The sequence below is a fragment of the Bombyx mandarina genome, chromosome 22, assembly GCF_030267445.1.
Source record: "Bombyx mandarina strain Sakado chromosome 22, ASM3026744v2".
NCBI lineage: Eukaryota > Metazoa > Arthropoda > Insecta > Lepidoptera > Bombycidae > Bombyx > Bombyx mandarina.
Window position 1 is genome coordinate 162,349 of NC_143228.1, and position 72,089 is coordinate 234,437.

The 72,089-nt window shown below is 41.5% G+C and overlaps 2 protein-coding genes across 5 annotated transcripts; both read left to right on the top strand.

The window, feature by feature from the left end:
* Nucleotides 1–33,616: 33,616 nt before the first annotated feature.
* On the top strand, nt 33,617–45,049 carry LOC114249336 (uncharacterized). Its single transcript, XM_089737117.1, has 7 exons — nt 33,617–33,826; nt 37,745–37,908; nt 41,620–42,317; nt 42,396–42,602; nt 43,132–43,228; nt 43,311–43,400; nt 44,663–45,049. Exons 1-7 carry the CDS (start codon nt 33,769–33,771, stop codon nt 44,903–44,905), a joined length of 1,557 nt encoding a protein of 518 aa, XP_089593243.1. The 5' UTR covers nt 33,617–33,768; the 3' UTR covers nt 44,906–45,049.
* Nucleotides 45,050–45,621: 572 nt separating this feature from the next.
* cnk (connector enhancer of ksr) lies at nt 45,622–57,364 on the top strand. Of its 4 annotated transcripts, none has more exons than XM_089737116.1 (12): nt 45,622–46,008; nt 46,278–46,548; nt 46,654–46,805; nt 46,873–47,070; nt 48,882–49,175; nt 49,266–49,508; nt 50,538–50,673; nt 51,891–52,053; nt 52,129–52,186; nt 53,224–53,279; nt 53,463–53,517; nt 56,127–57,364. In XM_089737116.1, the coding sequence occupies exons 1-12, from the start codon at nt 45,742–45,744 to the stop codon at nt 56,223–56,225; spliced, it is 1,992 nt and encodes a 663-aa protein (XP_089593242.1). In that variant the 5' UTR covers nt 45,622–45,741; the 3' UTR covers nt 56,226–57,364. The 4 variants fall into 4 exon arrangements, with proteins under 4 accessions (XP_089593242.1, XP_089593241.1, XP_089593239.1 ...); XM_089737115.1 differs by having other exon boundaries at nt 46,278–46,374; nt 46,405–46,548; nt 48,882–49,508; XM_089737113.1 differs by having other exon boundaries at nt 48,882–49,508.
* Nucleotides 57,365–72,089: the final 14,725 nt, after the last annotated feature.

Sequence of the window (72,089 nt, forward strand, 5' to 3'; positions counted from 1 at the left end):
TTACCGTATTTATGCTCAAAGCTCTTAGGAAGCTTCCCAATTAGTTGACAGAGTGCAACGTGGGCACTATCCGACTTCATTGATGGTTTGGTGGGGTATTAGCTATGAAGGAGTGACTGAGCCATACTTTTGTGAAAAAGGTATCAATACATCGGCACAAGTGTATCAAGATACCATTCTTGAGAAGGTAGTGAAGTCCCTTAACAACACCATGTTCAATAATCAAGAATGCTCCTTCCAGCAAGACTCGGCGCCAGGTCATAAAGCTCGTTCTACGCAGTCTTGGTTGGAAACGAACGTTTCGGACTTCATCAGAGCTGAAGACTGACCGTCGTCTAGTCCCGATCTTAATCCGCAGGATTATGATTTATGGTCAGTTTTAGAGAGTACGGCTTGCTCTAAAATCCATGATAACTTGTAGTCCCTAAAACAATCCGTACGATTGGCAGTGAAAAATTTTCACATGGAAAGAGTGCGTGCTTCTATTGATAACTGGCCTCAACGTTTAAAGGACTGTATTGCAGCCAATGGAGACCACTTCGAATAAGCTTTTTATACTTTAAATTGTTTTATATTTATGTATTAAACTAACACACTGTAAAAGTAATAAATGTTATTTGCAATAGAATTTTTTTTGTTTTCCTTTGTAACAGTATTTATGGCCAAACTAAGTATATTATACCATAGCATAGCATAGTATTAGCATAGCATTTAGTATATGACATAATTAATAGGTGTAATCTCGTATGTCCCCCTAATAAGGCGGACCATCCAGAAACATGGGCTACTTTATAATTGTAAACTAGGATTAAGATGATTATAAAACATGGAATACACGCAAGAAGACGTTTTCCTTTAACACCTCCCAAAGTACAACATTACAGCGGGTCTTTGCAAAAACTAGCAGATATGCAGATACCGGTCACACTGACATCAATACACCAACACGCCACTTTGCCGGGACTGGATAAGCTGGAGGACGGACTCGACACGTGTCTATTATAATAGGTTGGGGAAAAAATTTCTTCGCATTTTTTAAGAAAATTCACAACATTTTTTAGTATAGTTTATTCACGTTTAACTAAAGTATATAGGTACCATTTTGTTCGATAACTTTTTGCCATATTGTTAGTAGGGACATGATCCCATTGCTATAGAAATTTTGGGGCTTCTGATCAAAATACTGCGACAATTGGTTTTGGCAGTCCTCTCGTGATGTTAACCTGACACTGCAGAATTCTGAAGAGACCGAAACAGGTAGAAATCTGAAGGTGCAAGGTCAGGACTATACGGCGGATGCATTAACACCTCCCAGCCAAGCTCTCCTAATTTTTGCTGAGTGGATAAAGATGTGTGAGGTCTAGCATTATCATGATGAAGAAGCACACCCCTTCTGTTGATTAATTCCAGCCGCTTTCTCTCAACTTCTTACGTTAATCTCATCAGTTGTTCGCAGTAGAGTTCAGATTCGATGGGCCTGCCTGGTGGTAACAGCTCATAATGAATAATGCCCTTCCAATCCCACCACATACAAAGCATCACCTTGTTGCGAGTTAACCCGGGTTTCGCCACAGTCTGTGAAGCCCGACCGGCCTTTGACCACGACCTTTTTCGCACGTTCTTGTCGTAAGTGATCCACTTTTCATCACCAGTTATCGGCTTTAAAAATGGTTCGGTTTCATTACGTCGTAATAAAGAATCACAAATGAGTACACGGTTCATTAGGTTTCTTTCAGTGTACCCAGTTTTTTTTCAATTTTTGATTATTATTATTGCTTAGTTTTGTGAACGAGCTCACTCACGGCCTGTTAAGCGGTTACCGGAACCCATAGACATCTTTACGGCAGAAATAGCTAGAGTGGTGGTAACTACACACGCGGACTCACAAGAGGTCCTACCACCGGTAAAAAAATGCGCCAAAACTGTTTTGTGGCCAATTCCCAGTTCTTCAGCTACGTCACAACTACTGAAATGCCGATCTTGCTCCACTTTAAAAAAAATGACATCCATTTTATCCGTAATAGTAGTAATATCCGTAATCCATTTTGTCTTTGACATCAAAATTTCCAGATTGAAAACGCTTAAACCAAACATGTGCTACTCTCACAGACACTGCACTAGGTCCATAAATATCGCAAATATTTTTCGCGGCTTGCGTTGCATTTTTACCTTTTTGTAGTAATATTTTAAAATGTATCGAATTTCTTCATTATATTCACTCCTCTTGACAGTACGAAACATAAATAAAAAATCACACATTTTCCTAATTTGAATTTGGAATTATCTTTTTTTAAATTTAAACTTTTAATGATACCAAAACCAGCTAGATACAAATAGTATAGCCAAAGAGATTTTATTACAAATTCATACATACTATAATGCGAAAAGACTTTTTCCCCAACCTATTATTATTATTAAAGTAGTTCGATTATTAACTTGTAGAACGATTCATGACTTAAACACTAGTTTCATGACTATAATAAGTCTTTGTTCACTTCCGCTCTGTGGAAAACCGCGGGGCGACCGCACAAAAAGATGGCGGACTTTGTTACGGATTGAGCGGAGTTACAAACAATTATTATAATTTGAAAGCTGGACCAGGACGATCATGCAAAATGTATCGAAAAAGGCAATTTATGTATTATATTTTAAATAAAGCGATGATTATGTGAAATTGTAGTAATAAAGAGAAGTATAACTACGGAGTGTTTGAATTTTTCGTCGAGAGCCAAAACTCGTTACATCTGAAATCTGAAATACACATGAATGTTGTAATTAAAGGTCCGTTTTATTTGGCATAAGTATCAAAATTTTGATGTTTTAATTGAACTTCAATGAAGTTTAACACATTCAAATAGCTGAATAAGTTCTTTTGTCATGATATTTGTGCAAATTTTAAACTTTAAATGGCTCTAACTCTGTCTTTAAATGGCTTTAAATGGTAAAGTTGCAAAAATATTGCTTAAGCCAAATAGCTTTTCACCCCTTGATATGTACATACATATATGTACATATAAGCGGTGTAAGAGCTGCCGGCACATGTCGGTTAATATCATCTTGTGCATTCTTATTGTGGAGCCGGAAGGTAGCCGCAAATTTATGACAATTATTGAAATTTCGATTTGTTATCCTTTATTTTATGCCACTACTTAGTTCGAGATTATGAGTATGAATGTGACAAAGTCGCAGCAGAATACACATACGATGGGCAGTGTCGTATCCTCTTCGCAAATCTGAAACCAAAGTGGAATTGGGAATGTGTTGAGGGAGACACAACGAACGCAGGAAGTTGCGACAGCGAAATTATGTGCGAACGTCACGTAATTAGCTGAAACTGATAATTGATCGGCACACTCATTGTGCACACGCTAATGCCAGTCATCTAGCTCCATCAACATCGGAGTCAATCAGACAATATTAATTATTAAATTATCGGTGTTATCAGTTATCAAGTCATCAAACGTATGCTGCAACGTATGCGCGAGGTCTCGGGGAGCTCGGGTGTCCGCTTACCGTCGAGGGGGCAGAATGCGTCTGTCCTGTTAGACTCAACAATGCGGTTATGACCGTCGCGTCGATGACCCCGTCAAGTCTACTATCGAACAAACAAATTCAGTTGTAGCTGAGCGACATGAACTCAAAGCGCGCCCCGGTTCACTTGAACGACTGTTGACCACTATGATTATACATATTCTCATATTGTTCTCAAGTAGGTCAGGTGGGTGATAGACAAGACGCAGATTGACAAATTTATGTCCTGTGGAAGTTACTGAAAGAGGACTAAATAACTAAGGAGTAATAAAGTTTTCAATTATAGTAGAAGGTTCTTTTGTATTTTTTAATTTGAATACACATTTTAGTAAATTTTATGATATAATATCTGTACATATAATAAACATGTATTAAAATATCCTGTGTTCTGTTTTCGAAAAGAAATGTAACATTAAAACTATGCTGTCCATTGGAGGTTTACATTTTATAAGAGTATTGGTAGTAGTGAGTAGGTGTAGGTACAAACATCGTGGACTAAAGTTAAAAAATACACTCCGACCCCCCACATAAAAACGGTACTCGACCGCACCGCTTATATACTAGGACGCCTCTATCCGATGATTTGCAAGCGAAGTAAACTGTCCCTTCGTAATAAGGTGACACTCTACAAAACCTATGTCATGCACTTGCTTGCACTAATTTGAAACTCCTTTCAAGTCATTCAATCCCGTTTTTGCAGGATAGCCGTCGGTGCACTGTGGTTCGTAAGGAATGTGGATCTCCATGATGACCTGGAGGTTGACTGAATCAATCAGTATGTATATACTGTATAGTCGGCATCAATGGTAAACAGTGGACGTCACCTAAACACATCATTATGGATCCTCCCCATCCATTAACGGTGCTTTTAGGTATCTTAAGCACCATCACCGTCTTCGCCGAACCCGTCGCTTGCGACGAAGGGCTCGGCGAGTAAATTAACTCACAAACACAGCCCGCTGAGTTTCTCGCCGAATCTTCTCAGTGGGTTGCGTTTTCGATCTAATGGTAGATTTTACGAAGCACTGCACTTCTTAGGGCCAGTGTTAGCAACACCTTCGGTTTGAGCCCAGAGAGCTCACCGACACGCTAGGCCGATAGCCTTTCAAGGCCGATAGCCTCTCAAGGCTATCGGCCTAGGTAGGAAGGAAAAAAAATATCGTAACTTATGAAACATTGCACGAGAAAAGTATTTAGGATCAAATACCAGCGACATACATATGTGCGTGTAAGACCAGTATAGAGCGCTACTGTGAGTGGACGTTCGGTCGCGGACGTGGGACTTTTTGCGACTCGTCCTTTATGCGGCGAGTTCTTTGATCTGCCGTCCTCCACTTAATTAATACGGGACGAAATCGGGGGTAAACAAATTTGCCTGCGCTCGGCGCGTTCGCACGGCTCCCGACGCGACGCGGCAGGCTTTAGTCAATTTATCGTTTTTATCTGTGAACATCGCGACGATGGAAACCAAACCAGAAACTAACATTTCTCGGATACAGAATATATGTGAGAACTCGGTGTCGCTTATAGCTCGAGCTCGGTACACTTAAAAGGGATTCGGTCGCCGACCGATGGCGATGGGTTGCTCACTGATGATCGGGTTTCGTGATGATATTTGGGAGATCCACGAATGATACTTCAAGTTTCAAATTTGTAGATTTCATGATTCATGCAGTTTCATTAATTCATTGATCAGCAGCAACATCTGTTTATTTTATGTAATAAGGAAGTAAGTAAGTAAAGAATAAGTGACAAGCCACATATGTTACAATTATCTGGCCCGAAACAAGGATTTCCTGAAGATACTATGGGCACTAAGGGCTTATATACATACTTACGTACGTTTAGAGAACGGTAGGCTCAAGATACGCTGGTTGGATGTAATAAAGGCGGATATGGAGGAAAATAACCTCACTCAGAAGAATGCCGAAGACCGGGCAAAGTGGAGGAGTTTAAGTTGGAAAGCGGACCCTGTCACTAGACTGGGAAAACGTTAGGAAGAAGAGGAAGAAGACACACGCTTAGAGAGTAAATAAACATATTCATGGCAAGAACGCTTGACCGATGCGTGAATCGAACCCACGGCCCTCAGTCCGGGACAGTCGAGCCAATTAACGCTAATCTTTTAAGAATGACTCGAGAATTCATCGGTGTCTAAAATGCAAGGTCAGACTTTCCAGATTCTAGATTACAGTATCGTTTTGTTATCATTTTGAGATAATGCTTGTACATACAATATATTACCGGCCGCCCCTACTTCAAGTCTGGACGCGTGCGGCTGACTGTTTGAACACCTCACAACAGTATGTCAAACGTGGAATGTTTGAACAAATCTGAAGCTCGCCTAGTCCATAGCTATCTTGTAACTGGCCCATAGCTTGTCCATAACTACAGACCTGCATGATCATGAGGAGCACGGACGAATGTACCGACCGGCGACCTCAGCCGCTTATAAGAAAAAAAGCTCATGGTAACACCACGTGACTCTTATCATTCCTTATTTTAACATTCGGAGATGCACAAAATATAACAAATGATGCTGATGAATAAGGTGATGGCCACACAGTGTAAATACATTTACGTAGCTCAAATCGCTACTGACAAGCAAAACAATAAACATGCGGAATTCCTTGAAAAACGAATTTCTATGATGTCAAGTGATTACCGGAGTCTATAATACGACTGTAGACCAGTAGATATAATGTTGTGAATATCACCGACCACCTTATAAACGTTACTTTATTACTTATTTAATAATTATACTTCTTTTGATTAACTGATATTTTACTATTAATTACAGTGAATAACCTGAGCTCAACTGTGGGTCACTGCGGATCTAAATCGACCCGAGGAACTAGCATTTACTTCATATCGGCAAGTTGCTAGTGAAATCCTGTCTGTTCTCATGTTGTTACTTACTTACCAATGAAATTATAAAAAGTAACCAAATTGAAATGACTGCAGAGGGCAGCGTCTCTGTGGCGAGCGGTGCCGAAGATTGATGTGTGGTGGTTGGATAGAGATCTGAGTAGTTTTTGCGTGTGCGCACGGGCCCGCGCTCGCTCCCAGGCCGGCGCCGCGGGGCGCATCCCTCGACATCGGTCTTGCACTGTCACCACCTTAAACTAACCACAAATTTATCTTCAAACAAATAAATATTAATAAATCTATGATAATATCAATTTTATTTAACGAAATATATCGCTGACCAACGAGACCTTTCAAATATAAATTTGATATTTTGTTTTGTTAATTTAGATAATTACGCAGGCCCGTTTAGGGTTACATTAATACGAACTACGAGTACCTATTGTGCCGATGTTAAGTGTTCATTTCAGCAACTGCTGCAGCGGTCAAACAAAGCCCGAGAGATACAATCTAAAGATTATATTCTGAATCATGATTGTTTCACACAACATTTGGTGGGTTCATATGTAGGTGAATCGAAGCCATATTTTGCTAAGACTAACTACGAGCACTAGTGCTAATTACAATTAATGATTGAGGAATAATTAAGTGTGTAAGAATATTTTCTATAAGAACAAAGTGGGTAAGAATATTGTCTCGTGCTGATTGTCATCCATCGTCATCTGTCTCGAGTCCGAGCACGCACACACGCACGCACCGTGTCGCAATGTCTCCCGAACTGCAAAGCCAATGTCTTGCAAGTGTGTGTAATCTAGCAAATCACGTTGTTCATTTCTTTAACAGGTTAAGGACCGGAGCGGTCCTTATGGTTGAATACTATTACTTTGCCAAAACAAAATTAGCGGTCTAGAATGCCCTTGACCGCAAGTTTTCTATTGAATATGTAAGAAACGCGGATCGCCATGGCTCATCTAGGCTAGTAAGTATAACATATTGAAAGGGGACTTGGAAATTCTAAAAGAAATATTTATTTATTAAACTTTGAAAGTAGTTACAATAAATATGAAAGTCAAGTTAGTTGTAAATCAAGTTTTATTAGAAACAGTATCACAACTTAAATGAGATCCATATAAAATGAGTCGTACCTATTTATTAAATCATCTATACTAATATTATAAAGAGGAAAGATTTGTTTGTTTGTTTGTTTCGAATAGGCTCCGAAACTACTGGACCGATTTGAAAAATTCTTTTTCCATTAGAAGCCGACATTGTCCCTGATGAACATAGGCTACTTTTTTTATTATTTTTTTATTTTTTTTTTTAGTTTCATGTGTGGTTTAATGTTTCCGAAGCGAAGCGAGGGCGGGTCGCTAGTGTTTTAATAAAAACAATTACTTTTTTGTCAAAAAAAAGATCAAAATTTGACTAGTAACTGAAAAAATAAACCAAACAAAAATTAGGTTGTCCTTCACATGTAAGGTAATAAGTTACCACTTTCTTTACATTGTTTTTAGGTATTACTTTATTTTATTTTGGTAACAATCTTTACAGTATTTCCTCACTTTATGGGCAGGTCCTCTTTTTTTTCCAGTTTATGTTTTCGTTGCCTGAATAAATAGTTTTATATATTCTAATATGATTTGTTTTTTTTTAGCTCGTATCTATGTATCTATGAGTCCGGAGTCACTTAAACAATAAATATAATATTATTATAATTTAAGTCCTTACATTTTTTGTCGTGAATTGAAATGAAATCCATACTAATATTATAAAGCTGAAGAGTTTGTTTGTTTGTTTGTTTGAACGCGCTAATCTCAGGAACTACTGGTCCGATTTTAAAAATTATTTCGGTGTTAGATAGCTCATTTATTGAGGAAGGCTATTTAACATCACGCTAAGACCAATACAAGCGGAGCACCAATAAATAATGTTTCAAAATCGAGGCTTTTTTCCCTTTTGAGAGCTTCCACTGCGTGCGCTGCGGAAACGGTTAAAGTTTCGCTAAAATAATGTATGAGAAGATGGTTCCCCTTTAAATCTTCTGATCCAAAAAAAGTTTGCGACAGCATATTATGTCTGGTTGGCTCACTATAACGTTTTTTATAGTTAAACAATTTTTTTTCTTTCTAAAGTAACGCATTATTTGTGAAGGTGTTTTTATAAAGACGATATTAATTCCTATCCAAATAAATCCGTCATTCATTACAACATTGAAACACCCAAATCACTTCAAGATAGGCTTTGACAATTATATATTTTTCTGGATTCCTCCAGGATCCCATCATCAAATCTTGATGATTATAGGACCATTCGGGAAGTCTACCCTTTCGAACAAAAAGAAAAAAAAGAATTATCAGAATCGGTTCAAGCATTCTCGAGAAATCGGTGAACATACATTTGAAGTCGTCGTGGTCTAACGGATAAGACGTCCGGTGCATTCGTGTTGAAGCGATGGACCGGTGTTCGAATCCCGCAGGCGGGTACCAATTTTTCTAATGAAATACGTACTCAACAAATGTTCCCGATTGACTTCCACGGTGAAGGAATAACATCGTGTAATAAAAATGAAACCCGCAAAATTATAATTTGCGTAATTACTGGTGGTAGGACCTCTTGTGAGTCCGCACGGGTAGGTACCACCGCCCCGCCTATTTCTGCCGTGAAGCAGTAATGCGTTTGTTTCGGTTTGAAGGGTGGGGCAGCCGTTGTGACTATACTGAGACCTTAGAACTATATCTCAAGGTGTGTGGCGCATTTACGTTGTAGATGTCTATGGGCTCCAGTAACCACTTAACATCAGGTGGGCTGTGAGCTCGTCCACACAGCTAAGCAATAAAAAAAAAAAAAACAAAAAGATAAAAAATTATGGTCGAATTGATAACTTTCTCTTTTGAAGTCGGTTAATAAGCGTGATTTTAGTACCCTAAATAGCACCTCAACATCCTCTATAATTAAAAAATATTTTCACTTTCTACGTAAATGAAGAGGCGGGTAAAATATAGTATTTTATATGAATCATGTTCATTTACCTTTTTTTGTTGTTATGTATGAGAAATAATGATATGTATTTATATGAGTTACCCCTCCCTATTTTTAAGACAGTTGAACGAGCTTACTGCCCATCTGGTGTTAAATGGTTACTGTTAAATGCCGCCATCCACCTTGAGATATGAGTTCTAAGGTTTCAGTATAGTTACAACGGCTGCCCCACTCTTCAAACCGAAACACATTACTGCTTCACGTCTGAAATAGATGCGTGCGATAGTGCGGATTCATAAGACGTGCTACCACCAGCAATTACGCAAATTATAATTTTACGGGTTTGATTTTTATTACACGATGTTATTTCTTCACCGTGGAAGTCAATCGTGAATATTTGTTTAGTACGTACTTCATTAGAAAAATTGACACCCGTCTGCGGGATTCGAACACCGGTGCATCGTTTGAAACGAATGCAGCGGACGTGTTATCCTCTAGGCCACGACGACTTCATTGGAATTTGAACGCTTCAAAAATATTCAAACTCGTTATAAATTAATTATGATAGGACCTTTCGACTACACCCACCCTATAACTCGTACAAATTGTAGTAAGACTTTACAAATACATTTGCCTATTACTAGGAATGCAAAATCATAAATAACCAAAAAGCAGAGATTATGATCTTTTTTTAAAAAGATCATAATCATAATTTTTTTCTTTTAAAAAGAAAATCAAGTTCACACTCGTTTCTCTTGTCTCCTTCTAGACGAGTTCTCCGTCCACCTGGTGTTAAGCGATGATGATTTTTGTTAGATTAGACTTCGAACTGTTTCCCGATTAGTTTAATAATCGGCCAGATTGAAGTTCTCTGTCGCACGGTCTAGTCGTGTAGTATCGAGGCGCTCGACTCCCGTCTCTGTTCCAGTACAAAAGCACAAGTTCCCCTCGACTCACCCTTCGAGGGATTCACTCGTAATCGCTTTATCGATGTTGACAATGTTGATTCCACCGTTTAATAATAATTGTGCTGTAATTAAAGTGTCTTCGCGTTTCATGATCCGTCCGGGGGGATGCAGAGACACGTTCGCTGAGTGGCAGCTAGTGTGCTCGTATCGGCGGTCGCTTTGTTCCACATATTTTATAGTTGATTTTTTGGTCAAATGTCAAGTATTTTTCAGTGTGTTTCAGTCTAGCTGGGCCTTACTGGTGGTAGGACCTCTATTACTGGTGGTAGGACCTCTTGTGAGTCCGCGCGGGTAGGTACCACCGCTCTGCCTATTTCTGCCGTGAAGCAGTAATGCGTTTCGGATTGAAAGGGCGGGGCAGCCGTTGTAACTATACTGAGACCTTAGAACTTATATCTCAAGGTGGGTGGCGCATTAACGTTGTGGATGTCTATGGGCTCCAGTAACCACTTAACACCAGGTGGGCTGTGAGCTCGTTCAGCCATTTAAGCAATAAGAAAAAAAAAAGCCTGGTGGGACCGGTCTATACAAGATCAATTACAACAACTATTATTGTCGAGGCTGATATTGTGTTGATGGAAGATAAAATAGATCAAGTCATTTGTGACTCTAGCAGGCGGGCAGTGTTTTGATTTATTCTACCGGTACCCATGTATTCATTCTGGTTTCAATGATAGACCAGCCGCTAATTTAATTCAGTGGAAGCCTCGTGTCACGAGATGAGTGACGGCATTCGCATTGCGCCGTCTTTAGTCGTTTCGTTTAGCACTAAACATATAGTGAAGCTTCCTTGATCGTTAACAATTCGTTCATTCGACATTCGAATTTTGTCTAATCCTTATCCTAACTTCACAGTTTCAAATCCAAAAATATATATAAGATCTACTTATAATTTTTTACTTTTCTAATTAACAAGCTTTCTTGGTATTAAATTCTTAATGGAAAGATTAATACTAGTTTTAAATTTATAAACATAAAGATATATTTTCTAACAAAGTTAAAGTTAAATTACACAGACAAAACGTCCTGGATCAATTGAAAAGAACAACTTTAGTTCGTTTGAGATTAAAAGCCTTTTATTCGTTTTATAGAAGTTTATTCGTGTTCGACCGTCACCTCGCGCGGAACATAATGAGTAAGATTCATAAAGAGCGTGGAACAGCGCGGAGTGCTCGCCCGGAGGAGACGCTCCTCAAGACGCTTTTCATTAGAACAATCGAGGGGAGCTCTATTTCACGCTCGATTAACTCGACCTCCCTCACGCTGCAGGGCTGGCCGACAATTCTTCTTGGGCGAGTTTTTAACAAAGTCACCAGCACCGGAAATATTCTCTAGCCTAGTGTTTATTTCTGTTGCAAATCGGAATGAAACAGTAAAGCATATCTATGAATATGCACTTGGTTTTAATTATAGTATATGGTAAGTATCACGATATAACTTGTATTACAACCCGCCCGTACGGGTAGTGACTACCGTTCTGTCTATTTCACATGTGGTTCATTCATTTATGCAATTATAATGCTACTAAGAAACATCGTCCACTCCTCGCAGCTGACAACTGACCTTCGTGACAACGCAAGCGACCCACTTCTATTAATATCTCCAGTCACCATGAACTAATATTAAAACCCATAACATTGACGTGTACGTCGAGCAAATAATAGAAAGATGATTTGTTTATGGAGCATCAAAAAATCCAATAAAGCATTGACGATACCATCTGCAGTCCGCACGAGGGTTGTGTATTCAGAGCTGCACCAGTGTGGGGCCACGTGTCCCGCGTCGGACCTGCCGCTAATATGTCCTACGAACCATTAGCCGCGGCACATCGTGCGTGCGACTGTGACTGCAGGTCACGTCGACAGAACACTTTCAAACATTTGATTATTACCTACATAGATCCGTCTTCACTTTTTAAGGAAACAAAACATTTTGAAGCCCTTTATTGGACAGAGTTAGATAAATATGTGTGATAGAAGATGTCGATAGTGCCCCGAAAATATATAATAAATATTTTTGTACTAGTTTTGTAATTATGTTACATTCGTCAATCCAAATCGATTTGTAGTCGTCGCGGCCTGAAGATCACCTTTGATTTTATGTCTCAAGGTGGGCGCGGCATTTACACTGTAATGTCATGGGTAGTTAATACCAACCACTAATCACCACTTAACGTAACAACTTAACACTAGGTTTGTCGCGAGCTAGTTCATTCGGCTATGCAATAAAAAAAATTATAACTGGATGTACACTAGGAACGTTATCTAACTGTATATTGAAGAAGGGGCACGAGCGCCCGTTTGTCGGGACAATATTAATTCGGTTTTATGACATGCGAAATTGCTCTCAATAAATTGTGCATTGAGATACCGTGGAGAGTGCGGGGTGCGGGGTGAGGGGCGAGGGACGCACACGTGCGCTCGTTATTAAACTTTTCATTACCCGGAGCCAGGTCCTGCCCTGCTGCCCCTGCACTTGTCGGGCGAGGGTTTCATTACGCGAACACAACGGTCACTCGGTCGTCTACCTGCTTTTGTTTGAATCTCATCTCTTGTTACCGACCAGCCCGTGTCAGCCCTGACCCTCTGTCTAACTCTCGCACAATGACTGTCGGTATCAGAGGAAGTATTAAGTTGGCAAACTTTCGATGTCGAAACGATAACAATACCTTGCTGCTGATCATAGACCGCAACAGAGGCTTGTCACAAACGGTAATATATAATAATATACTACGCCACTTCGACCGTACTTACGTGTAAGAGCAGTATCATTTTTATATATTTTTACGATTTAGATATTGTATTGTAATTGTATCCGTTGGAACCGTCTACACTTCCACCACGTGTCCTTGACTTGGGAACGCTCGCACTGGTCTCCAAGACTCGCTACATACGTCATAACGTTAGTAACTACCTTTCCATTTCCATTAGGATATCATAATTTACAAACAGCAAAAACAAAAGCATAAATCAAATTAATTCGTTGCTAAGTACAGTCTGTACTGTACTGAGAGGTGAAAGTAGGAGATACGTAATTCCCCACGTACCCACGTATATTTGCTGTAAAAATTAGTATTGAAAATGAGCATTATGTATTCAAATTCAAATAAAACATCTGGCGGCGCGGCGTCTAAAGCTTTTTTTCAATTAAATGAGTTCTACCAACCCTCTGCGGAAGGGGTGCTCGCTAATTCGCTATACACAACATTATTTGATTTTTAATTTGACTCGGACCAAGTGGAATGCGTTTATTGAGTGAGTCGAGTGTTGCGCCCCTCGGGCTCTCCGCCCCAGTAGGTACTCGCGTTACACACTCGATCGAATGCGAACATACGCTGTCGATGAGACTGCCGACAACACTTTAGATTGATGGAAACAGAAGGATGCGAAGCGGAGAATGATCGAGGTTGTACCGCGAAGCGACGACGGGCGGGGGGTGGCGGCGGTGGGGGCGGGGGCGGGGGCTGTTGACGCGTGACATGCGTGGAATTGCGGGTTGCGGGTCGCGCCTCTAATATCGTCTTTTATTAGTTTTTTCGCGACGACAGCGATCCCTCGACGATTCGCATATTTGCTTTGTAGGTGCGCGACGTCCTCCACTTCCTCAGACCCTTGGAGGAGAAATACGCCTCGACCCCATTATATTATTTATGATACAAATTATACAAGAAACGGTTTAATACCGTAGACCGATACGAGCCGGGTTCCCTGACACGATGGAATGCGCCGTGGAATGCGAGGCGCGCTCTCAATTAACATCGTCATCTGAATGTTTAGCAAATATTTAATTGAAACTGTGAATATTCGAAACAGCCGGAATGTAACGTGACGCGGCGAGCACGTTGCCGCCATGCCGGTGCGAATCTAGGGCGAGGACTGCTCCTTCAGTTCGACTAAAAAACTGGCAAAGAAGACCGCTCCTGTCCGGACTGAGCACAATTAGAGAAAACTGCGGCGGCTCGTGGGAACCGGCTCGTTTAGAATACAATTCGGTGATCGATACAGTCTTCCAAGAACAGCGTGCTTGGTAAGTCCGCCTCTTGTGACAAAACAGTACCAGCTCGCCGGCCCCGGCTCCGGCATTCCTCGAGGCGACGTGCCTAAGCGCGGTCGTATAGGTGGCCGGGGTGAGCGCGGTTCCACGAATGGATGATGTAGTGCCGCGGGGGCCGTTAGCATCAGTCAGCCGTCTATAAATCTGTCGCAAACTGAATACTGAGTTTATTGGCTTTGGTCGTCGCTTTGTTCTAGCTACTTTATTGGAGGTTGAGCTTAGATTTGGTTCTATTGGGTTTTATTGTATAGTGTACTCCGAGATGTTTGTAATCTCTAGAACATTAATTACGTTAATGCAGGAAGTATTCTAAGCTGTCAACGCGACCTGAAGGTCATAAATCTTGTAGTTCGCAGTTCGTTTGGTTACGCTTGTGAAGTTCTTATTCGAGAACTTTTATATCATCTTTATAATAACACATAGGCACTTTCTTATAGTTATCTATGTTAGCTAGACATAATGGCTCTTTAGATACACATGTGGCGGTAGCCATCACAGAACACAAGATATTTGACAGATTCCTGCATCTCGCTTACGACATTTTCAAGATAAGCTTGCATATATACAAATTCCGAACAATAACAGTCGGACTCTCGGTCTACCGAGCAATTTCACCCTCTCGGTAGAAGATCATCCCTTCGTCGTATACCTACCTCTAGTGTTGGCATGGACTCCGCGCGTTGTCTTACGGGTACCTATACCTAGTATTTTGGAACTGGCATACAGTTTTATCGCAGGCCGGCTGACTCACTATGTCAATCTTGCTTGGAAATTATATGACTGGGAACAGCAAATTACAGTTATAAATGATGTAATTGTTAAATTGTAATAAGGCCGAGAGTATTAGTACAGCAGACGAGCCCCGGGGCTGCACTGGTAAACAGCATCTCGATATTACGAAGCGATTTAAAAAATCTTACATTTGAGGATGAAGCAAACACAGCACGTGTAGAACATAAATCTAATGTTCGTGTCTCAGAGCGTGAGAGCACTCATAACTCGGATTGTCCTAATTGTCATATTGTTAAAATAAACACGTCGCATAAATCTGTTATTCCTAATACATTTATATTTATTAGCGTTGCGTCATATCTAGCAACTAGCAACTAGCAGCGGAGCTGGAGTAAGGCTATTAGAGTCCTAATTCATTTATTTAGAAGAATAACATGAAAAACAAAGGGTCCATCATGGGTCCATTATCTTTTGAAGACTGAATTTAGTTATAGTGTGTTCAAACATTTGTTTCATCTATTGCAGCTCTCGCGCAATCATTTGTCATATGCCTTTATTAGCTGTTATTCGCCGTTAATTGCGTTTATGAACCTTTTCTTCGGATTTTTTTTACTTTTGTAATTATCTGTATGTTTTAGATATTTATTTATTTGGAAAATTGTGATACAAAGAGGAAGATGCTTTCAATCCTTTTTCTAAGTAAGACTTATTGTATTAGAATGTATCCATTATACAGTTGACGGCATGTAGCGCGCCCGCCCATCCGTCCTGTTTACGATCCGACGGGAGCGGCCGCTTTGATCTCAACAATCTAACTGTCGCATTACGGTATCCGATTCATCTACACTTATTCTTCAGATCGGATTCGCGACGAGCCGATGCCGCGATGCGTTCCTTGCTGTCTTCAGTTTCATACGAGTACCTACGTAGCTTACAGTTCATATGAGTATCCATGTATGAAGCTTAGATGGCATGATCCTTTCAAAATGTATTCTTTTTAACTGAATAATGAATATTTAATTGCGATAACGTTTAATTGCATTGTAAGAGCAATGTCTTCGTGTGTTCATGTTTTATCACAGAATTGTTGATTGGGCACATAATTTGGCCTCGCCTGGTTGTCACCTGTCACAGGTTTGGCGATCAATGTCCATCGACATGTAATAAATAGTGACAAATGACACAAAGCGAATTGATGAGTGCATGTACGAAGCACGTGTCGCGTGTGTCGTGCAAGCTGGGGAACAATGGCGGACGTCCCAGAATGTGGAGAGCGCGAGACGGGGCCGTTTGATGTGCGCCGCCCGACTCCTGACTCCATTGAGTCCAGTAATTATAGCTTAAATGCCGTCGCTAATGTAGCGTTGCTGCGCGGAAAACGAGCTGCATCGACGTAAGCTGCTTGCGACTTGGACTCACTCAGCTTCCTGGACTTGGGAATTCTCATGCTTATATTCAGAGTATTCAATTCTAAAATTAATCTATATATTCTGTTCGTTAGTCTCCCTAAAACTCGAGAGCGGCTGAACCAATTTGGCTAATTTTGGTCTTGAATTATTTGTGGAAGTCCAAAGAAGGTTTAAATAAATATGAAAATGCTCGGAATTAAATAAAAATAACAATTTTGTTTTCCCTTTGATGTGTCCCCCGTCGGACGGATTCCTTTTGTTTGTTTTAAGTTTATTTTATACAAAAGTTTAGGTCTTTTATTTATCGATTGAGGCAGTACGAAGTCTGCCGGGTCAGCTAGTAGTTAATAAATTTTCTCAAGACATTATGCTGTTATGATATTATTTTAAATATTATTTTGTTTTCAGTATATTTAAATGCTATAATAAATTATAAATTAAACTTGAGTAATTTACTTGAAACATTTATCTTTTTGGAGAGTAATTTCGAGTACGAACTCTCCCATAAATATGTACATACTCGTATGTACGTAGGAGTAAAGCCTGTCGTTGGTACATAACTTCAACACAATATGTAGGTATATTTGTTCCACGTTCGGACGGCCGCGTGCAGTGTGCGCTCTATGAGGTATTTCTGCCTACCTGTTTGGTTGCGAGAAGCGTTAAGGTAATGAATGCGCTGTGATTGTGCACAAAACAAAAGCGTATGGGAAGTGTATGTCGATTGATTTAGAGCTGTCCGTTTGATTTACGATTGTTTAATTAAAGCGGCCGCAGCCGGAAGACGACGGATGAATCACTTCGAGATAAACGACGCACTATACGAGTACATATAAAGAACATTACCTTCTGCTGCGTTACAAGTAGGGTAAAACCTGGATAGATGCCGCAGCGGGATAGATGCCTCATGTTCTAAAAACCTAACTTCCCGCACTCATAACAAAAAATTTATTGAAGAAGTAGGAACCACAGTTACCATATACCTTATGTACCATTTGAAAATCGCGTGGTGACGAAGTGTTTTCCTCGTGCATGTAATTTTCTCCGCGCGGAATTTCACGAACACGTCAAAGATTTAAAGGTTAATATTTAGCGTGGTATAACTTTATAATTAGTGTAAAATTCCATTATATTTTTTACTACGTGAATATATAAGTTCATTGAGTCTGCATCTAGGTGTAAATAAATGCTATTATGTTTATAATTTATTTACAAAAAATTTGGGTATCTATCCTTATCAAAAAGGATAGTTGCCCTGATTTTTTGGGGTATAGGTGCCTTTAGGGGCATCTATCCCTCTATACTCTGTCATTTCAGAATATAGCTGAAATATGGCACGAAAACATAAAACACAAATAAATGATTTACAGTTCAAGCAGCGAATATGAAGACAATCCACTTAACTATAAAATGAAAGGAAATAAAATAATAGATTTGCCCCTAAAGAAATCTAAGGGATAAACCTAAAACGCATGTAAATATATCTGCATTGAATGTTTTGAAAACTATAAAAATACGAAGTCGCAATCCGGCTGGATTCAATGTTTAATGTTTCAGAACTAGCTACATGAAACGTGTTTTTCAGAAATGATGTAGAATATGTGGAAAATTGAAAGCACTATCCAGTTAAACTTCAATTTGACAAAATAATAAAGATATCTGTATTGTGTTAATTTAATTAAAAAAATATGATTTTGCAATGTACACATGACACTTAATGTGAATATTTTATAAACAATTAAGAATTTATATTTTTGTTAAATAAATATTTGTAAAATTTAATTTAATAAAAAAATAGGATAATGCATGTTGAAACTAAAAAAAATGTAGTTTAGCTTACGCTTACTTAACGCTTTAAAAATTTAATTATGATCATTTGTGTGATATGAGAATTATCTTTTAATTATAAACATTGAAAGACTTAAAAAATACAAAATATTTTTTATTATTATGACCCATGTTTCTTGGAGACAATTGCTCTGTTAGGAATAGAACTTCTTAATATTTGGATTGGTTTTTTCGTTTACACGGTATAAAGGGCATCTATCCTGCACTGCAGGCATCTATCCTACTCAGTATTTTCTTGGTGGGGCAACTATCCATACAGGTAGGCATCTATCCTCCAAAAAAAGGTTCTACGAAAAACGAGTTTCTGCAAAATCTGTATTTGATAGGTTTAAAAAAATGTATACTAATTAAACATAAAGGATTGAGCTAACTACATTAATGGAAATTATTCGTATAAAATTAATATTTTCAAAATTACATGACTATTTCAAAAAGTGGGGCATCTATCTCGGCTTTACCCTATGGTTCTTATTGTCTTATTATTGGTATCTAGTGACTTGTATAGAAAAAAAAGATCTATTTGTCACAATATGTTTGCTTCCGTGATTTTAATCTTTTATTAAGTTTTAAGCTCTTGACAGCATTAGCGGTGATTTACACAAGTAAAGTTTGCAGTAGGGAGACGATTGGCAGTAAGAGGTAATAGATCACGCCCTCTAAGACTTGTCTAAATATACGTTAGTGGGTTATGATTTCCCAAAAGGCGGTCGACTGTTGGCGGGTGGATATCTGCCTTTCAATAACTGGAAAACGAAGTATTACGATTTTGATTTTTTTATTTTATTTTTTATTTTTTTATTGCTTAGATAGATGGACGAGCTCACAGCCCACCTGATGTTAAGTGGTTACTGGAGCCCATAGACATCTACAACGTCAATGCGCCACCCACCTCGAGATATAAGTTCTAAGGTCTCAGGTATAGTTACAACGGCTGCCCCACCCTTCAAACCGAAACGCATTACTTCTTCACGGCGGAAATAGGCGGGGTGGTGGTACCTACCCGTGCGGATTCCCAAGAGGTCCTACCACCAGTAGAGGTCCTACCACCAGTGATCTCAGGTCCACGACTTTTTGATTGACAGGTCTCATCATATAGCTTATGAGCTCATAATTATGTAGGTGCCGGACAGTTGGAAGTCGTTTTCGCGCCAAATTTACCTTGAAGCCCGCTCGGTGTTGGGATAGTCACCGCACCGCTGCAACCTACAGTACAGTACAGTTCAGTACTCAGAGCTTGTGGAAATTACCATAGACGACGTAACAAGTTCGCAGAATTCCGCCACCACATACGGCGATAGAAGGAGAACTACTGACACATGGCGTGTAGGGAACAGGTTCGAACTTGGACACACGCAACGTTAATGTCATGACAAGTATTTCGATTTTCAAATACTTCTACGGTTTAATCTCACTTTTAATAATTTTATTAAATTATATAGATAAGCCACAACATTTCGTATCTACTTTAATTTTTGTAGTAACAGCAGATATGTTTTAGTAATATCTGGGAAACCATAAAGTTTGCTGGGGTACCTCACTTCACTCTTGATTGGCGAAGAGGGCAATGCAATAGACTCTTCTCGACTAAACTAAAACTTAAAGTTGAGCTCTTTAAAACTGAAAGAACTCACATAACTAATGAAACAATGCAATATTTAAGCTGTAAAGTATATATTTGTAACACACGCAAGCAAGATCGTTTCTTATCAAAGTGAAGATTCCTTTAGATTTTCACAAGTCATAGACATGACTAAATTTGTGTTGTGATAAATTTATGACCTTCGTATACATTTGTTTTGTAATAAGTTGGCGTTTTTCATGTAAATTGAATTTGAATCTTGTGAATGTGATAGCGCTGCGGTATGTGTCCCGAGTCCGCGCCGTGTGGTGTCGTATTAGCGCGCGCCATATACATACGCGGCTCATTAGTTAGGGTAATTGTCGACGACTGCGGCCCGCATCAGATATCTTATTTACATGTCGCCACTCACTCCGAACATCGCTAATACTAATAACATTTTACTGTCGATGACAGACGCGTGATGAGGAGTGACAGCTGTCGCTCAGCCCTCGGACATACGGAAACCGAACACTAACATAATAATATAGACGATATACATTATACTCAAATCAAACCAAACATTGTCCTCGGTTGTTTCAATTCAAAGCATTATACCACGGATACAAAAATGCAAATCTAATTAGGAGAGTTTGTGCAACAAGCCTCGGAACACAAAAAGGTTTATAAGAATAGGAATGTGGCAAATTGAATCCTCTCTTATTTAGCATCGTTTCTCGTTTCTCCGGGAAATTGCTCGATAACTGTGAAAAATTGAGGCAGCCTCGCTAACTGCGCAAATTGAGTGAAGTACTCCCCGCCACTCCACACCCCGCACCCCTCTTTCCTGGGCCTTAATACAGCCTGATATGATCGATGTTACGATACCTGCTATTATAAATTCATCGCGGTCGGTTCATATCGGCAGCCACAGCTTAAGCGTTTTTCATATTTTGCTTGTTTAAAACGACTGAGTTTTTCTCAAAGTTTTTCTAGACTGTGTTGGGAGTGTATCGTTTGCAGGCAGGAGGGGACGCCGGCCGTGGGCGGCGGCTTTGAGCGGCGGCTGTGAAATTGATCCGTTCATACTTCATAATCATTGGTGAGAGACGAGCGCTCACGCGACCCGCTCACGCTGTTGTACTACTTGTACACAGTCGTCACCCTGAGCCGAGACCCCATCGAATCTCTGGATACGCAGCTGAACTTCATTCTTGAATTGTAGGTTGGTTGATTTTGAGAATTTTTGACTTTGATTTGTTATATGTAATTAGCTTTTGATCGTTTTATTGTCATCGCGCGTCTACAGATTTTGAATGCTTTTACAGCATATCCGAAATATTTGAACAGTTATGAAAACCATTCGGAAAACTGAAAAATGCAATTATAGCTGAGAATCACGAAAATAAATTTTTACGAACAATACTAGTAGGCTTCAAGCTGAAGTTGATTTATGCTACAAAGTGAGTTGTGTTGAGCGCGACGCCGCCGCCGGCGGTTCTTTGGCTAATAAATTAGTTGAAGTATACACACGCGGTTACATGTCTCGTATTAATTCATTACGCCGCAACTTTGATTTGTCGAGCCCAAGTTTGGTCATTAACGTATATTTATTGGGTAGTCGAGTAATAAAGTACGTGAATTTATATCATAAATGATTAGTTCGATGTGTGTCCGGTGATATCAGATAGCGACCAGCTGTCCCGGGACCATTGTATGGTAATGTGCGGTCAAACCGCCCGTCCTAATACAGACCGAAGCGGGGAAAAAACGTTTCTGCAACATATTCCTTTATCGACCGTCAATCGCGACTGGCCACTGCGGAAGTAGTTTTTTTTCGCTTATTTTGATAACGATGGATTATTCGATTATGTCAATAAAAATACTGTAATGAAAGAGGCGGTCCCGGCAGTACTAGCGTGAGGAGTGCCAGTTCAACAAACCGTCGTTTGATATGGTTTCCTTCATAATGTAATACCTACATACAATAAATAAGATAAACCTCAGCACTGATTTAGGCGAAAATAGAGTATTTGGAAAATGAACAGGCCAGAAAACGACATTCTAGCCCCACCGAAATAACCTCAGGGTGTCAGCGCCGTAAGGACGACAGTCACCACCTGGCTTCGTGGTCCCGATTGTTTTTTCGCTAGCATATCAGAATAAAATATCACTGACCTTGATATGTTCAATAATTAGGTACGTGCAAAAGGTGAGCGCGGTGGTATTTAATCAGAAAGCATGTCGCAGATATAAGAACAACGAGCGAGTTAAGTAGGTAGTCGTGTAGCTGAATGCTATTTAATGGGCAATAAAACGGATCGTTGGCTGAGCTCGGGCGGCTCGCGACAAGCGGCCGGACCGGGATTACCTATTGTGTATGTAGTGTGTGTATAGTGTGTGGTGTGTGCATATTATGGAGACGTCATAGTCATCACCGTCTTATTCTCCAAGCTCCAAATGCAGCTTGATGTCGGTTAGATGTGAGTGTCACTGCCAGAAGTGACAGCGTACACTGTTAGCACGTCAGTGCAGAGAGAGGACGATCGCTATAGTAAATACAAACAGCTAAATTGCATAAATGTAAATGTTATTTATTTTGATTGCTCGGCCTTCACTAGTTAATCATCTCACTGAAATGCTGGGTTCTTTAGGTCCATTAGGCGGGTTCAGTAGGTTTGTGCTTTTTGTAGGCTTGTGCACAATAACAGTTATTTACGAATTTTTCTCATCTTACACTACATGAGTAATACATAAAATTAATCTAAATCTTGAGATGTCAGTGACAATGGTCGTATTTCAAAGATAGAGCGAGTGCTAATTATATAAAATGACTATCGTGACAACTTCTCGAAGTGGTTTGCATCATAATATATTTAATTTTATTGTAAGAGAACTCAGAGAGTTGTAATCGCTTGATTTTAATCTGAAACTGTTATTGTTTTTCGAAGTGCCCCTGCGTTCGATATTAGGTCTACTTTTAATTTTGTTCATAAATTGAATTAGGTTGTTTTAAGTGTGTTTTCATAACTCATTATTGTTATAATAAGGTGGACATCAATGAAGCCCATATGAATAAACTGAATGATAATGACTGAATATTTGATTCTTTGCTTCTTCAACAAATTCTTACTACTGCCTTTTTCAACGGTGCTCCTATAATAAATATAACTAAATTATATCCAAATGTAATGCTACAAAATTTACAAAAAATTCAATGTTATAGTATAATTTACAGCTATTATATAAAGAAAATATCACAAATGATGTTTGCTTCATTCGTGATTTATGCACTTGAGGATGTACTTCACGCTGCACTTAGACCTGCATTTTCAGAACATCATCAATAAAGTGGTCAGTCAGGATGCACTTTTATCATATCACTCGTTCAAGGATATAGGCGTCCTTCTGATTCTTTAAAATATATTTAATCGATTTCAGTTGCTAGTTAGCGTTTCAATTAAAAGTCCTCTCTATCACAAATATATCGATAGACTAGTAATGTTACTATTCTTTTAGAAAATGTTATTTATAAATCAGATGTTTTTATTCTGGATTGGGTACCTTGTTTGCTATCATTGAAGATATATGGAATTTGAAATAGAGTGACGACCTCAGCAACACTATGCTCTTCGAGTATGTAGCATCTCCTGTAGAACAGAAACACAACGCGATGCGAGAGTCGCATCAGCCCGCGGAGTTCCTCGCGGATCTCGGTCTCTCGGAGGATCTTCTCAGCGGGTCGCGGTTCCGATCCAGTAGTAGATTCGTTCGCGAAACAGCTGCCCTTGAGTCATTAGGTCTCCTATGAAGGCGCTCGGGTCGCTGTTAGCAAGCCCCCTTCCCCACGGCAAAGCTTTTGCTCGCCCACCTGTCCTGATGCAACTGGAAAGGACTCTGGGCCAACAGTAATCCTTCATTAAAAAAATAAAAGTGTGCATGACTTTACAAAATGTATTGTTATAACACACCCTTGCCAGTTGCAGACATTTTTGCATAGTCACAATCTAAATTTAAGAAATTAGCTAATCCGTTGAATTGAGGACTCCATGTGGATTTATTTAGTACCTTTTTTATTGATGTTGTTCTTTGGATTCAAAGGTACGCATTGATAAAAACATTGACCTTTGTTTAATGACAGCCTTCGCTGTTAAGTTTATTTTTTACATTTAGTAAAATAAAAAAATAAATATTTACTACGTAGTTACCTATGTATTTTTTTAATATAATTTTTATTATAATTCACGCTGTGGATATTTCTATTTATCTATATAGTTTTAAATACATTACAGCTGCAATAATTTATCGGATTATTACTGAGGATCGTGATCCTCCTGATGAGAGATTCATTTATCTTTGATGTTCTTCCTCCATTTGTCTGGCCTCGGCGGCATGGAGAGCAGCGTGTAGCTTGGTGTTAAGAATGGGGCGAATTAGGTCAGACCGTCTGATCGTGCTGCGGCCTCTTAGTATTCGTCCAACGATCTTCCCAGTACCTTCGGGTCATACGACAAAAAACTGAAGGATCCTCCAGCTGCAGGCGGTGGAAAGGTTTCCTTTTACACCGAGTCCTCTAATTTTATGTATCTAATTATAAGTAATTATGACATGTTACTACTATTTGCGCCAAAAAAGTTTCAAAGTACTTGAAGCATATGATGTTTTCGTTATTGGTCATGTAAGTTGTCATGGATGTGGCTGGGTGCGACGGGAGACAGGCGACAGGCGGGCTGGGAGGGCCTCCTGTGCTACAAAACAATAGGGTTCCGGTTCCGGTCCGGGCAGACCACGCGGCGCCCGAACACACTGCTTACATATTTATAAAACGCATTTAATACTTTTGTTTTTAGTGTTCGCCGCATGTCGACGCGGGTCTGTATCCTGACTACAGGGCAACTCGGAACGGAGTCAGTTCCCGGGATCTGATCTGTTTCTATTTGTCCTTGTTTCATATGTGATTGCAATATCCATATCAAAAGGAGTCCTTAATATACTCCTACATGTACATATATGTAAGGATTTAGATATCGATCTCATGACCAAGAAGGTGATTGAATCATATTGTACACAAACATTACAGTACGTCAACTGGAGGGCCGGCTCGCTTACCTATTTACATTATTTATGTAATCAAATCTAAGGACAACGATCATACGGTTTCTATTAAGTGGAACTTAATTATCAAAGTCTAAATTGGAACGGAAGCTATCTTGCTCATCAAACCTAAACTGTACTTACTACCAATTTTGAAAATATATCTAGCTACTTATTTTACATTAGGTACAATTATTATGATCCACGTGTGCATGGGTAGGTGTATTAGCACGTAGTAGTGCTGTATAAACTCAAGTAGAGGCGCGAGTGTGAATAGAGTCGGGAAATGTTCTGGAACTCACAAACTTGTGTAATGAAGCAGGATCATTGAGCCTTATATTCGCCTTCCTTCATTACGCACTCAGCAACGTATTCAGGCTACACATTTTTAGATGATTTCCTACAGACGTCAAATGGATAACTCAAACCTGGAAACATTCAATAAAAAAATTACGATTTATTACGCGTCGGTGGCATCGGACGGGATATGAGGATGCTAGTGCCGCAGACGGATGGTGCAGGAGGAGCGCAGGGTCGCATGCCTGTCCACTAACCAATAAATGAGGCTTAATCTTCAGTTCATTTCACTATTGTTCTAAATTTGGTCTACTTATTTTATCTTAGATTCATGCTGAACCCCAAACCCACCTGATACCTGTATTAATGTTTATAATTAGGTTGATACACATATATCTACATAAATACATAGCCACACAACCAATCTCTGAATTTTTTTATCAATAAAATATTGTTAAGGTTTAAAATGTAATGGAGCCTCCGCTCTACAGGTGTTATCGTTGCCCTGCTGCGTTCATGGACATTCCTCATAATTTCGGAATCTTCAAGCCGCATTTAGAAAACAATATGTCGCAACACCAGGCAAGCACCCGGCCACTGGTTATCAAAACTCTGGAAGCGATGCAAGTAAAATCTATTTAAAATTGTGTTTCATTTCAATACTATTTAGTGAACCTCGTGAGGGATCGGTATGAACACATTAAATGTAATGAAAACAATATCAAGAAGGGTGTTGCTAGGCAGCGGTTTGTTATTGTTCGGATTCTGAAACACTTGGAGTAAGTTCGAAAGGAAATGTACACGACACGCTGAGCTGACATGTGTATGGCTCGCTTGTGCGACAGAGGCCGTGTCGCACAAGCTCACATGGAGGTCAGTGTTTGCGATTACTCCACGCGTGATTAAAAATCATACAGGATACATCAGTCTCAAATATTACCTACGTGCAAATGTGAGAAAAGAAATGGGTTCGGGGCTAAATAGACTCATTTCAATGTGCTTCAACATAATTTCTTTACGTATAATCAAACAGGTAATTGGTAATGAATTTATGAACCGGACACATACATCTGTCTTAGGCGATCTCTCTGATAGTTACCTTGAGCACTGAAATCCTTGGGTCGGGTGCGATATTCCAGACTGGTAAGTAAATGTTCGCGAAGCTGTAACAAGAGAGAACAATAGGGTGGTAGCACGGGGCTGCTGAACGCGGAATAGCTCAATTTAAATTCCCAATTTCTGAGTACACATCTGTACAAAGTACTGAACGCACGTTGTTTTAAGACGACTCACGTTTTTAATATGTTCTACGCCCGTGAGGCGAGTAGCTCACGCTGTAGTAACGCACGCGGGGCTCTCTGATACTTACACTTCATTACAAGCTACCCTTACTTACATAAGATTTTAAGAAGATTTTTTAATAAACAGATATTTATAAAAAATTACCGCCATATGCCAGGAACTTGATGTAATACCCTGACTCATAATAATTAACGACAGATAATACAATTTATTTATTTTATTGCACTCACAGGAATCCTATTCTCAACCGTATAGAAACCTGTGTTTCTTCGTGTTCCTGTGTGTTGCGCATACGATTCAAATTTAGAAAGACGAATAACGTGGTAAGTCAGATGGGCAAACCACCACACTGCTTAGCTGGTTTTAACGGGTTACTCGAACTTATGTAGTTATCTACTGCAACGCTGCGCCCACAGTCCACAAACATTGCAATGTGAGTACCATCAAAGGTAGGATCAGTAGACCATCGAGTCCAACCCACCGCCATGACACGCACGGATGCTTCGGGACTGATATAACGCAATAATTGTAGCCAGTCTATGGGTCAGACACAGTTTAACAACACCAATTCGTTCGCCAATTCAATCCATTAAAAATCTGTGCACGATTCATGATCTATCAAATTTATTTCATACATTGGATTCAAATATTTGAACTATTTGTTGCAGAAATCAGACTTTTAAGAATAGCATGGTTAATAATAATATCTATAAAAACATGGATATGGAACCAAATACAAAATTTCAATGAGTTCTCAGAGGCTGGCAGTCGCGCCGTGGGTCCTGGTAAATAAACGACACTGAAGACGGACGCACATATGGACGCATCTAATTCGAGGGCAAATCAAACCAGTGGCTATATGAACATTTTGCGTATTTTACACCATTAAGTTACAACCTATTTATCTAAATTAAGCAGCGCATTCATTCAAAATATTCATTCAAATGGATATTAATTATCATTTCGTAATATTTAAATAAGCGAATACAAAAGAACGAACATTAAAATACCGAAACATTAAACGCGCTGTGTGTATGAGTAATTACGTCCGGAACAAGAATCCTAGATATTCTCATTAAAATTATCTCTTTACAAATTAAATTAAAACAAGACTAATTATACAGCTATTATTCGGAGAGTCGTTAGAGATATTCCCGCGGTTTCACTCGTAACTTCCAATATTTAGGCTTGTTATTGTGAAACTCAATCCGAAGAAAACGGCTTCCATCTTTATTGTTCCCCACAGCTACAGCACCACTCAACCAAATTGTTGTTATTATTTATATCTTACGATTTATCGTAGGATTATAATTGTTAGGAAGGAAGGATTGAAAGGAGGAATGTTTTAAGAACTTAGGCCAAGTTCAACAACAGTTTTGCAATGATTCGAAATGAACTCATAGATCGGAGCCCCTTATGAATGTCCTCAAGTCTCTTTGAATTGCTGAATGCTTATAATAACATGACCGTCACCGTCATATTTTAGTATGGTTTACGTACGATTCCATTAGGTTCAATAAGTCGTGAACACGTGGGCTGACGATCTGGCGTTTCAGTCTCTGGTTTTATTTGTTCTGGTCAAGAGGAAATAAAGTAGGCACTAATGTTTTTAATTTTCTGCTAGAATAAAATAGAAATGTGTTCTTTTAAATTACTTTAACCGAATCCCGCTAGTATTGTGTCGACTGGTGTAAATCGGCTGTTGATTGACACCATGCGTCGCCTCAGAGGTGGAGTATTCACTTTGTTTTCTCATAACGGCTTGTAAAATAGACGTCTTCCTAAGTATGTGAAAAATTATCCTCTCAATGGCTAATTAATTAATTTAATTTCTCTTCGGACTATTAAAATTATGGTAATTTGTTAGAGGGGGGCTTGGATTCTAATTATGTTTTTATTTTTTGTTCAATATTTTCACGGTTTGGCACTTTCTGCGCGGAGGTGGATGACTTATCAATGACCATCCTACAAAACTAATTACTCTTTTAAAAATGATTACCTTTTTACGATAATTACGACCAGAATAATTAGCATGACATTGTTATCATGATAAAATCAGTTTACATCTTCTAGGCAATAAACTTTAATCTTAATATTATATCTTTTAAATGAAATAAAACATACGTTGGATAGATATAGTGTGGATATTTAATATTATGGATCTTTCAGTGGAATTATAGAACATGCATATTATTTTTCGCTGTTCTAATGGCTGTACCTACGTGGAACGGTGAAACGTAAAGTCGAAACGATTCACACAATTTCAGCCAACACAAGAAACCACCCGGCGCGACGCGACGCGGCGTAGGAAAGGTAAGATTTCTCTGTGAAATGTCATTTTTTTTAGTGTTGTATTTAATTTATGAGCACACAATTGTTAGGAAATAGTTGATTCTGCTTTTGTAAATACATTCAAGCTTAACTTTACATTAAAATTCCATTAAATTTATTTTGAATGCATCTCATCGTGTAATGATTCCGTCATAAAACCGTAGCTTTCTACCGCCGCAAAGGGCCCGACGTTAGTGTAGTACGCGACGGCAGCCGCCTCTCCCTCTTCCAGTGAGAGCTCTGCTTCACAATCTGTATCCGAGGCTCAAGGTCGATCAGCTCGACCGGTATCAACATAAACATTACTCTAATACCAGTCAGACTTCAAATTCACGTCTAGGCAGCAGTCGCGTCAATGCATCTAAGGCCCGCGCTGTGGGTCTAGTTCAGAGCTTAGTATATATACAATGTTTTAATGTTGGGATTTTATGTAAATAATTTCTGAATATGAAATCTGTGTAAGAGTGCATGCATTCCACTTCATCAGAAATTATAATAATTTAAATAGTTTTTAAATTGAAACAACAGAAATAAAGTATAAGTGCCTAAACCTAATAAATTATATTGATTAGATGCAGCAAGGAATGTGTGTTCGGGGCGCCTCCCTCGACCCACCGACACATGGTGAAGCGCCAGCTGAAGGGATGCTCACATTCCTGACATTACCGTTTGCTGCCTCGCGCCTTTCCTTACAGTTATGTATTATTTACTAGGATATATCGGGGACGCATCTATTATATAACTTATCCTCCTGGTAAAAGCAAGACATCAAGCACGTGTCATGTTCATCCGTTATAAGAAATCGCAGTGACATCAATATGAGCAGTTTTTATAGAAGGAACTTACTATGTAAAGCTTCACAAATGCTCACGGTTAGAAATTTATTAGCGATTTTTAATAGATACATTATCGAGGGTGATTGATGGTCGCTTTACCGTAAAAAACACTCATTTGTGAATAGACGCCGAACATTTTATGCAAATTCAGCGAATGTTCAGTTTTGCCTCCACCATTGTTAATTTTTGGTAATTTTTTGCCTTTTTCTCCAATAAACTCGCCTTTTAGTAAAATTTTAAGTCAATGATCTTATCATTTTATTCAATTACCTAAATTGGAACCAGATTAATGGAGCTTATGACACCGACCGCAATTTTTTTGTTTTTCGATATACCTAATAAAAATAGCAAGTCCTCTTGGAAAATTATTTCATTGTTTTATAAATATGTAATTTATTTAGATCTAAATTCAACATAACTCTATTTGTCAATGTTACAGCAGCGCTACGACACGTTCAAGCACATAAGACTCTCTTCAATGAGGTGAGGCTCGCGGTCGCCGGTGTTGCAACATATCAGCGGGATATGAACGTATCCCATATATTTATCCAGGCTAAATTTCTAAACTAAAAACTAATTAAGATAATTCAACCAACGTTGAACTATGTAGAAAACGACCCCCACTGACAAAAAAACAATGGAGTATTTAAATAAATAGGTATTTTAATGTACATATTTGCTACTGTTTCACATAAATACATATTATATTCTTTATTGTAATAATTGTAGAGGAGTCGTAAAAAATAAACTGCTTCATTATTGTTAGACTTGAAATTACTCACTTTTACGACTTAGACAGTAAAATGAAACTAACTTGTTGGTTTATATTCACTTTTTATAGCCTATCTAATAATAATTAACATTTAGTATAACTACATTATGTTTCTAGTATTTAGCAAAAACATATGTCCATGCAGAAGATAACACTAACCTCATAAAAAGAAAAGTAACAAAAAGTTTAGAGGAGTCCAGGTGGTGCAGGGCGGAGAGGACGCGGACGTGTCGCGCTCGTGATGGTAGCATTATCGGGATCCCGGCATGGAATCCTGTTCGAGAGCTTTCATTAAGAGCGGTAGAACAAACGGCCCGTCGATCTTATCTGACGGGATCTTTTGTATATTTATTGGGGCATGAAAGCCGTTCGGAGCGGTGTAGTCCGGTAGCGCTCTTAAATCCCCTGTTTTAATACCAGTCATAAAGCGGCCACTAACCGGGGACCCGCTACCGATAATTTCTCTTATTGTCTCGATAAATTAGCTTAATTAGGGTGTAAAAAACGCGGCGGGCGTGGAATCTAGTGCCCCTCGGTGGGTGGCCGGGCACCCGTCACTCGGACCGACGCTCCGCTCGTAATTAGTCGCCCGCGCTACCTGCTTGCACTCCATTTATACCTTAGACTAATCACACAAACTGCTAAACTTTTGATAACGATGTGTTCACCTTTTTGTGTCCGTTCGACAGAGATATAACCTTCGACCGACGACGCCAGGTATTTCCGATACGACCCACGGTCGACACCTATTTAAGATAACGAATAACATTCGAGATTTTTCATTTGTGAGCTCGACGATCTGACAGTACATTATTGACCTTTATTGATGTAAACGACATGTTGACTTCTACCAAAAGTTTGAAATGTTCATCCATACATTAGTACCTGATGTTCATTAGGTTTGATCAGGTTCATCGAACCGGCATGTGCGTTATGTAGTCAGTGCGCTGTCGATCACTGGCGTCGACTCGGAACATAAATTACTCATAACAGCGCGTAAAATGAGAATTCAACGCGATATTCGAGGCATCTTATCTGCGACACCAACGTTTACTGATAACGTGATTTAGGAGTCCGTATGCTGTTGTCTTGTAAAGATAAGGTTTCTACCTGTTAACACGCATAACTTTGTAAAATATTGTGAAATTGGAGATATGGTTTTATTTTAAGCAGACTTTTTCCAGGCTGCACCTAAAACAGAACTGCCACTGGATTTAACTCAATATATGTTTTAAGTTTATGATATTAATATGACTACCTTCTATCTTACTTTTATTACGTTGAAACAGTTTAATGTATGGTCATAATAATTTGTGGCATAAAAAATAATGCGTTCCAATTTGAAGAGTGGGACAACAGCTGTGCAATTTAATTGAGAATTCACGAGGGTCTCACGTCTTAAGCTGGGCGTCAAAATTTGGTGGCCACGTCTGTTGACGGTTTCGATGGTCATTTTATATTGACTGGATTTTTTTATATAATTTTGTCTGGGTGATGAATCTCTTAGAAGATTTCCGTAACCACGGGACGTGGTATAAGTAAGATTATTTCTGCCAATGCAACGGGAACACGACACTGCTAACCCCAAGCAGGCCGAAGCGTTTACGCAGTCATATGACCTTAATAATGGGAGTCTGTTGCCTGATCCTTCCCGACGACGCGATGCCGGTAACGGCCGAAACCGCCTTTACCTGTTGTCAGCACCTGCATTAGTCGAAAGTTCTACCATGGTTCATTATGACATGGCCGTCTACGTTTGCGGAGGGCACATCGTCACGAATACTTATAGGCTAGACCTTCCGTCTCCGCATCCAGAGGCCTCGAAGGAGACAAGGTAGTATTTTCGCACTATTCGGACTGCGAAGGTCACATTCGCAGAGGCAAGAATGACAGACACGCAGTAGTCCGTCCACCGGGATAGAAAGAAAGTGTCACCAGCGTAACAAAACAAGGCACATTTCCACACAATGCTGCCATCTGTTGTTGAGCCAACAAAATTGAAAACTTGCAACTGCAACTGCCATTATGGCCATGTCAAAATAATAAAAGTACCTATTTAAGTATGTAGGTACCGTACGTAATTATGTAATTGTCGTCTGTCAACCGAAAATATGTCAGTTGTCAAATGCTGTCACATCAAAGTAAGGGCCAAAAACTATATAATAGGGATGAGATTTTGTTCTGTGTTTCAATCGATCACTAAATCGATCTAATTCGAAGTTTGCAGATTCGATCCAAATCCAAAAGTCGTAATGATTGATTTCGTAAAATGATATTTATAAATAGTTTAAACTTTTATAAATGAAGATAAAACGGAGAATGGATTAATAATAAGAGTCAATAAATCACTTCGCACCAGAATTAATTAATGAGGACAAATGAAACAAATAAAAACCAAAGTAAGAATAAGCCGTAGATCATTTTCACACATGAACAAAAAGCTGTTATTATTTCCATAATCGGTTAACAGAAGTTGTGTAGGTATGTGAGAAGTTTTTCTTTTTGTGAACAAAATGGTCTCATTGGTCTGGTGATATGGTTAGAAATATTCAGTTAGTAAGTACATACGTATTAATTATCATATAACGGCAAAACGATAGGATGAAATGAAATGAAGCTTCTTCGTCTTCGTCTTATCTCAATTTGGTATCAATTAGAATGAAAGTAAATGAAACGTGTTAAAATGATTTAGACCTCAATAAAGTAGTGGGAGCTTACTAAGACATCAATGGACTTTTTGCGCGACCAGCGACTTATTATCATTTTCCCATACTTATTTAATTTCACTGATTTTAAAAAGTAAAAATTAACCATTAGTGCTCGCTTAATGCTACAAAAACGTAACACTTAGAAGAGCAAATATTTTACACTTAAGTTATTGAACCCAAAAAAATAATTTATAATCATGTTTGATTGCGTTCTAGCTGCAACAAAACAAATCAAATCGCAATTTCCTGCTAACTGAGAACGATTTATTAGTTAAGATCGATTTAAAAAAATCGATATTTTTGGTTAAAGCTTTAATTCTTCGAATGGTCGATCTCAGATCAACATCCCTACGACGTAATCAAAGCTTGTTTTTTCGAACAATAAATGAAATGCGCGATAGTGCTACATATTTACTTTTTCTGTTTCATAATAAAATAAAAAATATATTCAATCAGTTGAAATATGCTCAGTGCTTATTACAATGGCTGGATTAAATATTGCTGAATGGACTGCGGACCAAGTAGCAGAATGGATGTCCGGTGAGTGTCCGTTTCATGTTTTGTACAGACGGTGAGTCAGGCTAGACTGCCGGCTCTGGTTAGACAAATAAAACCACTATATATAAGCCGTATAAAGTCTGTTTTTTTTAAAATATAACTCATATTATTCAGCTCTCTGAGACTACCTTATTCTGAATTTTATTGCTCATGTAATGTAATAATGAGATATCACTACTGTCCATCTACATCCCTGAACCTAACTTAGCTATTCTCTCTGAATTAAAAACTATTATTACAAGTCTTCCTCCACCTATCCTTATCCTTGGTGATTTTAATATTCACCATACATCTTGGGGTTGTTATTACTGTGATTCTATTTCTTTTCCTTTTCTTGATCTCTGTGATGAACTAGATTTGTGTTTACTGAATGATGGGTCCCCTACTCGCAGAGTTCCTCCATCTCAGAATCCAAAGACTGCTGTGGACCTTTCCTTAACTTCTCCTTCCTTGGCTTCTAGCCTCTCCTGGTCTGTCCTTCCTTCCACTCACGGTAGTGATCACTTTACCATCTTTCTGTCAATTCCTGATTCCCTTAATTCTATTCCTAATGCTTCCCTTCCACCTCTCTTAAAATTTAATATTCACAGAGCTGATTGGTCTCAATTCAGATCTCATTTAGATCAAGAAATAATGAATATTCCTTTGATTAACCCTGGCAATGTCCTTTCTTCTTACGTATGTTTCAGAAACGCTCTCCTTTCTTCTGCTGCTAATTCTATACCTCTCAAAAACACTGCTAGATGTAAAATCCCTTCTCCCCCGTGGTGGGATTCAGAGTGCACTCAAGCTTGCCAGAACAGATCAGAAGCTGAGGATGCTTATTCGGTTGCTATGAGCTCGGAAAATTTCATCGCTTACCAGAGAATTGCAGCCAAGACTGTAAGACTTTTATCAGAAAAGAAAAGATCTGGTTGGTTGCGTTTTTGCGAGGAGCTCTCTCCTATTACTCCCCCTTCTAAAGTCTGGAAGAATATGAGACGATATCGCTGCTCTGTTCCTGCTCCTGTCATCTCATCTAACGATCCTTCTGACTGGGTTGAACATTTTTCCTGTAGGTTAGCCCCTCCTTCTGTACCTTGCTTGGAAGAAACTTTTCCCTCCACTATACCCTCTAACCCTACTGATGATTTTGAATCTCCCTTTTCTTGGGAGGAACTTTCAGCTGTCTTGGAAGGTTTAAGTGATTCATCCCCAGGAATTGACGGGATTCCATACTCGTTTATTTCCAAAAGCAGTAACTCTGTAAAACAGGTATTCCTTTCCATTCTTAATAATATATTTTTATCTGGAACTCCACCTGACGAATGGAGGACTCAAATTATCATCCCTATTTTAAAACCTGGAAAGCCCAGCTCTGACCCTTCTAGCTATCGGCCAATCGCTTTGTCCTGTACAATGGCTAAGATATTGGAACATTTAATCAAGAACCGTTTGGAATGGATTGTAGAAAATAGGAACATATTAGCTAAATCTCAGTTTGGATTCCGAAAAGGTTTTAGCACTATGGATAGTTTAAGCATATTTGTAACAGACGTTCGTATTTCCTTCTCTAAAAATGAGTCTTTGGTAGGTGTTTTTCTGGACGTGTCATCTGCGTATGACAATGTTCTTCTTCCAGTGCTCAGGCAGAAAATGCTCCAGCTGAGTATTCCTGTGAAGATTGTAAACATAATTTTTAATCTCCTGTCTCCTAGATTCGTATATATTCGTGCTCCAAATTATTCTTCCTCTCCCAGACAGCTGTGGAAGGGGCTCCCCCAAGGGTCAGTCCTCAGCCCATTACTTTACAGTATTTATACGTACGATTTAGAGCTTTCGGTTAATTCCTTTTGTCAAGTTCTACAATATGCTGATGATCTCGCACTCTACGTTTCTTCTAAGAATATTGATGAGGCCTCTTCTCGCCTAAATTCAGGCATAGGCTATCTCCTAGACTGGCTCTCAGACCACGGTCTGTCCCTATCTATTCCTAAAAGCAAAGTGGTTGTTTTCTCTCGGTCCAGATCTTGTCCCAACGTTTCAATATCTTACGATCAACAAAATTTTTCGGTTGTAGACAATGTGAAATTTCTTGGTGTTGTATTAGATTCTAGATTAACTGGTGTCCATCATATTAATCATATTGTTAAAAAATGTGAGAAAAATATTAACATTCTGCGTTCCTTGTCTGGTGTCTGGTGGGGCTGTCACCCCTATACTCAAAAACTTATGTATAACGCCTTAGTACGTAGTCACTTAGACTATGGCACTTTCCTTCTTGACCCTTGTAACAAATCTGCTATGAGTTCCCTTGACAAACTTCAATCTAAATGTCTGAGATTAATCTGTGGAGCTATGAAATCGTCACCTATTAATGCTCTTCAGGTAGAATGCGGCGATGCCCCCTTATTCCTTAGAAGACAATACTTATCTGACCGGTTCCTTTTTAAAGTCATTCAATCTCCTTATCATCCTCTTATCTCTAAACTCCATATCCTTTCTGATTTTATCTCTTCTAATAAATATTGGTACCACAAGGATTATCCCTGCCTTTTCAATAGTTTTGTCAGCTATCTCCGCCTTCCTTGTCCTGTATTTCAGTATCAAAAATTTCCTCTTTTCGACATCTCTTTTAAGGCTCTTATCTTTCAGCCTCAAGTTCTTTTAGATCTCGGCATAGAAAAAAAATGCCATTCTGCAAATTCCCAGTTAATTAGATACATCGCCAAGCATTGGTCCGATTGGCTCATCATTTACACTGATGCTTCTAAGTTGTCAGACCAGGGTTGTGTTGGCTCCGCTGTCTGGATTCCTAAATACAATGTGATTCTCAATTTTAAATGCCCCCCTCAAGCTTCAGTCTTCTCTGGTGAGTCCATAGCTATTCTGGAAGCATTATCATTCATTGAGTCCCATAAACTAAATAAATCTGTTATTCTTACTGATTCTAAGAGTTGTTTACAGGCTATCGTTGCTAACCAATTTAAATCAAAATCTAAATTTCCTTACATACTAAAAATTAAAAATTTACTTTTCAGCTGCCATTCTAAAAACATTGAAGTTGTCCTTGCTTGGTTGCCTGGCCATAGTGGCATTTTAGGTAATGAAACTGCAGATCTTTGTGCCAAAGACGCCACAACAACTGGCTGTATGGATCATTACAGAGTTTATTCTAATGATTTACTCCCAATAGCTAAACAACGATTGCTTTCTTCTTGGAATTCTTGTTGGCAAAAGACTAGTTTTTCTAAAGGTAAACACTACGCTGATATTCAAGGCTTTATTCCTCCCCGACCTTGGTTCTGCAACTTCAAAGATTTACATAAACGCGTTACAAGTACGATCTGTAGATTAAGGCTAGGCCATACGTGTACCCCCATCCATCTGGCTAAACTTCATATCAGGGATAGTTCTATTTGCGAATGTGGTCTTGACGAAGGCTCTCCAAATCACATGTTTTTCAGTTGTCCTCGTCTATCTTCCTCCCTCTATGATCTCATTCCTCCTGATATTCCTCGCCCCATTGATCTCAAATCTCTTCTTTCCCTTGTCAACTCCCCTTTCGTTTATATTCTTAGTTCATTCATTAACCATAATAATATTAAGCTGTAGTTTGTCTGTCTGTTATCGAACTAACCCCTGTATATATATTGTGTGCGTCTTATTTGTTTTAGGTAAATCAACAGAGATCCTGTCATCAAACATTCTTAGCTACTCACTTAATTCTTAGTGAATATCTGTGACCTTGCTCGTTCACGAAGCCCACTATAGAAAGCAGAGTATTAAATACACTTGACATTGGCGAAATCTAAAAGGAAACGCCATAAACCTAAGAGATAGATAGATAGATATCACTACTGTGATTTGTAAATCATTACTTATTGGAAGCTGTGTTCTATGTTTAAATTATCATTTCAGGGCTGGACGCATCTGTTGCTCAGTACGTCCCACAAATGCGAGCCAAAGGCCTAAATGGTACTAGATTATTGATGTTGAGATGTGATGACTTAGAGTACTTGGGCATGCATATCATCGGACACCAAGAACTGTTGCTAGAAGCTGTGGAACATCTTAGGAACTTTGTAAGTGCTATTAGATAGAATTACAGATGAAAATCTTTATTTTTAACACACTTGGCTAAAACAGTGAAAAAGTACCCGTCGATACTTAATATGTTAATTTTTAATATTTTAATTGTTTATAACTCTCACAATAAACTGAGCATAGCAAGAATATGAGAGGATCTGTTAACAACTGATAGTGACATTAGTCAACATTTGTTAGGTGGAAGAAGTACATTATTTTAGCTCAATATCATGTAAGAAGATCAAATATTTGCTAATTGTAGCTTTGAAAGTTTGTTAATATTAGGGCTTTACTTATAAAGTTGCTGTTTTCCAATACTGATCATTTGAAACAATTTTAGTATGGCTGGCAATAAATCAAAATTCAAATGAATTAGTGTTAAATATATATGTAAGGAATTATATTTTTAAATTTAGTCATATGTTCATTGATTATATACTAATTTGACTACATTTGTATCTTTTTCATCAATATGGACAAGATAAAAATATGAGTTATTATGGGATAAGAGTTTCATGGTGGTAGCAATGCTGCAATTTAGCTCACTGCTGTGATGATGTATACAGAGTGAACACTACAACAAATCCATAGCTTGGTTTATGTTTGAAGCTTTTTGATCTAAAAAAGGAATGTTGTGGTTGCCTGAAAACTAAAGTAAAAAATGACGAATTAAAGGTGATAAGGGAAATTGACAATACTCAACGTACTGCTGAGTTATCAACAGCTTTCAACATTAACATTAAAACAATATTGGTATATTTGCCTCAAATTGTTAAGGTAAAAAAAAATATTCATAAATGGCTGCCACACAAACTGAACGATCGCCAACACAAGAAACACATTAAAGTATGACCTGTCTTGCTTAAGAGACACTGAAATGTGGCAATCTTGTCACTTGTGATTCAAAATGGATTTTTTGATAATCAAAATATTATATATTGATATTCTATTTAGCGAAATACAAACTAAGCACATATGATGGGTAACATGTCAGTTCATTTGTGTCTCCATTTTGTAGAATCTGCACTTAGTAATTCTTTTTATGAAGGGCAGAATAAGTACCTGCACTAATACACCACTAGTAAGCGCTCATTATATTGGTTAAACCTTGGTTCTGCACCGGGCCAATGCCCCAAACAAAATTCTTAAAAAAGTCATGGTAACTGTTTGGTGATCTTGTTGGGTGGTCTGGTACATACTAGTACAAATCATCACAGCTTCAATGCGCAAAGAGTACAAAATGCCTTTGAAGAGTTTGTTGGCCCTAGTTGGTACACCTGACGTCTTCAAGAAGAGCATTGAAAAATTACCACAGTGCTGGAAGATATGCACTGATACCATAGGTGCATATTTTGATTGATAGAAATATAATATATTAAAAAAGAATGATTAACTTTTGTATATACAAAACGGTACATTTTTAGTAAAATATCTATGAGTATTATTATTACTTCATGTCACTCAATGAAATATTTACACACACAAATACAGATACTGGTAAGTTTCTTGTTCTGGCTATTTCACAGGCTCACTATGACCAGTATTCACTCTTCTCTGAAATGAAGTAGATGCATTAAGTATTGGTTTAGTTTTTAAATGTGGATGATATTTTGATAACAAATTTTGCTTTGTTTACTGAGACATGAACATTTTATGTAGCTCTTGATGGGCAGATTAGTTCATTGCACAGTGTATCAAGTGATGTCAGGAGCTCATAGAGATGGCAATGTTGATCCCTCAACCCAGCTGTGGGTGGGTATAAGGTTAAACTTTCAATATAATAAAATTGTTATTGCCACATCCACACCATTTTGTTGCAGACATTAGCGGGCTTGTGTTTAAGAAGTGGTGCATGTTTTTTTTTTTTTTTTTTTTTTTTTTTTTTCTCGGTCCGTGGGCCGAACCTCCTACGAGGTCCCCGCGCCTAGGGGGCGCGCGGGGTATGTGAGACTCAACGATCTGCAGGTGTTGAGAGCAGATCGCGGGCCCAAGGATTTTAGGGCCCACCCACTAAACGACTCCCCTGCACTGTTACACCCGACGTCCGATCTCCGTCCGGGGTCAGAACCCGTTCAGAGTAGGGGGGTTCCCGTGGTCAACACTACAACCAGACACGCGGCACCACCCCGAGGACGCTCGACCGGGTCGTCGAGGCGATACACCGCCGACCGGGTTGCTCTTCAACAGTATGTTCAGCGACGACAGCGACGACGAAAATGCGGACTACATCGCAGTCCGCAGCCGCCGACGCGCCGTCCCGTCCTCCTGGTGCCAGCGCGCTAGAGTGACGGTAGCGTGCGGCGCAGCCTCAACCCCCTTAGGTCGCCCCGTGACCATCACCGGGAGGAGACTGCCTCCTCATAGGGGCTGGAGCTGGACAAACGCCCTCCTCCGACTCCCGGCCCGACGGCGGCGGCACGGCGCCGAGAGGGAAGAAGAGCTCTCCCTCTCCCGTTCCGCCACCTCCTTCTGCGAGATGGTGGACTCGCAGAAGTCGAGCATCGCCTGCCAGGACTCGTCGCTGCCGAGCATCGTAGCCACGATGGTCGGAAGCGACAAGTCCGGTCCTATTTTTGCAACGAGGACGCGGCGCTGCTCCGCGAAAGCGGGGCAGTACGCGAGCGTGTACTCCGCCGTGTCCTCGTTGCAGCCACTGCAGTGGTGGCACTTCGGCGTCGGCTCCCTCCGGGCGACGAGGTGCAGGTAGCGACCGAAACAGCCGTGTCCCGTGAGCACCTGCGTCGCCCGGAAGGTGAGACGTCCTCGGTCGCGATTCACCCAGTCCGAGAGGACCGGGCGGATCGCCTCGACGGTCCGTCGCCCGTAGGCGGGGTCCGCCAGGCGGCGAGACCACGCCTCGAGCACGGCACGCCGAGATTGAAGCTTCCGCGCTCGAACTTCCGCCGCGCCAGGACGCGGCTCCCCACTGGAGCGGAGATCGCATCGCCACGCGTAATCCGCAGCGAGCGCCTCCGCTTCCAGGTCCCAGGGAGGCGTCCCAGCTAGCACGCACGCCGCCTCGAACGAGACGGTGCGGTATCCACGAACCGCCCTGACCGCAATCGCGCGCTGCGGACGTCGCAACGCCGCAACGTTGCCGCGGGTCAGGGCGTGGCACCACACGGCAGCCCTGTACAGTGCCATCGACCGCACCACCCCCGTGTAGAGGCGGCGCACCACCACGTCAGGCCCCCCGACGTTCTGCATGCTAGTTTGACCCTCCATGCTTTATATCCAGCACAACACCACAGGAAAGTGGGGGTGTTTGAATATCAGCACATTTCCAAGAATCTGTTTTGGACAGCAATGTGTCTGGGCTACCCCTCTTTGCCTTTTCATGTTATTAGTTGCTTATGTTGTTTTAAATTTTTAATAAATTTATCTCACGTAAAAGATGTATAAAATAAACATTTTAATTTATTTGTTTAGAATATCAAAAAAGTGTTAGTTAAGAGGTGAATGGTGTCAGCTGGATGGATGAATGAATTCAGCATCATTTTTAAAGCAGCACTATTAAGCCATATCTATATACTTTATCTTGTAGTACTTGTTCCTTATTGGTGATAAGATATAATAATATGGTCAACTTTGTAGAGGCAAGAAGCAACATCTTGTCTGCTGAAAATCACTCATGTTTTTCATAGGAAGCATGGGATAGCCATTATACAAAATGAACTGTAGCTTGTTTTTCTGATGAAATTTCTCAGCAATACGAGCTGCTTCGCGAGTGCGTGCAGCAACTGGCAGTGCGCGTGTCGGTGCTGGGCGGCGCGCTGGCGCGGGCACTCCGTCAGCACTCTGAGGCGCGCCTCGACACGCAGACCCTCGCCGACGTGGCGCGCACCGTGCAGGCCGTCAAGCCGCTCGTCTGCTGGCTCGACCGCTGGGGCGTCGGCGCCGGCCTCGCGGAGAGCCGAGCCGCGCTGCTGAAGCTCGCGCTGGAGGCCGCCACCTGTGCGCAGCGGGACCGGTTCGCAGAGCAGCCCGTCCGCACAGTGGGAGCGGCCGCCGCCGCCGCCGCCGCCACCGCCGACTACATCGTGCGCGAGGCGGCCGAGCCCGTCGTGCTGCAGCCCGCCGCGCTCGAGACCGTCGTGCTGCGCCAGGAGGGCCGGCCGCTCGGGTTCGCCGTGGTGCCGTCCTACTGCGGACACAACCAGCTCGCGCACATCAAGTTCGGGTCTCCGGCGCACGCGTCCGGCGCCGTGCACGCGGGGGACGAGCTCGTGCAGGTCGGGGCGCGCTGCGTGCTGGGCTGGAGCGCGCCCGCCGTGCTGCTGCAGTGCGAGCGGGAGGCGCGCCAGCACGACCTCGCGCTCCGGCTGCGGCGCCGCACCGCGCGCACCCCCGCCGCGCACCTGCAGCCGCGCCGCGCCCGCCTGCACATGCACGCGCATCTCGAACGGTACCCGACCTCCCTCGTGCCGTGCTGACGCGCTGACGTGCTGACGTGCTGACGTGCTGTACCGCCATATTGTTGCAGTACGTTGCTGGAGAGCCCCCGCGGTTCGATTTCGGCGGCGGTCAACGGTGAGCCGGAGCCCCGGGCGCCGAGCGCGGAGGCCGCGGTCCCCGGGGGTGCTGCGGCCGACGCGAAGGGCGCGGAGGCGGCGGCGGGCGAGTCGTCGGACGAGAGCGAGCCGCTGTCCCCGCCGGCGTCCCCCACCCAGCTGCACCCCGACCGCGCGAGGTGCCGCACTCGCATTACGTTACTTCACTCGTTTTAGATTGTACTAATTATAATTCATTAGGAGTATACAACAAGTGGAAAAAGAACTATTGTGAGGCAGGGTAAGCGATCACTGCTCGCTTCATTTTAATGCATAGACGACTGAACCAGATCACAGTCCATTTGGTGTTAAGTGGTTGCCATAGTTTTGTTCGCATTTTTAATTCCTTTTATCATGGAAACCATCCTTGAATATGTGCCAAGTGTGTACTTCGTTAGAAAACTAAGCCAGTTACCTGCGTGAGGGCCCGGGGCCCGTCGCGGCGCTATAGACAGTAAAATGTGCTGCTGTTATTTTCAAGAAAACTAATAACAGTGAAACAGGAATATCTAAATAATAGTACATAAACCAGAGACTATCAGAATGTTGTTCAGTCTGTCTGTTTGTATGCATCTCTATCTACCGTCAGTTAAATAGGTTGTCGTTTATATTGTATGTAAATAATAATAAGAAAGGAGTAAGTAGTTGTGTTCCTCGGCGCGTCCGCAGGATGTACCCGCCGAAGCCGCGCGCGCGGGCCCAGCGCCGCCACACCGTCAGCGGCGGCAGCCCCGCGGCGGGCCGGCCCCCGCACTCGCTGGAGCAGGTGCGTGCCCCCCGCCCAGCCCCCCGCCCAGCCCCCCGCCCCCCGCCCCCCGCGACCCCACTGACGCGCGCTCGCCGCACAGTTCTTGCAGGAGCTGAGGGCGCAGCAGAGGTCCCGCGGAGGCGCGCGCCCCGGGGCGGACGACGAGCCTGCGCCCTACGCCCGGGACAAGGTAACGACTCCTTTTTGTTGTTTCCTCCTTTGGATTGTTTTATATTATTATGAATTAATTTAAATAATAATAAATTTAATTGCCTTTATCCATAATGTCTCTAACGGTATAAAATATGTAATATATAAAATGAGTATAAGTCTTCAGCCAATTCCGATCATTGAGCTCTAATAATGTGGAAGATTTTCTCTCCGACCTTTAAGCTTTCAACAGGTTTTGTCCGCAAGTCGCAATGTGCCTCGCGAGCGCGCAGCCCGCGTCACCGTTCTGCGCTACGTATTTTATTGGCGCTTCTTGTTTCGTGTACCTACTTGTGTTACTTGGGATATCTATTTCTTGTTTACTTTCTCCTTCTTTCTATCTTTTGTGCTTCGTCATAAATAAAAAACTTTCTTCACTTTCTTCGTGTCTTTTTGTGTTTGTAACTTGTAACGAATTATAAATACATTATTAATGCCAACCAGACGACCAGAATAGTTTATATTGAAGGCCAAAGTAAACCATTACTTTTGTACCTCTCTAACCACTCTACTATAGAAATTAAATTTCATCCCAGGGCTATCTTACAGAATGGCTCCTCAGAAAGAATGCTACGTTGGTTAGAATGAGCTCGTTAACATAAATTGAACTTTTTGGCGGGAACGCGAGCAGTGAAGTTGTGTGATTTGTTTTATTTACGAAAATAAATTTATTATAAAAAAAAGAACAATATTCCTAACCTAAAAGTACATGTTATTATCCGCAACACGTTTCGTCAGATTACAGAAATAGAATTTGTTTTATTTTGTCTATTTAGTGTTTCTTCAGGTTTAAATGTGTAATAGCGGTGGTTTATTAACTGTTATAATAACTAACAGTTATAATTAACTGTTATAAACTAAACTGTAATATCTGTAAAAGTGCACAAATGTGGGAAAATGAAACAAAGCCGCTGGACGTAACTTCTCGGGATCCTCCAAAAAGTCCACTGAAAAAATCTCAGTAAATGACCACCATTTTGCTGAGATTATACTTCATCCCATATCATCTCATCTCATGTCATTTCATTTCGTTTTCATTTCACTTCATGCTGTTTCATAATAATCAACTTCATTTCATTTCATTATATCATTTTCATATAAAAAAAGCTACGTATCATTAAAATAAAAATAAAACTTGACCTAAAGGTCTTAGTTACCAGGTCATAAAATCCCTTAAAAAAATTTAACATAAATTCGTAACATTGTTAGAGTACAGTGTAGACCTAGAGATATCGTTTGCAGGCCGTGTCGTGCAGCACGGGGCTGGAGCTGTCCCCCCCGCCCGCGCACCTGCCTCGGCGTGCTGAGTCCGCCCCCCGCCCCCCCGGCACCCGCCCCCGCCCCCGCCCCGCACGACGACCGCGCCCGTCTCGACAAGAGCCACTCGACCCCGGCATACGACTTCGGCGCGGAGCCGGCCGGGGACCCCGCCGGGGAACCGCCGCCCTCGCTCGCCACGCAGGTGATCCCGGAGTCTCCGACTGACACGCTGCACGCGGAGAAAGCGGGACAGATTCTCGATTTCAAGAAGTCCAGCTCGCAGATCGGCGAGGCCATCTTGCACCAGCAGCACCGGCGCGCCGCCGACGACACGGAGCACAAGCTCAGCCACAAGAGGCCGGACCCAGCGGGGGGAGGGCCGGGCGCGAGGGACGCAACAACCACTGAGAAAATTTTAGAAACGTTAAACATCGCCATGATGGAGCACCGGCGCCGGTCGGTGCTGGACGGCCGCGCCATCGAGAGCGCCAGGGTCACCAAGCTGTGCACGGGAGAGCGCGGGAACCTCGACGACCACTACGAGGAGAAAGGTTCTCTACCGGCCAGGTATGTTCATTAGCTTTTTGTAATCGGGATGATGCGCCTATGCAATTTTGACGCCCGGACCTAAAGTCCTGTTTTTTTTTTTTTTTTTTTTTTTCCTACCTAAGCTGATAGCCTTGAGAGGCTATATCAGCGTAACCCTAACTTTAGTAGGTGAGCTCACGGGGCTCAACCTGACGTTGTTGCTAACACGAACCCTAGCAAGAGCCGTGCTTCGCAGAATCTACCACCGGATCGGAAACGCGACCCACTGAGAAGATCCGGCGAGAAACTCAGTGGGCTGTGTCTGAGAGTTAATTTACTCGTCGAGCCCTTCGTCGCAAGCGACGGGTTCGACGAGAACGGTGACCGGTGCTTGAAGTACCTAAAAGCACCGTTAGTGGATCGGGAGGATAAAGTCCTGGATTTAATCATGCGCCAGTACTTATTATTATAAATGGTGTACTATACTGTTAACAGAATTGTGAACGGCATGCTGCGTTGTTTCCTTATCATATATGTACGATGTATTAAAACAATATCGACTACCACTCTGTGCATATTTGTTGCTACTAGATACGGCTACATGCGCAGCACTAGAGCTCCGTCCCCCTCGCCGCGCTCGCGCCCCCCTGCCGCCCCCGCCGGCCCCCCCGCCGCGCCCCCCCCCGCTGCTCGTCGCCGAGGCCGGCTCGTTCCCCGTGCTGCGCGCGGTGCCCCGCCGCCCGGACCGCAGCGAGCCCACCTCGCCGCTCAAGCCGATGCGGACCATCGACGCCGGACAGGTAGCAGCACTGTGCTACTAGCGGACTAGTGTAGTCATCTAGCGGAGTTAGCGGTGCGGTGCTCTGCGTCACTCTGCGACTCGCCCACCGCGGGCCCATCCTATAGATCGGCTCGCGTGTTCGCCATCACTGAGGGAGTCGGCGATTGTAAGAACGGTGCTGTTTTATTGTAACATTTTAATTTTAAAACTCAATTATTCCTCATCACTGGCGTCAAGTAATAACCCGGCCGAAGATGTCGCGTAGTGTGTCACGGTCATATCAATCAGATTTCAGTTCCGCTCCGGCACATCACGAAGCACGACATCAAAATGATCCCGAACGAGGTGATGCACGAGCTGCCGGCCATCAACAGCGAGGCGGACCCCCCGGGACCCCCCGCGACACCGCGCGACACCCCGGGCGCCCCCGCGACTCCGCGACCCGTCGACGACCACCACTCCTCACGGCCTCTCGCACTGTCGCCCACTAGTGCCGTGCGAGGCATCTTCCCCTCGTCCAAATCCAGGAGTCTGAAAAAGAAGAGCTCCATACTGGCCAGTGAGTTAATTCCAACAGCACATACAAATTGTCAATTATGAGTAATATAGCTATAAACGTTGATTTGGTATTGTTTTGAACAACGAGCGTCATTGCGCGGCTCAGAGCGTCGGCAGGTGGCGGCGCGGTGGGTGGGCGCGCGCGGCGCGGGCGGCGCGGTGTGGCAGCGCGTGCGGGCGGGGGGCGCGGCGCCGCGCTGGGTGCCGCGCACGCTGCTGCTGGCGCACAACCTGCTGTACGCCTACCGCTCGCCGGAGGTACGTGTCCCCGCCCCGCCCCCGCCCCCCGCGCGCCGCCCCGCCTGTACCCGCCCCCTTTGTGCAGTGCTCGAAGGCGGACTGCATGATCTACCTGGAGGGGTTCACGGTGTGCGCGGCGGGCGAGGTGAAGTCCCGCGCGCACGCCTTCAAGGTGTACCACACCGGCACCGCCTTCTACTTCGCCTGCGAGTCGCGGGACGACATGCTGGCCTGGATCCAGCTCATACACCGCGCCACGATGCTGCCCTCCCTGGGCCACCAGGTACTGTCCACTGAAAACGTCTCAGTAAATGACCACCATTTTACTGAGATTATATTTCATCCCATATCATCTCATTTCATATAATTTCATCTCAGTTGATTAATGTCTCAAATTAATCATCCTCATTTCATTTCACTCCATATTATCGTTTTTCATAAAAATAAGAATATAAATTGAAATAAGACATGACCTAAATAAAGGTATTAGTTATCAGGTCAAAAAATCCGTTTAAAAAAATAAAAATACTTGTTTCCTCCCTAAATTTAGGGGGGAGAAATTCAAAATTGGGAACCCTGTCGCCTTTGTTTTGTAATGATAGTGACATATTTTGACATTTTCGCCACAGAATATAAAAGATCAGCAATGTCGGAACGGCAAAGGAATATTTTTATGCAGTTCGTGAACATGACGCCACCACAACATTTTCCCTTTTTAATTATTTACTCACAAATTAAGTGATGTAAAATTATAAGAATTACATATTTTAGCTTAGAATAAAAAAAATAAAGAAACTATATTTTTATGCATGATGATGTTTTGAAATGACAATGTCCATTTTCTTGGGCGTTTGGGCCCCTAAAAAAAGTTGTCGTGTCATGATGGTTTTAACTTAATTTGATAGACAAAGAAATATCGTTTCATATTCAGAAAACGATTTTTATATTTTCACACAGGTTTTCTTCGAAAATTGCTCTCATAATTAGTTACAGTGTTAAATAAGTGAATTGTGGTTGCTGTTGCTAGAAATAAGCCCTTATGTACATTTTATTATTATTATTATATCCTCATATTAATAATAAAATGAAGGTGGTTTCTGAGAATGGACTTCATTGACCCTTCTTTCGGAAATGAAAATCCAGAAGCCAGCAACGATATTGCTGTTGTTGTTTTTGAATTCGCCAATAGGCAGGCAAAGAGCGTAACCTATACAGCCTAGTCTGTCGTAGTTATATTATTTTTATGTCAATAAAAAGCCGGTGTATCTCTTTTTATTGCTTTTTGGGAGCTTTGACGTCAACTCGACGAATAGCACATTGAGTGAGCGTGAATTTCCGCAGACCTTTTATCTTGAAAAAAAAAAAAAACCAGTCACTGCTATGTTAGCCACGGTTTTATTCCAATGCCTCAATAATCGTGAACAACGATTATTGACGTTTAATACACAAAACAACACCCAATTTATATATTAAACATCACAATAAACTATTAAAAAAACATTAAAATAAAACTTCAAGTGACGCTTCACTCGGGCTGCTGCCAAAACTCTCTGACCATATCTAATAAGAATAAGTAATGGTGGGCCATTGAGATTTTTACTTATGGAATCATTAATGTCTAAAAATGTTAAATAATTCATGGTTTTAAGTAATAATAATTATTGCAATATATAAATATTGAATTGAACAAAAATAAACTAAAAAAGTTTGTGAATTATAACCGTTCCGTTAGCTTTTTTTTTTAATTTGTTGTTCAAGTCAACATCTCTTTCCTTTGGCAGCATTTAGGTTTACTATAAGTCTGTATGGGCTGAGCCCTTTCTCTGCCTATTAGCGAATTTAAAAACTATGAATTTAGTAATTTATTTTTTTTGTAAAACAATGCCAGGGTGAAAGAAATTTTGATACATAAACTAAACAACGTGAAAAAATGAGGCATAGTTTTTCAGGTACAAATAGTTTTGACACAAAATTGGCCCACTTTTGGGCATTGTCCTTTTGTCAATTGATTTGTGTTATTGTAGTATTAAAGGACACAATTTGTATAAGATGAGTTGCCCACACAACATACGTGTTTCTGTCGCGTGCTTGCAGCTGGACGTGTCCAAGCAGTTCTCGGAGACGGACTACTCTGAGACCGAGTCCGACAGCGAGAGCCCCGACAAACGGAGCGAGAAGGAGAAGGAAAAAGATAAAGAAAAGGACAAAGATAAGGAAAAAGAGAAAGACAAAGATAAGTCCAAGTTCGGTTCCTTAAAGAAACTAACCCACATGATGCAGCGCAGCGAGTCGCAGGAGATCGTCAGCCACTCCTCCACCAGCCTCGACAGGAAGTACCTGAGGTTCTTCCTCAGGAACAAGAGCAAGGACGAGACCAAACCAGCCAAGGTCAGTCGAACGCCGTCTCCGGGCCACGCTCGTGGGCCCCCCCTGTCCCATACCCGCCAGTTCTGTACTGCGCACTGTGACCTGTCGCAGAACAAGCCGGCCCCCCCGGAGCAGGCGCGCGGCCCCCCGGAGCAGGCGCGCGGCCCCCCGGAGCACGCGCGCGGCCCCCCGGAGCACGCGCGCAGCCCCGCCCGGCCCCCCCCGGAGCCGCTCGCCAACAAGATACCGAAGCCGATCAACTACATCCACGCTTCCAACCCGAACCTGCTCGACTTTGAGAAGAGCGACTTTGTGACGCGCCCCACGCTGCGGGTCCCGCGCCCCGAGCCCAAGGTCAGCGCCGCTCACACGCACACGCACGCACGCACACACGCGCGCCGCCCGCGTGCTGACACGGTTAGGTCAACCGGGCTCAAAATCCCGTAATGTTTTGTAAATTGATTGAGTGAATCAGAAAAACAATTAGTTCGATAATTTTTACATTACTACTACTACTGCAGCTACTTTTACACTGCGGGACATAATGTTCTGTTAACTTGAAACATACTGTAAATCGAGGTACGAATTGTTGGATCCTGCAGCACGCACCGGTACGCACCGGGACACCAGCACGGCATTGTTTGGGAAACAACATTAAGAGCATCTTATTCATAATCTAAATTACAATTAATCTGTTGTCCTCAAAGTCGACGGCCGCGCCCCGCTGCAGTCCCGGCCTGTAATGTCGCGGGAGGAGCCCGTGCCGTAGTTCATTTTTTTTGCTACATATATGTTACTTGAATTAATGTTATATTAAATGACTGTCTCTTGGGGAAAAGCGATTTTAGTCTTTTCCTAGTACTAAAGAGTTTCTCCCATTATCCTTTCACCGCTCGGAGACTGTTTTTTTGCTTTTATGATTGGACGAGCTCACAGTCCACCTGGTGTTAAGTGGTTACTGGGGCCCATAGGCATTTACAACGTAAATGCACCACCCACCTTGAGATATAAGTTCTAAAGTCTCAGTATAGTTACGACGGCTGTCCCACCCTTCAAATTAAAACGCATTATTTTACTGCTTCACGGCAGAAATAGGCAGGGTGGTGGTACCCACCCGCGCGGACTCACAAGAAGTTCTACCAGCAGTAATTACACAAATTATAATTTTGCGGGTTTGATTTTTTATTGCATGATGTTATTCCTTCACCGTGGAAGTCAATCGCGAATATTTGTTGAGTACGTCTTTCATTGGAAAAATTGGTCCTTGCCTGCGGGATTCCTACACCGTTGCATCGCTAGATACGAATGCACCGGACGTGTTATGCTTTAGGCCACGACGACTGCAAAACGACTGTCTCGCTGCAGCGCGGGTTGTTGTTGCAGCTGGACAAGGGCCCGGGCGCGGTGACGCTGGAGCAGTTCATGCTGGAGAAGCAGGCGGAGGAGCGGCGCCAGCTGTACTCCGAGCGCGTGCTGCTGGGCGTGCGCCGCGACCTGCAGACCAGGCTCGACAGCATCGGTGCGGGCGCTGCAAGCTATTTATTTACTTATCCCATCCAATTCCAGTCAGGCTTACAGTTTGCACCAAAACGCCTGACTTGTTAACACAAAAAACATTATTAAAATTATTAAGTACTATTATTATGCTAAAGATAGCATTATTTTGGAAAAAAGTGTTCCCCACCTATCGGCAAGTACGCCAGCATCCTGGATATCGGACAGAAATTCGTTTACTGGTGGTAGGACCTCTTGTGAGTCCGCACGGGTAGGTACCACCACCCCGCCTATTTCTGCCGTGAAGCAGTAATGCGTTTCGGTTTGAAGGGTGGGGCAGCCGTTGTAACTATTCTAAGACCTTAGAACTTATATCTCAAGGTGGGTGGCGCATTTACGTTGTAGATGTCTATGGGCTCCAGTAACCACTTGACACCAGGTGGACTGCGAGCTCGTTCACCCATCTAAGCAATAAAAAAAAAAAAAATAGCGCAACCGCCCTCCCCGCCGGACAGCTCCTCCGGCCCGGAGCCGCACTCCCGCCCGCGCGTGCTGTTGCCCGACGAATAATGTCGTTTGCCGCAGTGCCACGGGATTATTGACTCTATTCTGTAATAAAGAACAGTAATGTACGAGTAGATGCAACTTAAGTTGCAAGTACTTAGCGTTGCGTTTTAACGTCGCGCTCTGTGCACGTCACACAAATTGACTAGACGAGCCCAACGCTCCTTGACGCAACGTAACATTCGCCAAATCATAGTGCTCTCCGTGCAGTGTGAAAATTTAAAGATATTAAGATGTCGAATGATTCAGATGTGGCATTGTATAAGCACGGGTATTTTCTAACTAATTCTATCAATTTTTCGGGCATTATCTAGTATTTTAATACATATTCACTCGGACGCTAAAATAAAATTTGTAAAAATGACAACGCCTGACGTCAAAGCGTCCCTAACGCGGCGATAGAGCGCTGCGTACTGCTAGCGCTGGCGCTCGGTCTGACACTTTATTACCATAGTAGTACAGCACATCTCGGCGTCGTAGCGCGCCCTCAATTTAGCGTTCTGACGCGCGCTAAGTACGCGTTCTGTGTAAAAAACACCTATTCTCCGCTGAACCCCTCAGCCGCCGCATACAAACCCTGGTGGTGGTGTAGTGCCGGAATGCACCTTCCTCGTTTCATTTTAAATTATTTCGATACATTTTCACGTCACAGCTTATTGAAGTAAACCATTGTAATAGTTCCAGATGTAATCTACGGGGAAGTGCGAACGGGAAGCAACTCTGCAGTGCAGGGGCGCGCTCTGCCCTCCGCGCCGCCCTCCGCGCCCTCCGCGCCCTCCACCGCACCCTCCGCCCACAGCAGCACCACTCCCAAGCCTGTCTCCGTCAGAGGGAGGGACGGGTGAGTGGCATATGATGGCCGCCAGCGGAGGCTGGTCCCCACGTCGAGTCAATGTTGATAAATGTAATTTCCCAGATACGAGAGGCTGGTGTACCGCGCGGAGGAGAAGCCGGCCTGGGGAAGGAATCACAAGGTGAATATGACCATGTTTGTGGTAGTCTACATAAGGCAAATAGTACAATGCGGCCCGGGGACCACCGCTCGGATCGAAATATGGCCACTACTCTTCAAAAACTTTATCGAATAAAATAGCTGAACAGCGGGGAGGATCTGTCTATGAAATTACAATGATTATTTTAAAATCGATAGTTTGATAACTATGTACATACAGTGAACTCTGCCAGATATCTACAGTTTAATTAATTCTATTTTGATTTTCTTTAGCATTTTTAAACTTTCGAAGAAAAGAGATCCAGAAACAACACAGCGTTGTTTCCGAACTTCAACAAATATATGCCTATACGAGTATAACTAAAGGAGGAAATAAATTGGTATAGTTCTTAATTGTGAGCAAAAAACATAAACTGATGAGAAGACGGTAATGTCATTAAAAATAAATAATTAAGTTAAAGGAGGTATAAAAAATAATAAACACTAACATAATTGAAAAAAAACATATACCGTTCATTCATTATTTCTAAAACCCTCTCTAAAGGTTTTCGATTTGATTTGAATGTTCAGGACATATCGGGTCGTAACTTGGCCCAGGGACACGTTTATTCTGGCCGGGCGGACCCGCGCGTAGCGGCGCGTCCGAATTGATGTAGAGAGTTTAAACACGTCATTTCGGATCCTCCCGATCCACTAACGGTGCTTCTAGGTACCTCAAGCACCGGTCACCGTTTTCGTCGAACCCGTCGCTTGCGACGAAGGGCTCGACGAGTAAATTAATTCTCAGACACAGTCCACTGAGTTTCTCGCCGGATCTTCTCAGTGGGTCGCGTTTCCGATCCGGTGGTAGATTCTGCGAAGCACAACTCTTGCTAGGGTTCGTGTTAGCAACAACGTCAGGTTTAGCCTCGTGAGCTCACCTACTAGTTAAGGTTCCGCTGAAATATCCTCTAAAGGCTATTAGCTTAGGTAGGAAAAAAAATATATATGTAGGGCTAATGTTCAGGGATGAGTGTGTAGTGGGGCGGGCCGGTGTGTACTGACGCGCGTGTTGTGCAGGTGCACAGCGCGCTGCCCAACGCGCCGCAGTCGCCGCGCGCTCGCACCACCGACAGGTACGTATCCTATTATTCTATTTTGCTAAATTGTCAGTTAAAGTGATTGAACTATTGTACTTGTCCGGTAGCTTGACTCAGAATGAATTGTAAAGAGATCGTAGTTGGCATTCGTAAATGTTTATCCTCGCAACAAGATGAGGTTGTGTCGCCGCGAACTGTATGTCGTGTTGTCGTCCGCAGCTGGGCCGGCGCCGAGGGCGGCGTGTCGCGGCTCCGACTCGTCTTCGGCGCGCACGTGAGTACGCACACGCACGCACGCACGCACGCACACGCACGCACACGCACGCACACGCACACACGCAGCCGTTGTACTGTACAATCGAGACTTAAAATTCACTTGAATAATTCGGCGTGCGCGGCCCGGGACCCGGAGGCGAAGGCGCTCGCCCCGACTAAGCGTGGCTCGCCACTCGGTGAACCCGTCCGCCGGTCTTCGGACCTTCGTCTCACCTTCCGGTTGATGTAAGTGCTCACCGCCCATGGGTGGGTCCCTCTTCGCATTAATTCACCGCCGTCGAGCCGGAGGACGGAAAAGGGCTTTCGCTTGGCTCCCACCTTCTTTATTGGGAGCCGGAGCGGCTTGACAAGCTAACTGCGAGAATCCTCCTACTCTGCCGGGATTCTGGACTCCCGCCGGAGGTCGGACGTTGGGTGAGAGATTGCAATGGGAGTGGTTTGGTGGGTAGGACCCTAAAACATTCTTAGGCTTGACATCTGCGAGTCGTCAACACCCGCGCGCCCCTTAGACGCGGAAATGTCATGTACAAGGTACTGCCGCGGCCTGGAAAAACAAAAAGATTGACGGAATTTACGTTGTTGATGTCTACAGGCTCTGGAACGACTTAAAACCAAGCGGGCCGTAAGCTCATCCACCCATCGATAAAAAAAGGTGATAGATGTCTCCGTTGTGCTTTTTCTGTCGTGAAGCCTTCGTGGGTTCAGAGTTAATGGTCGGATATTCGGTGTAAAATAATAGTCAACGCACGTCAAAGGGATACTTAGTATTTTATTCAATTAAAATTGTTTTCCACACGGGACTCCAGATACCAACACCTAGTTACGGTACTGTTCAGTGGTATCTCTGATGGTGTTTCATGGTATTTCTGATCGAAACAAGGTTCGTTCTTCCGCCAACACGACTTCTTTTTTTTTTATTGCTTAGATGGGTGGACGAGCTCACAGCTCACCTGGTGTTAAGTGGTTACTGGAGCCCATAGACATCTACAATGTAAATGCGCCACCCACCTTGAGATACAAATTCTAAGGTCTCAGTATAGTTACAACGGGTACCTACCCCACCCTTCAAACCGAAACGCATTACTGCTTCACGTCAGAAATAGGCAGGGTGGTGGTACCTACCCGTGCAGACTCACAAGAGGTCCTACCACCAGTGAATACGCAAATTCGCGACTTCCGCCCAACGCGGATTGACTGCCCAGTGCAGAGCGGGCTCGGGGACGGCGGCGGCTCCCCCGCGCCGCATGCTCCATACAAGGGCTTAACTGATAACTGATAACTTGTTTTAAAACTAATTTGAAACCAAACTACTATGTGCTTACTGCGAGTTTTTTAACGTTTGCCTACGTTTGTCGCTAGAGGCGCTGTTCCAACTCCATACAGATTTGAGTTAACTTTTACGCTATCGAGAACGTTAAAAAACTCGCACTAAGCACACTGAAAACTGTAGAAGGTAAGCTAAAATCTTGGCTAGGGTTACGCCGCGCAAATATTAGGGGTTAAAGTATAAAATTGCCGATTTGTACTAAAAAATTGAAATTCGTTTTTTTTTTCATTTAACATATTTATTTAAGCAAAATATCTACCATTATTATTTATACATTGCTGCCATCTAATAGGAATGCGATAGAACTCTGGTGAACTAGATTCTACAAACTGTGTGAAAGCATTTTGTACTGCCTCCAGGAAAGAAAACTTTTTATCACGTAGAAAATTGTCCAAATCACGAAAAAAATGGTAGTCCGCTGGAGCAAGATCTAGCGAATACGGAGGATGATATAAAACGGCAATTTAATACTTTAACCCCTATTATTTTAGATCTAATTCCTTATTTCAAATTTAAATTTGGAATAATCCAATGTTATTAAGACCAATAAAATAAGCTTTCTTCTAGACTTTCAACTCCCGGGCTGCACTACGGTTTTTCTCGGGAGCGGTTAACCGCTATAACCGCGAAACCGCTCAAGACGCACACACTGCAACTATAAAACACCCGCGACTTTCAGTTTAAAGATGGATTTCAAAAGAGCAGTATGTATTGTTGCTCTGGTACGAAGACATAGAAAAAACAGACGTCAACGAACATTTCACAAACATTGGGTCCATCCTCTTACTAGCCGTAGTTTGGAGTAAGGATTTTTTTAAGAAATATCAAAGCTTAAGAAAACATCCAGAGATATTTTTCAATAACTATCGGACGTCAGTCAGTCAACTTCGATAAAATTTTGGTCAATGTAGAAATTTTGTCATGTGCGTCCATAAATGATACCTTCATGGATGCAAAATGTTCGTGATGACCGCGGGGTCACGCATCGTGCGTGCACGCCCACCTGGTAGTTCTATGGATTACAAAATTCGTTGCGTTTTATTTCGCGATAATTTTCGATTTCGCGGTTTTAAAATTAGTTATGGTAAAAAACCGCAAGTGCGGCCGCTTGTATTCGTTTTCCTATTTCATAAACTCTAACGGTTTTGAACTACTGCGGTTTAATCATAGTGCGGCCTAGGCCTAACGCTACTCAATCAAGAATAACCACCTCACACACACACTACAATACACTAATATTCTATTATTAATGTTCTATTACAATTTGGTATTGTTTGCAGCAGAGCGGACCCCGGGCGGAGTACCCGCACCTGGTGTGTCCCCCCACGTTCCGCGCGGAGACCTACTCGCTGCAGCACGCGCCCGCGCCCGACTCATAGACTCGCGCCCCCCGACCCTCCCGACCCCGCGCCCCCCCGACCCCTCGACCCCGCGCCCCCCCGACCCCCCGACCCCCCGACCTCCCCGACACTGTCGACGTGTCCCCACGCACGCACACACACAATACACACACAACACACACAAGATAAACCAAAGATTTTTTAACCTCGGTAATAAAATTTAGTGTGAAAGAAGAAAGTAACACAGGTAGTGTGTGTTGCGGTGAGCAGCAGCCGGCGGCCGGCGCTCCGACACTTTACTGTTTTTTAAAGTTCATAGCGTTAATCTTTTTATGAAGTACAAGAATAGAAGCTCAATTGTAGAGTATTTATATTATTATGTTATCAGGTATTTAATTCAGTACAAGCTTCATGCGGCCGATGCTTGGTACAATCATTTCACATCACCCCAGTTTTGACTACAAAGTCCCCCGCACGCGACCCCCCCGCATGCGCCCCCTCGCCCCCCGTGGGGGGACAGGTGCGGGGGATGGGTCTCGGGGTCGATTGTAACGAACATAGTTTGCTTGAATATTGATATTACATTGACAAGATATCTAAAGATATTGATTGTGGAGCATCATACGAAACGATATTAAACCTTTACAGTAAGTATTTTCTTGTTCAATTACTTCAAATCAAAATACATAAACGAGTACTACATTTTATTTCGTGTTTACGCTGTCTGTGTGCTCAGTTACTTTAATTGTTGTTATAAGATTTAAACTCTTTTTGCATTTTCATTTTTGATTTAAATTAATACATTACATTTTTAATTTTAATTCAAATGTGCACACACGAACTGCCACAGACAGAGGGGGTGCCCCGGGGGAGGAGAATGTTAGTCAGATTAAATAAGTTCCTTTTCATGTAATTATTGATTTGTAAAAATTAAATTTACATCTGTTTTATTAGCTTCTTATTTATTATGATTATTTTGTATGGGTAAGCACGCGCCCTCCGCACCGGCCGCGCTGTTGTTACTTCATATGTATGAACTCGATGTAATGAATACCTTTCGATTTTTATAATAAACGAATTTGACTACTTAACGTTCTTATAAATCGCATACTTAAATATTTTATATATACATTATGTAAGCATATAAAAATGTTAATAAATAAAGTTTTACTCATAAAGTGTTATTTAATTGAAACGATCTATTATTATGTGATCTAAATGATATAGATTAGTACTTTCCCAGGAGGGTTCAGCTGCAATATAGATGAGGTTCATGAGCCTCTAAGTTGGAGCCACTGAGAAGATCCAGCGAGTAACTCTGTGGGTTGTGTTGTGTGACGGGGAGGGTGACTGGTGCTTGAAGAGCCTGATTCCGGGGGATCTGACAAAACATGATTCGTCGTGGTCGAAATTGTAAATAGCGGCGGCCACGATAAGGGTTCTATCGTGTCGCGACGCTTTTCAAAGTAGCGCCCTGACGCTTCTTTTAGATACTTACGCATCGGTTCTATGTTTAGATCATTGTGAAGATCGACGTTCCTCACAGAGCACGATGCTCCGTCGACTATCCTGCAGAAACGGGATTGGATGAGCTAGAGGGAGTACGTGCATGCGGGCCGTGTGGGGGAACACTACACTTGCATAGGTCATGATGGGACGTATGCAAGTTTTTTAGTGTCACTTTGTTGCAAAGGGATAATTTTCTCCGCTTGCAGATCATGGGGTAGAGTCGACCAAGTAGGAACGTGGTTTAGTCGCGTTGTGGGACCGAATGCCATCCCTCTGTTAAGGGTGACTCCTAGGTTTTATTTTATTTTAGAAGACCACAAAGATATTGAAGGTCTGGTTTGAGGCGCAGTATCTAACTTTGGACGAGATGCTAGCAGTAGCGTCGGGAGGGTGAATTGGACTGTGTGGAGGCGATGGGCAGCGCGGCTAGGACGCACACTACCGTACATGACCCCTCATCATCAGGTGAGCGGCATGCACACGTCTACATTCGAAAGTTATAAGAAACCCGCCACTTCGATAAAGCGGCACGACACGAGAACCCTCTCATCGTGGCCGCCGGTAACTACATTCCCGATCCTGCGGAAAGAATGGAAAGCAGTCGACGTCGCCCAAAACACGTCATCTCGGATCCTCCCGATCCACTAACGGTGCTTCTAGGTACTTCAAGCACCGGTCACCGTTCTCGTCGAACCCGTCGCTTGCGACGAAGGGCTCGACCAGTAAATTAACTCTCAGACACAGCCCACTGAGTTTCTCGCCGGATCTTCTCAATGGGGCGCGCTTCCGATCCGGTGGTAGATTCTGCGAAGCACGGCTCTTGCTAGGGTTCGTGTTAGCATTGTGGTCAGGTTTGAGCCCCGTGAGCTCACCCACTAGTTACGGTTACGCTGGAATAACGTCTCTAGGCTACCAGCTTAGTTAGGAAAAAAAAACCAAAAAAAAAAGAAAATAAGAAACCCGAGAGAACGTAAAGCTTGTGAATTAGGTATAAATTATCAATATTGTAAACACGCGTAGATCGTTCACACTTAGAATTTTAAGATATAATAATAGAGATTATTAAATCCCTCACCGTTAATATAAGACGAGGAAGTACACTTGTATATTCATTAATTCACTAGGTCGCACTAAGAGCTCCGAGCCCCGAACATTAAGAAGAACAAAAGTGAGAATTAATCTCGTGCTTCGTAGCTTATAATTAACATAATTATATAGTCGGACCTTCCCGATGTAGGGAGGTGCCCGTGCTCTAATGTCATTACCATTCATTTAAAGAGTATCCCATCAGAATGACGTGTACGTTCATTACGTAAGATTATTGAGTTAAGCGCCTTATTAATGTCATTTTTTTGTTTTTTTTTTTTATTGCTTAGATGGGTGGACGAGCTCACAGCCCACCTGGTGTTAAGTGGTTACTGGAGCCCATAGACATCCACAACGTAAATGCGCCACCCACCTTGAGATACAAGTTCTAAGGTCTCAAGTATAGTTACAACGGCTGCCCCACCCTTCAAACCGAAACGCATTACTGCTTCACGGCAGAAATAGGCAGGGTGGTGGTACCCACCCGCGCGGACTCACAAGAGGTCCTATCACCAGTAATTACGCAAATTATAATTTTGCGGGTTTCATTTTTATTACACGATGTTATTCCTTCACCGTGGAAGTCAATCGTGAACATTTGTTGAGTACGTATTTCATTAGAAAAATTGGTACCCGCCTGCGGGATTCGAACGCCGGTGCATCGCTCAACACGAATGCACCGGACGTGTTATCCGTTAGGCCACGACGACTTGCAAAACTTGCAACAACGACTTGCATTATAAATCCAGATTTACTTTTATCTCGTAGGTGAGTACCAACCAGTTTTAAAGTTGTTTAAGAGATGTGTTGGCGCGTCTGAACAGCGTTGAAATTTATTGGACAGATTATTCTATTATATCATAAATGTTTCATAGTTCATTAATGTTCTGTTCTTCATTCATTTCAAACCGATCTCCCATAAAGATGCAAATTGTAAATTAATTGTAAATATACCACTGGTGGGCTACTAGGCATATTTACGCCGCGAAGCAGTAATGTGTTGCGGTTAGATGGCGCAGCCGTTGACCTGTTCAACTGAAACTTAGAATTTATATAGCAGGGTTGCGGCATTTACATTGTTGATGTCTTCCGGCTCCAGTAACCACTTAACACCAGGTGGACCGTGAGCTTGTCCAACCATCCAAGCATTTAAAAAAAGAATTAGTAGTTACTCGAAATTTGAGTTTGAAATAAAACCAATAAAATTGAAAGTAGTCGACTACAAGTACATAATGTAGCGTGCAAGTTATGTGGAGCGCTCTACTAAGTGGATAGCGCTCACTTCGGAGCGATAAAAGTCTGCGCGGAGCGACTTCACTTGTATGCAAATAAATGCAATTACGAGAACGCTGCATATTCACGTGAGCACAAACGGCTCAAGTAATTTCAAGACTTAAAACTTTATAGTGTTTTTAGTATCTCAGTGAGAGCTTTGCGCACTAGTGAGTGAATTTTCGTAAATGAATTTAATGCTTAGTGTGCATGTGGATTATGTATGGAAGCTGTTTGGGAAAAAACATGCATCCTTTTCTTTAGATGTTAAATAATTTTATACATACAATTTTTGTCTTTGAAGTTATCAGCACATTGAGGTAGATGAGCAACGGTCTCGACTGTTAAAACTTGTGTTCTTGACTGCTTTAATAATTAATGGTGTTTGTTTGTTGTGCGAGACAATCATGAAAGTCCTTATTCGACGGTTGCAGGACATCGCACGTGCTTCTCGCACGTGTTTATGGTTGGTATCAGTTAGTAAACTATTGACATTGGTTATTTCCAACTACCATACAACTTTCCCACAACTGTAGGTATTTGTAGAAACTTTTCTTAATGAATACGCAATGAGTTTGTGGCACAAACAAAAGTACAGTAAGATCTGTTTCCAGCCCCGAAGACTTAAGTTAGTAGGTAAGCGAAATTAATTTTAAAGTGTGGAGATAACTTGTCGTCGTTATGGGATTAGCTGTAGCTTCTGTACGCATAGAGAATGCGGGTTAAATACCATTTGCATCTTTCACTTATAATCCGTAATATTGATTCCTATTACTATAATATCCATGTCCATCTAAATGACTTACAAATCTATGCGTGATTTAACAAATATTTTGAATATCTAAGGAATGTGTCCATTCAGCTTGCCTGATTTGTAATGACTGGTTTAAACCTAATTCTAAAATCTGACTTGTGCGTTCTGGCTTTAAAAATATCTTATTGCTGTTTTTTTCGTATTTTTTAATATACTATATGACCGATTATTTTTGTTTAATGTACCATAGATTCATATTCCTATTGAAGGTATTATAGATAAATAGTATTATGTCAATATACAAGGTTGAGCTTGGTATTACCCGTGCGGATTCATATTCCGTGATACTGTAAATAAAATAAATAATAATTATTAATACATAAAAAATTATGTCTTTAAAAAATAATTTTAATTTGTTTGCAAGAGAGAGACAAGAATTCCTCCAAAAATATTGATTGACGTAGGTACGTGCAAATGACGCAGCATGCTCGCAACACTAGGCTGTGATAATCTGTTTAGTTTGAGACCCGAGCCCACATCCGAGGTCCGGTTGCTAGTCTTGCAACTCTGTCGTGTCTCAACTTGGTTATCGCCGTCTATTGATTCGACGTATTTGCTGAGACGAGCACATAGCGCGAAGTGTAGTACAACTGTTGCCTGTACCGAAACGAGAGTTGTTAGTGAGTTCACACTGTAGGTATGCACTCGTGATGCGACGCTGAGACTGTTTCGTCCCGCGCTTCAACATTACTCATGTGAACACACTCTTATAATACAATAGAATTGAGACTTCGACCATCTTTTTTTAATTTATTTTTATTGCATTGGTGGGTGGATGAACTCACGGCCCACCTGATGTTAAGTGGTTACCGGAGCCTATAGACATCTACAACGTAAATGCCGCCACCTATCTTTGAGATACGAGTTCTAAGGTCTCAGTTTTTACAGTACAACAGCTGCCTCGCCCTTCAAACCGAAACGCATTACTGCTTCGGTTTGAAGGGTGGGGCGCCGTTGTAACTATACTGAGACCTTAGAAGTCATATCTCAAGGTGGGTGGTGGCATTTACGTTGTAGATGTCTATGGGCTCCGGCAACCACTTAACACCAGGTGGGCTGTGAGCTCGTCCACCCATCTAAGCAATAAACATATATATATTTAATAGCATTATAAAGTTAATTAGGAAAAACATAATATAGTAAAATCTATGAACATGAAATTGATTTCGTCGACTATCAGAATGGTATCGGTCTTCAAAGCTCCGAATACACGCTCGGCTCAGTACACACGGAGACAGTGCAGGCCACTGCAGACACACACAAACAATAAACATTTAGAATTGATGGCGCGCAGTGTTTGCTGGTAAACGGGAGCCGACCGGAAACGGGTCTCGTATCAATCGGTATTCGTATTATCGAAACACGCTCAATAAACTCAAAGAGCGCCAAGCTTTGCCTCGCGCTTACTCAAAAATGTGTTGTTTGAAATTGTCCTTATGAGTATATACTCAAACATCATTCAACGATATCGCGCGCGCCTTTCAAATAAATAATATAAATAATAAATAACATAACATACGATTCAATAATGTCTCTCGTATTTAGGAACTAACATTTGAATGGAGATTACCGTTCTAATTAGCTTGGTCTTTATAGTCTTATATCGTGGTTATATACATATGCACATAATATTCCATAACTTCTCTAGTTTGTTCACCATTGGCCTCATGACAGCCAGGTATTTATTTCATCTAATTTCATCTATTCATCTGCTATTGCTTGAGATTAATTACCCAAGATATATGTAGGATTGGAACACATCGCAGCGCGGTATTAGAGTCATGACCTGGCGCGTTATTGCTAGTGCAGTCGACACTCAACACCATGGTCTTATTGCGGTTAATCTTTAAATCAAGTTAAGATATACACGGTCCGCCCTTAATAACTGATTTTTCAAATTGCATTCCATTCCATTGGTTGCATAGAAGGTGGTATCATCCGCGTTTCGCAACTTTCTAATCCTATAGGTAGTCCATAGCTTCTACACGCCACTACACGGTCTGGTCAGTCCTCTAAAGTGACACGCATTATGAACACTCCAGCACTTGGATGGAATTTATCGCATAAAACATCATCTGTGTGCATTGAAGATAGACCTACTAAAAGTAATCATCTTAATAGGTGGACAAGAATATGGTTTCAAGATTTTATGTTTTCTTAAAAACAGTGTTCATAGAACAAAGAATAGTATTGAAGTATAGTAAAGAGAAGTGAAGAATAGTAAAGAATAATATTGGCTTCATCTCAAGCTGAGCGGCGATTTGCAAGTGTTAAGGTCCATGTAATCCAGTAAGTCCAATTTCACACTATATCCTTCCTGGAGAAAAGCCCGACTTGCGCTACGAGTGTATCAGAGCTTACTGAACATTGAAAGAAAAAAGTCCGATATCGTATAATATAAAAGCGATTCTAAAGAATATATTTCAGTTTTGATGGTAAGCCGTACAGTAAAGTTTCATGAACAAATAGAGCCGTTAGCGCGCTCCGGGGCCGGGCCTCATTGTAAACGAGCCAAGTTTTTCTATTTCCTCTCCTCAGACCTCACACCTCTGGCGACACGGGAATGTACTTGGAGCTGCTATTTTTGTTATTTTGTTAGCGTTTAAGTCCCACGTTAGTTTGGATTCCTAGGAGAGCAGTCACTATATTGTGTTGACTATGACCTCATGTCTTAAAGAGTGTTAAGTAAACACGTTCGAGATGTTTTAGTTCCTTACATTCATTACAGATATTAAATGTTAACGTTTTTACTTAGATTATTAAGTAATTAAATTGTCAATGGAATTCAAAATTAAAAGATTCATTCTGATTTACCTTGCTCCTCCGGGTCCACGAAAACTGTAAAGTAAAATTAACGTGTTAATAAGATTATGTAAAAAAGTATAGAAAACAGTTTAAACAATATTTTAGATGGTGAGGATCTGATCAAGGGAGGAGCGACCTATCGCTATTTCCCAGTAGAACAGTTGAGAGATTTCATCTATGCACCGCCCTGACGCTGGCTTTTACATTTTTAACGACATAACTGCCTTTTTCTTTTGGTGTTGCTCTTCAAACTGTATAGGTATATTGTACGTAATTTTTTCTTACGAAATCCTCGTTTACTACATAGTACCTCGTTTACTACAAAATTAGCCGTTTCTTTTAATAATTATTTTTATTTTTCTCAATGAACATATCATTATTTTGGGGCATACCGTTTGTGTTGTCTAATTCCGTCCCCGCGTTGTGCTGGCATCTGCCTCAGAGCTGGTGACGAATAGTTACTTCATCTGTCTCCCTATTCACTTATGAATGGGAAACACTGCGAGTCGGTGAACTTTAACGGATAATCGACGTTTTATTTGATCAAAATATATCCTTGTGCAACATAAAATTGTTCTTTAACATTAAGTCTATAACCACAGTTTATTCTCTTTTAATGAAAATCAAGACGAAGAAATAAAAAATGATTCTTAAAATTGTATAACGCGAGGGATCACTCCGTCGGTAAATTTACTAGAACTGTGTTTACGTTTGATACGAGTGACTCCGTACATAATATATTTCTCTTTTTTCCTTTGTTCACTTTCTACTTATTTATGATTTTGATGGTGGAAACTTGTTTGGTTTGAGGGAGTTCATATAGAGTCCCGTCTTTTTTTCGCCGTAAAGTCGTGTTTTATGTAATTAACACCACAGTTGAAACAATATAAATTTTATTGATATAGCGGCATAAACAATTCTAGCTAATTATATTATATTAGCTATTTAACACATTATAAATTATTTTTATGTTTTAAATATTTGGCGGTAAAAAGGTCTCGTGTCACAGACTATACTCTGTTTTCCACATCTCGTGCGTTCCGGCTTACGCATCATAAAAAGATGCGTACTTAAACGCCACAGGTTATTGTTTTAGCTACTTTTTAATATATTATATTATGTTTTTTTTTGTACGGTTGGTTTCCCAAATAAATAAATAAATAAATGACATGCGAATAAACTTATAACAAAATCCTCCAGTTGATGATCAGATCGAAAATATTTTCTTTGAAATAATTTTTAGTTCTTAATTTAGTGACCTATAATAATTTCTTTTATACTTAATTATTACCATGATTGGTAGACGAGCTTACGGCGCGCCAGATCATAAGCGCGACCCTACCGTTACTTATGGACGTTGGCAGCGCGAGACGCGGTTTTCTTGAAGATATCGGGAATGACGAGTAGTTTCAAAAAGCCAAATGGCTTAACTTAAAACGAAATCTCAGTTCCAATGGAATAACAAGGTTGATACCTGAAACTGGTCGCGGCAGAAACAAGCCGGTAGTCAAGTGGCCGCAATTTTGTTCTTCAAATTGGAACATACAAACGAGTTTGTATGTCTTGTAGCAAAGATAGACAGAGTTTTCTGCACTGTACGTTCCTCCCTAGTTAATTACTAAGAGTACTTTAGTGCGTTATTCTCGTAAAGCATACGCCTCGGTCCCAGTAATCGCAAGAAAGATATCTCTTGCGGCTTTAGAGACAGTGCAGTACAGTACTGATTGTTCTTAATGTAGAACGCGATATGCGAACGTTTTAAATTTTTGAATAATTTATATTTTTTCTTTAATATTTGTATACAAAACCTTTTTATAATTCGCAAACTATTATTAATGTAGCTCAGGCACCTAAAGTCGAAACCAATAGTATGTTCTTAGGAAAACATCACTCAATTTATTCTAGTAAAATTGATGAAACACGTAAAACGGGTATAATGAAAGTGAGATCATTTGTCAAAACGCCCCGGGTTGTGTTCCCGTGTAGAGCCGCGCGTCCGAACTCCACTGTAACTAATTTGTTTACCGGGACACCGGCCGCGAGTGTGGGGAGACGGAGCATATCTCACAGACACTATGTTAGAGGATAGCTAATGTCGGTTGGATAATGGCAAACGTCGTCTTGCTTCGTAACGTAAATAAGCAGGTCCAAATACTTGTCGGATTAGGTACGACAACATTTTTTTATTTTTTATTAAGAGTAATTTTGAACAATAATGCTTGTAAATTAAAAAAAAAATTCAAGCAGCCTGGCATGGTTAGTGGTTATCGTCGTTCATCAACAACAGCTATAGGAATCATAAGCGTCAAGAGGTCCACCGAGGTTCACGCAAAGTTTCTCAACTCCCAAAAATTTTGCAAGCCTTACTTACTATTTATTTGATTATTATTTAATGATACATATCGGCGCAACCCTGCTCTTTAGTTAACTAAGTTTAGTTAGAGTTCAATATTTCCTCAATGTTGAAATTGTTGGTTAACTGGTATAAGTCCAACGCATGTCAATAATTGTATAAAACGGTATTGAGAAAATTCAGGTATTAACGAACAAACTACCCCACTGCTCTACTATACCTAAATACTAGTTACTTTTTTTGCACAACACATTCTGGTTTGAGCTATAGATAATACACATAAATTAGGCTCGAGCAACCGAATGAAGCGGAGCTCTCTGTTGTTTTCGTTCTACATGTGAAATTCAATAAAAGAAATTGTTTGGAAAATTAAGTTTTAATTACTGTCACTATGGAAGGCAATGGAAATGAGGAAGAGAATGGCGTCGGTGACGTTGACGTCATCGTTTTAAAAATAACCATGGAGCCAATCTTTCTGTCATAGGTATATTATTAAGACGCAGATCGTCCTCCGACATATCGTGCGACAAGTGTGCCCGATGTAGTTATGCGCAAACAAACAACACGCTGATGCTTTGTAACACTTATTGCTTAACTTTATATCACTTGGACCCGCAGCCGGAGGTCAGGCCTCACCTTGTTTACTGCTGTTTTCCTATTGCGGCCTCAAACGACTCAAAATCTTTATATTTTCTTGACGTTTTCTTACAATTTATTGAAGGAATTTTCGATGAAATGTGTACAGATGATATTGTTATACTTGTTTGTTTACGAAATTGATTGAAAAAACGTGTTAATATTTAGAAAATATAGATATGTTTTTTATGTTAGTATTTACTGAACATTACTTGTCCGACGCAGCGATGACGAATGAAGCTTTACATTACAACCGGGGCCAATATATGATGTGTGCGGGAAACATGCACTTGCAACACAAAAATAAATAAAAATATTGTAAATTATTTCATTGTTAACATCATTGGGATTTTGTTTAGTCTCCAATCCCCCCCTACCCTCCTATATTTAGGTAGTAGCAGTAAGTAGTACGAAGGAGCATAGTTTTATAATATTTTAGTATCCCGAGTGTGTACTGTTCGCGTTGTAGTATGCAGAGCGTCAAAACGCCGTCGTCCGTGTCGGCCTTTCCGTCCCCGAGTAAACAGTTTATGCAAAGCGAGGAATTGAATAAGGGAAGGATCGTGAGCCGCGCTCCACGACGGCTTGATGGCCGACTTACACACCGAAATGTACTCGGCCGAATCTTGTTCAATATTAACAGCAATCTTTATTGACTTACCATGAAGCGCTGGCAGATAAGGCCAAAGATTTTTTTGTTATTTTATAGGCGGACGAAATTACGGCCGAGCTAGGTAGTCTGGATGCCCGTCTGTGGTACTCCAAAGGGGACCAAATCGTGTCGTGGACGATGATTAAAGTGAATACAAACAACTTAAACTAAATTATTTAAATATAAATATTATTTATTTTGGTTGCGCTGACTAACGGCTTACTTGGACTGCATTCCATCTAAATCATCTAAAGGTATCCGTCATCACCTATGCAAGTGTAGTGTTCGCTCACGCGACACACATGTACTTATAAGCTCCCTACAGGTGATTTAATCCCGTTTCTGCAGGAGAGCTATCGGAGGGACCTGGTATGTGGGGAATTTAGATATTCACGACGACCGAAATCTAGTACCGATACGTAAGTATCTTAAGAAAGTGTCAGAAAGCTACTTCGAAAAAGCGGAGCGACACGAAAACCCTCGTATCGTGGCCGCTGCTAATTACTTATCTAACGCGACGGGGCAACGCAAAGCCATCGTCTCCAAAAACATGTCTTCGGATCCCCAGATCCTCTCTCGGTGCTTTTAGGCCACTCAAGCACCGGTCACCGTCCTCGTCGAGCTCGTCGATTACGACGAAGAGTTCAACGAGCGAACTAACCCATCTCACCCAGTTTCTCACCGGAACTTCTCAGTTGTCGTGATTCTGATCCGGTGGGAGATTCTGCGAAGTACTGCTCTTTTTTTTATTGCTAAAATGGGTAGACGAGCTCACAATCCACCTGGTGTTAAGTGGTTACTGGAGCCCATAGACATCTACGACGTAAATGCGCCACTCACCTTGAGATATAAGTTCTATAGTCTCAAGTATAGTTACAACGGCTGCCCCACCATTCAAACCGAAACGCATTACTGATACACGGCAGAAATGGCGGGGTAGTGGTACCTACCCGCGTGGATTCACAAGAGGTCCTATCATCAGTAAAACTAAAAACTTGCCAGAACTAGTGTTGCAAATTCTTCCAGGTTGAGCCCGTGAGCTCACCTAGCCATCAATAGACCCATAGGCTACCAGCGAATAGGTTGGGGGGAAAATATTCACAGGTTGTACCAGTGTATAATGCAATGTCTTTCATAGTCGCATCTATGTAAATGACTAGTTGATTTTCTGACTGAACTGCTGGGTTAGCGAGCACGGGAACAAAGTCGTTCTGTGTTAGTCGAGCAGTTACTTTTTGTGAAAGCTTTCTAAGCCTGTTGAGGGTCTTGTGCACGAAAACATATATTTAATTGTTTTGTAGACAGATGATAAAGCTCACGGCTCATCTGGTGCTAAGTGATCACTGTAATCCATATGACGTGAATGGCCCCATCCACCGTCAGTAGTGAGGTTGAATGAAGTCAGTTGTATAATAGATGTTCTGTCCTCCGTTTCGCAAAGATTACTTTGCGTAATTCGAGAAAGCAAATTCTAGGGAGCATGGTAATTGCTGTCCGTGCGGCTCACAGCACGACCGCCGCCGGTGGTTTGCTTAGAGTGGTCACTATGGCCATTCGAAAATCTGGCTCTTGTTCCTGAGATGTTGTGCTTTAACTATTTATTTGTGGTTTAATATTGCACCTCCCACTGATGGACCGACGACCTATTGAGGTTCGCGGAGATCCGCTGGATGCAAGCAGCACAGGATCGATCCTTGTGGCGGGGCTTGTGAGAGGTCTATATCCAGTAGTGGACGTCTATGCGATGATAGCATAGAATAAAAAATAATATTACGCTTATTAAAATACGACAAGCCTTTGTGAGTGATTACAGGACGGTGTGCATGTAGGAAACTGGGTGACGGGCTTCGGGGCAAATGTGATACGATATCTTCGGTATATCGTTATAAATATACACTCTTTGTGTTATCCAAGTATCCGGGGACGCGCGGCTGATCATGTTACTGGCGCGCCGCACACGTACACACAATACACGGTGTGCTCGCGAGCTACGAGCACCCTCACCTACTTACAGTTGCGTATTCCTCTATACTTAGTTCGGGTTCTAACTCAAAATGGGTGCTGAGCTGTGGTGCATGGTGTTGGTGAAATATTTCAATATTATAATAATCATAATTAATTTTTCACTACCTATTTGTTGGTAGCGAGGCTATTTCAGCTACGCCCACGGGTAGATGAGCTCACGGGCTCAACCTGAGAGAATTTGCTAATAGTAGCCTTAGCCAGAGCAGTGCTTCGCAGAATCTACCACCGGATTGGAATTATTATCATTATTACTTGTCAAGTATAGGAAATAGTTAATTGTCATAGAGAGCCCAGACACCAGCATCCTGTAGACTGCTGTCGCGTAGTTCTGCGTTACAGTTCGCAGGCTGGTATAGGTCAACCTAATGCTTAACGTGGGAGCTACATTCACTCTCAGCTATCTGTGGATGTCGGTATTCGCTGATAGACCGGGAGCTCGTCTACTTCCTTCACGTAATGAAGAATAGATAGAATAGATATTGAGATAAATTATGTTTGCTATTGTGCAAATATAAAATTAAAAAAAATCATACCATCTGTATATAAAAATCGTATTTTATTTATTTATTTGACTTTCTGCAAAGGGTACAGTGTTGAACTTAATGTCTGTCGAGCATTCTCAACCAGGCTTCCGATGGTGGTGTTGAGATCGTTGAGGACGCTGGGTGCGTTGCTTTATTGTTAATTATTGAAACTGGAAACTGAAAATTAAATTATTAATATCCTCACAAAATATATACAGTATGCATAGAATATAACGCAATACATACATATTATAATAGCTTAAAATAAATTACTGTACATTGCGGAGAAAATACACATTTCAAGATGCTCCTGACAATTCATTCAGGAAATTGTAGTGTTGTAGAACACTTGTTATTGTAATGCAATCGAGACTTGGCGATCGGCAGACGAGGTCAGGCACGTACGCTCTGCTTACGCTGTGCTTCAGTAGCTAGGCGCCGCGTCGTGGGCCCAGAGTACACGCAGCTTTATAGTCTTACTACAATAAAATAGCTTCAAATGTGACGACATTACGAGCTTCGATATTTCATTACTTTCAGATAAACTGCAAAAAGCTTATGGTAAGTAGTCACCATTGTTCATGGACATCAGCGATGCTAGGGGCACAACCAAGCCGCTACCTACTGCTGAGGATTTCCTCCGATTTCACCTATTTTAAACTGAGTACATGAAAATTATGAAATGGTAGTTTTTTCAGGTAATATTTCATTTTAAACAATGTGATGACGTAAGTTCAGTGAATTGTCATAATCATAATAGGTTATCGTAGTTTAATCATATAGTATTTTGTTTCACATAGCACATTCAATAGCCATTATTCGCTCTATAGTAGGTTGGGAGTGTGTCAATGGTCAGCTACAGAAGCCTTGTTTGTAACAAGTAATCGGTACCGCCCCCCGGGCCCCCCGCCGGCCTCTGAGAGCGACCCCCGACAATTAGCATTTAGATTAAACAAATAAATGGTATCGCGCCGTGGCCCGAAAGTATCATCCGCGTTATTTATAATCTAATTAATTTATTTACTATACAGTTAGCTAGCTATAGAATGGCAGCGACAAAGACGTGAGAAAAATGTTTTAACTATGCTTCTTGATTAATTTATGATTTGTTTCATTTTGTTTTCTTTCGACTATAAAATTGTGGTTGAGTTTGGAGGAGAATTAAATGTGTTTGAAATTCATTTTTGTTTCTTGTATAAACCCGTTTCTCTGTTTTAGATAGAGTACAGTCTGATTATAAATTTATGAAAACTATCACTAGTGGGAGTCTTGTGCGGCTGTGTCGCCACCACCTGTATAGGTCCTATCTGAATAGAATGCATGAAATCTGGCAAAAACGTGCACCGAGTAAAGGCAATAAAATTAAATGAAAAGCGTCGAAAAAAACATAAACAATAGTGATCTAGTTGGTCGTGAGCAAGGAGTCACCGCAGCTCCGCCTGGGACACGCTTTCAAATTATCCACTTCGTAACGTATTTTCTGATCAATTTTCAACCCAAGGGTGTATTCGAATCTCGTTACCCATTATTACCTAACTCTTTTAAATTATCCTTGTTATCTTATTTGCATAACTAGAAGGTCCTTACAACTGAATTTAGAAGCATCATTATCTACTTTATAACCTTATAAAATAATACAGTTATAACGTCAGAACTCTGCGAATAGAATTAAATGTTTAGGGATGGCGCGTAATCATAATATATTTTCATGTATTTTTCTTAATAATTTTGGTATCAATTAGTTTTATTGAAGAGGGAAAAATGGCATAGGGTATAACACAAGATATAGTTTAGTTAAGTTGGCGTCGTGACCTAAGGACAGTGTCCTTGTGGTAATGAGGTCAGCGATGAGTTCGTCTGCCCATTTATATAATGAAGGAAAGCGCAAATATTAGTGGGCCAAATTGACGTCAGAATCAAGAGGTTGCGGTGTCAAGGGAGGAAATAGGATAGTGGTATTTACCCGGGGGGCTTGTAACATATCTTGCCACTAGTATGTTAGATAGGAAAAATATTATTAATGACGTATTTGTAGATATATTTGTGTCAGCCCTGTTTTATATAATAATGAACATAATTTTATACCGCGCCTGTTAATTGTTTCAATTTTGGTAATTTTAGGTTCTCGGAGTTGTAGGGCTTACAATCTGTTTATTTTAATGTTTTCACTCATTCCACAGTTTCACAGATCGTAGTCGCTCAAGATCACTTGACCTGTGCATTGTAA

Bases quoted from the DNA above. Each gene is read 5' to 3' on its own strand.
- LOC114249336 (XM_089737117.1), top strand. From the start codon at position 33,769: ATGGCTGGATTAAATATTGCTGAATGGACTGCGGACCAAGTAGCAGAA. The intron at 37,909-41,619 runs GTAAGTGCTATT...GAAATTTCTCAG, and splicing joins TGGAACATCTTAGGAACTTT to CAATACGAGCTGCTTCGCGA. The intron at 43,229-43,310 runs GTGCGTGCCCCC...CTCGCCGCACAG, and splicing joins CCCCGCACTCGCTGGAGCAG to TTCTTGCAGGAGCTGAGGGC.
- cnk (XM_089737113.1), top strand. From the start codon at position 45,742: ATGTACGATGTATTAAAACAATATCGACTACCACTCTGTGCATATTTG. The intron at 46,806-46,872 runs GTACGTGTCCCC...CCCTTTGTGCAG, and splicing joins ACGCCTACCGCTCGCCGGAG to TGCTCGAAGGCGGACTGCAT. The intron at 50,674-51,890 runs GTGCGGGCGCTG...CCATTGTAATAG, and splicing joins GACCAGGCTCGACAGCATCG to TTCCAGATGTAATCTACGGG.